At 36.5% G+C, this 72,089-nt stretch overlaps 2 protein-coding genes and 1 long non-coding RNA gene across 4 annotated transcripts; 1 reads left to right on the top strand and 2 right to left on the bottom strand.

Moving 5' to 3' along the window:
* Positions 1 to 6,629: 6,629 nt before the first annotated feature.
* Positions 6,630 to 24,765, bottom strand: LOC113041770 (uncharacterized). The gene is made up of 4 exons (XR_003275470.1): positions 24,644 to 24,765; positions 24,225 to 24,319; positions 17,528 to 17,689; positions 6,630 to 6,932 (listed from the first exon to the last, which is right to left on the bottom strand). It is a non-coding gene; the product is annotated as an uncharacterized LOC113041770 (long non-coding RNA).
* A 2,645-nt stretch (positions 24,766 to 27,410) lies between these two features.
* Positions 27,411 to 40,211, top strand: LOC113041546 (solute carrier family 41 member 3). 2 transcript variants are annotated; one of them, XM_026200143.1, is made up of 11 exons: positions 27,411 to 27,572; positions 28,604 to 28,921; positions 33,660 to 33,767; positions 33,913 to 33,984; positions 34,299 to 34,443; positions 35,045 to 35,191; positions 35,916 to 36,060; positions 36,770 to 36,849; positions 37,837 to 37,971; positions 38,605 to 38,753; positions 39,645 to 40,211. In XM_026200143.1, exons 2-11 carry the CDS (start codon positions 28,628 to 28,630, stop codon positions 39,804 to 39,806), a joined length of 1,437 nt encoding a protein of 478 aa, XP_026055928.1. In that variant the 5' UTR covers positions 27,411 to 27,572; positions 28,604 to 28,627; the 3' UTR covers positions 39,807 to 40,211. The 2 variants fall into 2 exon arrangements, with proteins under 2 accessions (XP_026055928.1, XP_026055929.1); XM_026200144.1 differs by lacking the exons at positions 27,411 to 27,572; positions 28,604 to 28,921 and adding an exon at positions 30,140 to 31,295.
* Positions 40,212 to 40,518: 307 nt separating this feature from the next.
* On the bottom strand, positions 40,519 to 55,526 carry LOC113041545 (carbohydrate sulfotransferase 11-like). The gene is made up of 3 exons (XM_026200142.1): positions 55,040 to 55,526; positions 44,354 to 44,436; positions 40,519 to 43,337 (listed from the first exon to the last, which is right to left on the bottom strand). The coding sequence occupies exons 1-3, from the start codon at positions 55,131 to 55,133 to the stop codon at positions 42,492 to 42,494; spliced, it is 1,023 nt and encodes a 340-aa protein (XP_026055927.1). The 5' UTR covers positions 55,134 to 55,526; the 3' UTR covers positions 40,519 to 42,491.
* Between the last annotated feature and the right edge of the window lie 16,563 nt (positions 55,527 to 72,089).

Below are 72,089 nucleotides of genomic sequence, written 5' to 3'. Positions count from 1 at the left end.
TAAATACAAAGTGTATGCTGTATGGGACATTTTGTGCACTACTTGGCGACAGAAAGGTACAAAGCAAGGCTGTTTCTGTCTCTTCTCAATATATTTTTAGCCCCCTTTAACATGCTGCTATGTATGTGATGTCATCGTACTGGACCAATTGAGAGCCAAGGAGCCGTCTCTCTTGATCAAATTATATTATTCTTATCTCAGAGGGGGTAGAAGAGAGCACGCATAAAAGGGGGGTAAGACACATTTCCTTAGCACAATACAGCACAGCTCACATCGAAAAATCGTCTATCCTCAGGAATGGGCGGGAGGGTTGTTGGGGCCCTTCATCGCTTGGAGGGGTGTTGTGGGGCCCCTGTATCCCCATGCCCAAACACGCTCCACAAGTCTTTCACTCGGCACATTTCAAAACAAGCACGTTCTGGCTCAGTGTGGGACCGTGCAAAAGCTCGCTCTCAAACACAGGACTAAACTGAGCCTTGAAAACTACCCTAAGCCTCAGTCTGGCCCCAGTGTGATGAATGAAATGAAAGGAAGACGATTACAGCCTTTTTTTCAAATTGCTATGCAGAAAAAAACAGCAAATGGAGTCTTGCATGAATGGATGAAAACAATTCTTATATCAAATGCATTTGTGCTTCAAGTAAATTTCCCGTGTTATGGATAAAAAATAAAAAAATAAAATAAAAACATGACAAATATACTATTTCTTTCTTTCTTTCTTTTCTTGCTGTCTCTTTACTAATTCTCAAATTCTGTGTTTTCTATTTATTTTATTTGATTTATCAGTTTCCATATTTACAGTGATTTGAACAATTGGTTCAGTCAAATTGTTCAGTTTATTCAGTCTATGTACTATGTATACTGTATATGTGTTTCACCTTTGAGGTTAACAGAAAATCCTCTAGAATTCACCTTCAGTAGAAACACTCATTTGAAGTATTTTCTTTTGGAAAATCACAATAGAAATTTTGCTGACTCATCCTGCACTAAACAGCTTTATGTCCAATAAAATTCTTTCTAGAATGAGAATGTCCTTGAAACAATAAATGCCATATCTAACTGCCAACTTCTCTTTTTTCTCCTTTCTGATTTTTTATTATTTAATTTAATTTAATTGATGAGTTATCATCTTTAGAGTGATTTGAACATATTTGGTAACACGTATTGTGTCTGCTTCGAGGTTTACAAAAATCAGCTAAAGTTCATCTTCAGCAGATATACACATTTAACATTTTTGTCTTTTGGAAAATCACTCTAAACATTTTGCTGACTCATTCTGCCCTACACAGTTTTTTGTCCAGGTTTTTTTTACAATGAGAATATCTTTGAAATAATGAATACCCTGTCTAAATGTCAATTGTTTTCTTCCCTCCTTATTGATTTAATAAAATAGAATACAATAATTAAATTAAATTAAAACATTTTGCTGACTCATCCTACACTACACAACTTTATGTCCAATAAAATTCTTTCAAGAATGAGAAAGTCCCTCCTCTTTATACCCAGCACATACCACATACGATATAAAGTCACAACTGTGACGTAACTAAAAGCCCTTTGATTTGTCCTGGCCCAGCTTTATAACAATCCTCCAGTGTGGACTCGTCACCTCCGTATGCCTCAATCTGTGGCTATGAGGCTTTCAGCACTTTGCCAAACCTCCAGACAACAGGATCCTGTTCTGCCATTTGACTGATACCCACATGCAGCTTTTTCTGTATGTCCTCAATCCTTTCTCTTTGTGTCTCTTAAAATGTTCTCTCTCTCTCTCTCTCTCTCTCTCTCTCTCTCTTTCTCTCTCTCAACAGACACAGGGCTTGCACTATGAGGCCCGTTGTCTGAATAAAAGCTGTGCTAGAATCTGTAAACATGCTGTATGGTCTGGCCTCATGTCCTCAGAAGATTTTGAGGACAAGGCATCTTGCATAAATTAACATAAGCACTGTTAAGTGTTTGAAATTTCCCTAATTACATCATTATCATGGGATCCTCATCCTCATAGACTCGCCTGCTACTACTACCACTATCTGATAGAGGAATTCGGCGAAGCGTTGCCTAGAAGTTGTTCAGGTGTGGTGAGAATCACACAAGAGGCACCCCAAGGATTCAAATCAAATTCAGAATGCAAATAACCTTGCTTTGTAAATAAGCAATTCACAAACCCCGAAAAAAGTTGCTCTCTCAAAAAAGATCTGCTCGCGTGTTGAGTAAACACAGTGTATTTCTATCTTCATGAATGATCCCTGTTCTGGATGACCTACATTTGTTTGCGATACTATGACCGTTGCTTATGCTGTGGTTTACTGATCTGAACAAACGCCTAACCATAAGTTATACATTTAGGTCTTGTACCCACAGTGTTTGTGCAACATATATGAATGATACCTTAACACGTACAGTGTATGGCTTTTTGAAAAGGTGTGTGCTAGTACTTCTTTAAGCAGATTTGGGGGTTCAAGCTATGTAAAGTAACCAGCACAATATATTAAATGTATAGAGACCACTCAGAACACCCTATAGCAACTACATAGCAACCTTTGAGAACCTGTAAACCACCCAGAACACCCTAGCAAAGGCATAGACATGCCCTGGAAAACACCCAGAAAAACCTGTCACAACTGCATAGCAACCAGTCAGATCAGCATAACAACCACATAGCAATACAGAACACCTTAGTTTTGACTTTTACTCCCTAGAAACTATATAGCAACCTTTCAAAACACCCCAGCAACTAGTAACATATAACACCCAGAAGACTTATTAACCATATAGCAACACACATACACACAAAAAAAACCCTTTCAGAACACACTAGAAACTACATACTGTAGCAACAGACTAAAAACCTTTCAGAACACCTCAGTGACTGCATAGCAACACCCTGGCAACCATTTGTAAAACTTTAGAATTGTATTTTTGTGCTTTGTGCTTTGAGTTTTGGGCAGGATACAGCATAAATTGTAAAAACAAACAAAATAAATAAATACACAAAAACATTAGGCACAAGCATAAATATATATATATATATATATATATATATATATATATATATATATATATATATATATATATATATATATATATATATAATTATTATTTAAATATCTATTTTTATTTAATCTTTAATTTTTGTCAATGCTGTAGAATGTGTTTCCAAACTGTTTTTCATTTCTTTCAGTAGCTCATTACATTTTGATTAGGAAAAAGACTGTTAAGTGTGAAATGGAAATATGAAGTGCAAGAAACAGGAAAAAGAGTGTGGGGGAAGAGAAAAAGTTTGTCGGCTACAGTGGTGAACAGAGAGAAAAAACAACAACACAGAAACCCAATATCCCAAGAGAACTAGTACGAAAAAAAAAAAAAAAAAAAAACCGGGACAAGAGAATAAAAGCACTAAAGATCCAGATCCAGGGATTCTACTATCACTGTGACAACAGTAACTATAAACAAGAACGAAACCGAGGGGCCGGAGAAGCTCCGCCCCCTCCCTCGCTTCACTTCAAACATAGGTGATAATGATCCTGCTTACATAACAGTTGGAGAGAGAGAGAGAGAGAGAGAGAGAGAGAGGCCGTTCTGTGTGAGTGAGGGTGGATGGGGCCCATTTTGTATAGGCCAAAAGAATGCCCATAAAGTGCAGCTTTTCACAGTAATTTATGAGCTCGGGGACATGAGGCCTGTGTTATGTTATTTACATTCACTTTTCATTTATTTTTGCAAAACAGCTCACATCACGAGCCAAAGGTGAAGCTGTATAAAAACTCACGCTGTACGTTGGGCCGGTAAAGTTCTGCTTTCTGCCCTCTCAGAGAACTTTTATGAATGTATGGACCCCACTGTGTGCAGTTTGGACAGAGGAACATTTTGCACGATGGCTGCTTTTCAATCACACACACGCACATATGCTCAACGGGGAGCGCTTAAACGAATGCAAAGCCAGCTTTATAGCTACATGAGGCATATTTGTTGCAAATGTAAAGCAGATTGTGAATGTTTATATATTGTAATAATGTATTGCCAAAGAAAAAAAAGCATGTTGTTGTTTTTTTTCAGTAATAATCAATTTATTAATGCATATCAAGCTAAAATTCAATAGACTTGGCTGGTATAAAATGAGGTTTTTTTGCTTATTTTCACCTCATGAATGCAAGAGCCTCATGCTGTGCTTTTCTGAAGGTGAGGCTCATGTTTGCCCTTAACAGGTTTGTTTATTCGGTGGAAAATAAAAGTGGAAACAGTGAGCTCTTTCACCACGTCTTTACCGTGTGCATGTGTGTTTATGTGCATCTATGTACGTGTGTGTTTGAGTGGTCGGTCGGACCCATCTGGTTCCAAACACCCCCTGAGTTCTAATAAACAGTACTGTACACATTTTTGCATTTATTTTTATTATCTGTTGTATGAACCAGAATACTTTAATTAGCTGGCCTCACGCTGCATTCATGCCATTTTCAGAGTTATTGTCATATAACTCCCCAGCTAACAGAGGAGTGTCAAGGTTCTGGTAACTTATGAACAAATGTTCTTGTAGTAAGGTTGATGGAAGGTTTGCTCAAAGTTCTCTAGTCTTTAACAATGTTCTCAAAACACTGAAATTTTTTATTTATTTATAGATCTTTCATCGAACCTTTTTCTGAAATGTTTTAATTGAATGTTTTTTAATTTTGATAAATGTAAAAAAAAAAACATTTAAAAGTAACATTCCTATAATGTTTGAACATTTTCTGTAAAGCTGATTAAATTTTCTGTAAAGCTGATTGTTAAAATGTTAAAAGGTTTAATTGACAATTTATTTATTTCCTGTTGATCATTACAAAAATACTTAAACAAAAAAATTATAAATTTGGGGTGTACTGGTACATTTTTTTGTTATGGGTTTTTCGGTTCGGTACGTATGTGTTTTAACCACGGCATGAGTGAAACTTCATTGGAAACTTCCATATTTATATTGTTACTTTTCATAAGAAACAAAGTCTCATCTTACAAAAAATGCCCTTTTCAGGATCCTCAGGTGATGCAAGTTATGCAATAATGTTTCCAGAGTATTTTAATTGTCTGTAGAAGTAACACTGCAAAATATTTTAAACAAAATAAAATACAAATATATGAAATATATAAAATAACATAAATTCATAGTTCAATATTGCCAGTATTGTGTTGATTTTGACTAAGAGCGCATGCTCAGCATTTGCTTTTGGAACAAACCTTGAGGTTATCTGAAATAAGGTAAACACAAAAGGGCCAAAAACAGCCACAAGAGTTTATTTAACTTTAGGCAACTTTAGATATGGCAAACATTCATAAGCAACCATGAGAGTTTTCATGCACCTCCTCCGCTGCGGGACGCAATGTGCTCAGGGGTACACAGGTGTCCTTACTGCTAATAGCGGAGGTATGTGACATACTTACATGCTACTCTGGGTTGTTTACGCACAAGCACGAGAGGGTCAGAGGGACTGGAAATATCCGAGGTACTTCTGTGACTCGGCTGTTTGTATCTCAGTTTGTATCTTGTACACACGCTTAATAGAAAGAGCATTGAATCATGAAAGAGTTTTTTTAAGATTGTGGGTGACACATTACTCGAGTGTTAATGCTATAGGCCAGTGTGTGCAGTGAGCAAGTGCAGATCTTTAACACCTCAGGCAGGTCTCTGTAAAGACGGCCGCACCCATCAGCAGCAGCTTACAGAGGAAATGCAGGTCTGGAGGTCCGGGACAGGGTCCCAGGTTCCATCAGGGACTTCTGGCTTGACGTTAACACCAGATACAGTACATTACATTATACCTCATTTAGAAAAATACTTTAAGTTGTCATAAATGTTTGGGTGTTTGAATAACAGAACAAGGCCGCTCCCTTTGAGTCATTTAAAATGACTGAAACCTCAGACTTATTAACCTCTGATGACCAAGGTTTATTTGGATTTTAATGAAAATGTTGCCTGTTGGTACAAAATATTAAAGGGGTCATATGACGTTGCTAAAATAGCATTATTTTGTTTATTTGGTGTAATGCAATTTATGTGGTTTTAGGTAAAAAAAAAAAACACATTTTATCTCCTCTATGCCAAGCCTTTCTGAAACACATCATTCAGAAAAGCAAGGTGTGCTCTGATTGGCCAGCTATCCAGTGCATTGTGATTGGACAAATACCTCAAGCGTGTGATGGAAATGTTACACCCCTTACCATACTGTGATCCCGTGTCCCCCAACAAAACCAGTAAAACCCATTATAAACAAGGCATATGCTGCATCCAATGGGGAAATAATTACTAGTTATAATGATTTATACTGTCTTTTTACACGTTGTGTTACTTATCGCGCTGCTTAAACAAAACCATGTCTGCATTTGTGATCGGAGAAATGACAAACAACATGCACTACTCTACACTGCTAAAAACGTGCGTTTTAATCATTAGCGGCAAATTCTTAAAATATTCTTAAAATAAAATTTACCAATTCTTCCCGATCTAAATGTATTTGTCTAAGCTCATGGTTGTATCAAAATTTCAGATCAACCACATACTTTAATTGGATTCAGTTAAATGTTTGGGCAATTCCAGAATACTAAGAATCCTTGGACATGATTTTGTTTGAAAAGATTGAGCTTTATTTCGATTGTGCCAAACAGTTAGCTTTTCTCTCACAGAGACAAAGAGATAAATGTAGAGTCATATGTCTTCTGGTAAACTGAGTGACTTCATGTTGGCCTTCTTTAATAGTGGCTTCCTTATAGCCACTCACACATAAAAGCCAAATCTGTGACGCGCTGAGAGACTGTCCAGACATCCACAGTTTCTTCCATTTCATCCAAAGAGTTCTGGCTGCTTGGCCACTTCGCTGACAATTGCCCTTCTTGTTCAGTTGTGCAGTTTCAGTATGGATTGTGGCATGTGTTCTTCCATTTTAGTACAATGGAACAATCCACGGCCCCTAGAAAGACGTCAGGTTTCAGCAATAATTTTATAACCTTTTCAAGATTTTCAAACAACTTCATCCACTGTAAAGATACCACAGCAATTCTTTGGTCTTGAAGACATCAGAACAAATCTGATCTGATGCCTCAGTTGTGATACAAAGCAGATTTAGAGTAAGGTGGAGGCACTTTTTTGTGACATACTGTACCTGTAATAGTATATATTATAAACTATTTTACTAATAAGTAATTACACTATATTATAAACACAGGGTATAAACAAACTACACTGCTGGCCCTATGGACTTCGTCACCATCATTAAGCTTCTGATAACTCTTTTAGTCTTTATTAAAAAAAAAAAAAAAAAGAAAATCCTGAAAAATGTTATGCATTTAACCAAATATGTAATAATTAAAAAAAACAAAAAAAAAAAACAAAAAAAAAACAAACAAACAAAAAAAATGATTCAAGGATGATGTTAATAGAAACAGAACTGATTAAACGTTTCTGGGTCTACAAAAAAAATTAATCCTTGCAGTACTCTATATCCAATTTAAAAGTGAAATCTGTGCCAGCATAGTCTATTTGAAATTGCAAAACAATGATTATTTTCAAATAGGTTTCCCAATCAATCCTGCCATCTTCCAATTGGTCAGTCGAAACATCCAATTCCGTAGTGAATTTTTAGATGCTTACCTTTACATTTAAATTCTAGATAGTTTATTTCATCTTAAGGTAACACTGTGGATGGTTACTACAGGAATGAAAAACACAGCTAAATGAAATCGGTTTGAAAACACTTGATAGATTTATTAATTTATTCTGGTTCAGATAATCACTCTGAAACTAAGCCTCCTACAGTGCAGGGCATCTCAGTTTCTCTGAACATTTGTGTAGCTTCATTTGAAGCTGAGGGATTTTTTTTAGTGCTGCACCATTCCCCACTGGGTCCCTGCGGCCTAAACTGTCCCAGCAGTAATTGCTCTTGGCTGACAGCAGTGTGTTTAGGTAAAACAGCTCGTAAGCCCCTCTGGTGGGTATGGGGCCAATTAAGCAGGAATGAGGCTTACTGTATGGATCACAGCAATCATCATTACTATTCTACTGGTTAAAGACTAACTAGAAAATTATCATGTGTGTTTCTGCAAAAGTGAGTGTGTACATTTGAGAATACTTTAGCCTCCCCACAGTCCATTGACGTCAGAGTTTAGTTTCCCCCCCCAAAAAAAAATTAGGTGTGCACCCAGGAATTGCACCTGATGCCACTTGAAAATAGGGGTCTGGGGTAGAGTTAGGCAATCAAGAACCGGTTCTAATTCCGAACTGGTTCCATTTAAAACAACAACAATTCTGTCACCAAATTATTTAGAAGTTTGTTAATCTGCCTTATGATGAAGTCTGGACTATTTCACCAATAGACAGTCTTAACATTCAACAAACGTATGATGCAATCAGTAAAGTTTGATTCACAATTGACTCAGTGAATTGGACAAAAAGACTCATTAATCAGTCTAAAAATCCTGATTATATTGTAATATATGTATTCATTTATTTATACAAACACGAGAAACTTGAATCGAAAGTAAATTATTTTTAAAGGATCATGTGACACTGAAGACTGTAAGTAATTGTTGGTGAGAATTCAGCTTTGTATCAGGAATAAATAAAATTTCTAAATATGATATAATTATATGATAAGAGTTTTGTTCAAAAACACTATAAACGCCATAAAAAGATAATTAAAAAAATGAATTCCCCCCAAAATCAGACTATTGGAAAGTCATTTTTTTATTTTACGCAAAATGCAATATCTGCAGAGTTATTCTGTTCATGTTTTTCTTTCCAAACTGCGACAAACGCCAGTCTCCCTTTTCTGAAGATTGCATTACATCCTCTCATCCAATCACAGCGCAACATTCCACGCATTGTAGACAGTAACAGCTCTTTGAATACACACGGCATCCTAGTTTTCCTCATCTACTTTGTACCTTGTGATCAACAAACAAACAAATCAATCAGTTTTCATTAGTCAGTTTTTATGAAAATCTAAATTTGGGTTTGATTTTTTTTTATGTTATTATAACCTAAAGATGCTATGTGAAAGTTTGAAACAGAAAAAAAGTGTTTTTCATCTAGCCACTTTCTTGGTAAAGATTTTTTTTTTTTACTCAAATGAACCAAAATGGATTTATAGCATTTTGGAACCAAGCTCTTCATATATTAAAATAGGAAACTGTTATTTTGTTAAATATTTGTTTCTGTAGGAATCTAAAAAATCATATTTCATAAGTTTGCAGTTGGTATAACATCAGCTCATCCAATTTGTGAAGGTGAACTATCAGGTGAATTAATTCATTTCTGATTTGCACTTTTGCTAGTAAAATCTAAGAGCCAGAAACATGAGAAAAACTCAAACAAATAGCACTTTCTATTTTTGCCGAGTTTTTCGTGTTAAAAAAACAATGAGAAAAAGAGACCTGCAGAGACAGAGTAAGTAGTGTAAACGAACTTGGGTTTAGACCAAGCAATCCAAGTGTGAAACCAGAGTGTTTGTTTTTCCATGTAAGAGTGATGATACCTGTGAATGTGACAGAGCACAGTCACATGTGTCTAGTACCTGACCAATGTACAGTATGTAAGGACACACACAGCTGAGTCACAGTGGTGTGACAGTCAGCTGATAAGAGTGGCTTGATACCAGAGCGTCATTCTGGGCAGCAGGCATCCCCCCCCCCAACCCCCCCTCCCTGTCCTTCACTGTTTCCACAAGCTTTATGACCCTATGCCAGGATCACAGGGACTCAATCCGAACTGGCAAGCCTCAGGCTAGTTCTTTGAAACCTGACTGACAGAGTTGGCGTCATTTCTACAATTGAGACACGAGCTAATTCTGCTGAATTTGCAGTGTTGCAGTCACGTGCAGAGCTTTTCTATATTTATGCTAAAGCCTTTAATACGAGAGAGTGTGGCTGCTGTCCCATGTCAAAAATGGAAAGAGAGTTTGTTTAATACAAAAAGCATGTGAAAATGGTCTAAGATAATACTTTATGTTTTATGTTTCATGCACTTTTGCAATAGGTATGGTCAAAGTACCAAAATATTGCATGTCACAGCTCTAAATTTCAATAGTTTCCTGCCTTTCCAATCAGTTTTCATTACAGGAGTTCACTCAGAAATGAAATTCTGTCATTATTTATTCCTACACCATAAGTGACAATACCTTATAAATTAACAAAATGCTCATTTGAGTCAAATCTTTTCAGTGAATCAGTTGAACTGGTTCACAAATCCATGATGTAGGGTTTATTAAGATAGGACAATATTTGGCCGAGATACAACTATGGAAAATATGGAATCTGAGGGTGCAAAAAAAATCAAGATATCGAGATTGCCTTTAAAGATGTCCAAGTGAAGTCCTTTGCATTGTACATTACTAATCAAAAATTACGTTTTGATACATTAACGGTAATATTTTAACAAAATATCTTCATGAAACATGATCTTTAATTAATATCATATAATGTATTATTGGCTCTTGCTACAAATTATACCTGTGCTACTTATGACTGGTTTTGTGGTCCGAGGTCACAAATACATTTAGATTAAAGGTTTAAAAAGATTTTTGAGTTAACTATTAGTGAAGCATCATGCCACTACCGAAAATGTACTATTTACACTGAATACACAAAGATATTTAAATATATTTTATATAAATTTTTATCAAGCTATTTAAGCTAAATGCTTTGACTTAATTTAGAGACACATTTCTTAAGCACCAAAGCAATGAGGGGTTATGAATGAATGAACTAAATTGTGATTTGAATGATCTAATTTTGGGAGAAAAATTATAGAAAGTAAATGAAATTAGTTAAATACATCCTAATCAATGGACCTGCATCAACTACAAATGAATGAGCAGCTGCATTTAAATCCAGGGACTCAAATGTGTCACTTGCTCTTCTTATTTGGTCCATTTAACTGATTTGAAACTGAAACAACACTGTTGCTTGTATGAAAGCAACTGCTTAGTGGAAAAGTGTTAAGTTGAAAAGCAACTCATTTTAGTTTGTTACTCCTTAACTTTGGTGAAGGGCTCTTGGTAAGTTGCACAGCATATGTTGAAGTTCTCAATGCAAGTATTAGAATACAGTAATCCAGTTTTACAACACTGTTGTGTAAACGGTGGATGACTTTGTTTTGTCCATAGAGCTACATCAAAAATATCTGGCCCTGGTTAATAAAGAGAAAAAGAAGATTCTTTCTGTTCCCTGGGTTTACCTTACCTTGTAAACATGGTCATTTATCTTGATAGGGTTTTAAATTCAGATTTGCGGTGCATGTGCTCTCTGTTTTTACAGTATCCATCTGGATTGGAGCCGCCAGGCGCAGTAACAGTGCTGTGGTTTGAAAGCTTGCAGTCCTAAAAAACATTAAGGCTGCATAACTTCATTACATGTTTGCTTAGCGCAGCATGGCCCAGGGCAGAGGTGCTGTTTCCTGAGCCCCCACAATCATGCGAGACCCCCTGCCCACTTATTATGCACTGTATGTGGTTGAATATACAGCAAGGGGGAAATGGCAGGCGAGCGTTTCAATTTGACTTATTGGAGTTGGGTGTAAATTAAATTAAATTGAACTCCTACCACACACTATTATAAACTCTCAGCATGGATCTGATACGTGCTCGTCCAAGATTGATGTGAGGTTCAAAATGAGCCACATAAACACACGTTCTTGTGGTGCCGCTGGCAAAAACAAACCTGCATCTGTGCCTATGAGCAAAGACGGCAGTATTTAGATCCCATATCTGCAGGGGACGAATAATGAATGGAATGGAAATCTAATGGATAGTTTTCTATATGTATTACAGACCTTCTAAAGAAGTTATAGAATAGTGTTGATACAGTATGTAGGTGGACGTGCGGTTAGGTGGTCATGTGTTAATGTAATCATGGTCTTGACATTAATACCTTCAAATCTTTTATCTGTCAGTATTCTTACATAACGTTTTCACATGAACTATCGTTCAAAAGGTTTTGTAATATTTTATTTAGAAAAATTCTATCTGCATTTCTTTGTTAAAAAAATAAAATGAATAAAAAATTAAGAAATCCTAGTTTTCATAAATGTTCTATATCTACTAATATATGAGCTGACAACCCCCCCCCCCCCCTAAAAAAAAGTGGGCTCCCCCGAAGGACACAGTATAGTTTGAACACTGATTATAAGTCGTACAGTATGTCTAAATTATACAAATTGTTGTAGATCACACTTAACATACAGCAAAGGAGCACGAAAACAATTTCCATTTCATAGGCACCATGCACCAGTGGTTTGTCATTATTATTCTGCGTGTATTCATTATATAAGGAGAGAAATCTGAACGTATGCCATGATTATATTCCACGAATACAAATGAAATCTGGTCATGAAAGATTAATTCCAGCAGCCGCAGCGTTTGTGGTTTTTGTAAGACCATACATTTTAGCCTCTATTGTGTTCGTGCTTGTAATAGTGAATAGTTTTAACCTCTGTAGTGTGTACTGGGCTGAATGACAGAATTTAACGGGACACACTCCATTCATCATCCTGCAAATGAGAGATGAATGTGTATTTTCATGCGTCATAGAGACAAAGTATGCATTATTCTGTCTGCATCAACGCCACAACATCATTTATAAAGTGTATTTTTTTTTTCTTCTTTTGGGTAAAGCGTAATAAGATGGTGTCCTGTCATCTTTGATCAACCAGCAGAAACACGCACATGATTTCACTTCTGAGAGATGCGTTTTATTACAGCACAAATGCGCTGCTGTTCACTGTTGCAAAATATTCCACAAATTCGGTCGAGCTGTTTACGATTAATTGATCAAAAAACATTAATACTGAATATCATATGTCAGGCTAGTCAACAAAGAATGATCCAAGCCAGATACCCACCATGTGTCTCTATCTGTCCACATAAGCATGTGTTTGCTTTTCTCTGCAGTCACGCAACAGTGCGCTTAAACTGATTTCCATCCACTGCTTTTGAATTCTCATTCTATATTTTGTAATACTGATCCTAATGGCCATTGCAGGGACGGAGAGACAGATTGTGAACAGAGAGAATCGTCTGCTGTGAAAAAAAGCTAAAAGAACAAGAGTTGGCAGAGCAGGGCTGATATTCTGCCAGAGACTTCCATAAGAATGTCTGAGCTGAGGGTGAAACACACACACACACACACACACACACACACACACACACACACACACACACAATCTTGACAATGGCTCTCCTAACAATTGTGGCTTTGGCAGTTTTGTAAACAGACTTACAGTGAAAATAGAAAGAAAAGTACAATAGAGCGAGCAGCTAATGTCACCTGAGATGGTGAGAGACTGACCGAGGAGAACAACAGAAGCGCCTGGAGAAACTTTGTGGTGTGGGGGAAGAATAATTTTAGCTGGTGTGGGTTCAGAGGTTTATTCTTAAGTGAAAGTCTTTTAGTTATATTCACATACCATTGTATTTACACAAGCCCTAAAGTAGTTCAGGAATACCGTAGTTTAAGCATGTCCAAAACAAGGACTAGGGTGGTACAATCATGGTTAGAAAGTAATATTATGACACTTTGGAATATACCATAATGATGAAATTCATTCAACTGATCTAAATAACTTGATAATACCTTAATAGAATTTGGCCTGGTCCCAAAGACCCAAATCAGATGGTTTCCAGCTTTTTAATGGATGTATTAAATGACTTCTCAGATGATTCAATCTTTTATCATGCTGCTATGATATAATGTTATATCTTTGCATAATATTACTACTAAACCTGAATCACATAGTAAAAACTTAAGTTAATTTCCCCAATAAAACCCTCAAGACCCAAGACAAACTCTGGCAGGAATTCAAATAGTGAGCACTTCCTGGTAAGTGTTTTTCTAAGAACGGCGATTAGACAATTGCATGGAATGTGGGCCTGTTCAATCAAGCACAAGCTATATTGTCACAAAAGCTCAGTAAGTAACAACTGAGCTCAGTGAAGAAAAAATAAACCCTCAAAATGACATATCTATTGAATCTATATCTATAGATGCACCAGATGATTCACTGATTAACCATTAAGATGAGTTAGAAATAATAGACAAATGCATTCAACTGAATGAGAAGTCATGCTAATGAAAGGTTTGAGAGTAATAGCTTTATGAAAGGCAGTTACTGTGAATGAAACATTATTATAGTAGAATCACTAATTTTGTGTAGCAAAAAGGATATTTTGTGATTGTTGTGTATTGTACTATCACAATTGAAGATATGCTGAAATGTGTGAAAAAAGTGCACTTTTGATGATCTGTTGTGATTTTAGTGCTAAGAGTTTTGAAAATGTATCAACTGCTTTTAAAAAGCAATTAAAAACTAGTTTCAGCATTTTAGAGAGTATTTCCTGTTTGAATAATTTTCTACAATCAGTTTTTTATGCAGTTTTTCTGTAATGGTAATTTATTAAAGGTATTTTTATTCTAAATGCATCTGAACATCAGTTTAAAAAAAGATGAGCAGGTATCACCGCACTGCAGGAGTCTCGTTTCTGAAGCACCTCTTCAAACACACCTTTGCTGTTTTAAGCTCAGAAGTACTCCGGATTCTAACACGTTCACTTCATTACTCTTGGCATCAGAGCATCTTGTTTTTGAACTGTTGTAAAGTACAGTTTTTTCCTCCAACTCCTCTGCCACACTATTTACTAGTCTTTTGCGGGTCAACCAAAATGCGAGTGCTATTTCAATTAAAGTTAATTCAAATTCTGCCACACCGCCCTGCTGATTGAGAACAGTTGTTGTTCACAGTTTTCTGAAAGGTGACATTATTTAGCTTCCAGAAGCATTAAACTTTTGGCTTCAGGAGATCTGGCAACTCGCCCTCCTGAGGTTTGCTTTATATCTGTCTCCTGCATCTTTTCTCTCTTGCCTTTTTCATTGAGCGTCAGCGGTTTTTTGGCTTGTGTACCTCATTATTTCATAGGTTTGTTTAGGTTGGAGTGGGACGTGGGTGTGCTTTCTGCACTGATATCACTCCAGTGAGTTTGACTTTTTCACAGAAGAGATCAGTTCTCCGGTTAAAGGCTCTATTTTCCTGCTCACTCTGCAGGATTGGCTCTTGGGAAATGCTATCGGAGACTCAAGTCACAGAACCCAAAGCGCCAACTGTGTAGCCTGATTCATGTGAAACCTCAGTGATGTTTCGTTTTCAAGCACAGCGAACACATTCAACTAATGGAGGGCCACACCGTTCCCAGCACCCACTGAGACAAGCGTCAGATGACGAGGCAAAACAGAGTATCAGTGATTGTGTATATGACCTTTGAACTTCAACTGAGCAACAAGGTTTTGAGAAATTACTGCAAAAAGGTGTGTGAACTTTTACAGGATGTCTTTAAATTGATGCTTTGTAAATTTATTGTAGATACCATATTTGACAGCTTTGGCTCATTTAGGTCAGATATTTCAGGCAGTTTAGATATTCACTAAACTGCCACCACTTTTGCATCTTGAGTTTTCTTATGTATTAACCATGTATTAACCATTGATATACATTTCAGTTATATTATAAGTCAAAATGTAAATTTTTATCTTATAATGGGATATTACATCTCCCAATGTGATTTTATACCTCAAAATATAACTGTATCTCACAATGTGATTTTATACTATATATCACTATGTAACTTTGTATCTCATAATGTGACTTCATATCTTACAAAGTAACTCTATACCCCATAATCTGACTTTTTATCGTACAATGTAACTTTATATTGCACAATGTAATTTTATATCTTGTTATATGACTTTAACTTGAAATTACAACTTTGTTTCTCATATTTGTGACTTTACATCTCACAATAACTTTATATCTCACAAAATATCTCATAATGTGTCTATACTGTATCTTACAATGTAACTCTCACAGTGTAATTATATAACACAATATGCAATTACAACTTTGTTTCTCATAGTTCTCAATTCTCAATGTAACTTTATATCACACAGTGTCAAAATATCTTTTGATGTGATTATTTTAACTTGCAGTTGCAACAATCATAGTTGAGACTTTATATCTCACAATGTGACTTTATAACTTTTAAACTGAGATATAAGTTTACATTGTTACACTGTCAGTCAAAATGTAACTTTATTTCTAAAAATGGGATGATGAGGTGGATAAAAGGCTTTCCTATCTGTTTACATAATATACATTTTATTGTAAATTGCAACTTAAATTTAAAATTTACATGTATGCATTTAGCAGACAAAGTGACTTACAGTGCATTTAGGCTATCAATTTTTTATCATGTGTTTCCGGGGAATCAAACCCCCAACATTGCGCTTGATAGTGCAATGCGCTACCAGTTGAGCTACAGGAACACTAAAAAACACTAGTAACTTATTAATATATATATATATGTCGAGTTCAATAGATTTCAATAGTTCATTTCTTTTTTTTTTTTTGAATTCCATTCAACATAGATCAAAAAAATATGGAAGCATGGAGGTCTACCCTTACCTGAAATTTTTGGGGAAAAAAGATTCATGCGAATTAGTCACATTGTATACAGTCTGTGGCTGCATCGGTCACAGAAAGATCATCTTACTGTATGGTTGGAACCAGTTGCTCTAGTGAGACCTTCTTACTACTTTTGCTTTCAGAGAAAGAGAGAGAAATTAAACACTCCCACATGGCTAGAAGAGAAGCATGATGGAGCCCAGATGTGTATGTATGAGAAGAGCCAGCATTAGCTGCTTTTGGACTGAAACTACACCAGATTGTATGTAATTTTGTTGTCCAACACTGATGGTTTGGAGCTGTATGGGGCTGATTCAAACGAGTCTGATTGCTGGCCGTTGATCCTATGGATTCTGAACAAATACAGCCACAATGGATGAAGGTCAGAGACTAAGAGTCAATTGATTTGATCCCAAGAGCATTTCCAGAACAATATAATGTTCACATACGAACAGCACTAGCAAGAACGTACAGCAGCAAACTTACAGAGTATCTTATATAATATCTGTTGGATGCAGACAGAAATACTGTTTTAGAGACCAACATTATCTTGCATATCATGGTTAATGTTACCCTTCCGTGTGTCGAATATCCCTTTCTGTTTCCCCTCCATTTTAAGAGTGTGAGGACACTGATGTTCCTGTTCCAAGGCTGTGGCCAACCCTCCAGCCTGCTTTAATGTCATAATGACTGCAGCAAATCACAACCAGAAGACAGGGGTGCTCTGCCATTTGCCTGCTTCTTCTATGAATGACTGTGCATGCAATTGGCTGTACATTCTTAAAAATAAAGGTCCATCAATGGCTTGTTGCAGGTTATCGAGTTCAGCAAATAATTTTTTTTCCTATCAAGAATGATTCCTTGACAGACTTGAGATCTGTTTTGTAGAATAAAAAGTGTTACTGATGCTACATTATATGTATAAATGAATAATCTCTAATAATCTAAAAGGGGTCATATGATAATATATAATAATATGATAATAGTTGTATAAAGAACATTATTTTGTGTATTTGGTGTAATGAAATGTGTTTATGCGGTTCAAAAAACACATTATTTTACCAAATGTGACGACCCCGGGCTGGACTCTGCTTCGTCCAGGGTGAAATCCAATCCAGCGATCCACAGCGAGTTGATGTATTTCCTCAGCGACCAGCACAGATCAGCTACTGTAGGTATGACGAAGCAGATATCGTCATCTTTTGGAAGGCCAAAATAGTTTCTCTGCACAAAAGAAACACTCAGTGTCTCCACAACATGGTGCCGGCAGCAACAGTGAGATTAAAAGGTATGCCTTCTTTCTTTGCATGGATATTTGGGTGGCATTATGCAAATCTTCCCACACAGTGATGTAGACATGTGGGGGCGTGTTAAACCAAGGGGTTTTAGATGGGCGTGGACAAGTCTTAACTTTTATAAAGAATATCTCTTTGGAGTTGAGACTTTAGTCTTTGCAGCTTTAAATATCTTCTTTATACACCAACAGCTTGTAACACTCCAAAGAGAAAGGAAAAATTAAATGGCATCATTTGACCCCTTTAAGAATTACATATAAATATATACATTTTATATTATCATTATTTTATTTATTAAATATATATATAACTATGATTTCAACATAATACTTACAGCTAATTTAAAGATATTGTTTTTGCAATATCTTTAAAGATATTGTTTTTGCACTTTGTGCATATGAACTTTAAACAAAATATATAATAAATAAATTATTTTTTTATTGTTAACATTTAATTTCAAAATAAAATGTATTACAGTTGTGTACGTGCATTAAAATGCAAGCACACTTTGTTGAGCAGATTAAGTTGAATTCAAGATATTGTCATGGTTTTTGTCTTGCATTAGCTGTTAGCAAAGATATTTTGAAAAAGTAAGTAACACATATTCTGTTTTGTTATGTACATTGTTTGCTTTTAATCTGGCCCTCAAATCAATCTGTGTAATCTTAGATTTTTCAACCACTGATTGGATGATATGGTTGGATACTTTTTGGCTAGTCTGGGCCTGTTTGTTTATCAAATGAAGAACAGGTTTTCCTGCAACCATGGCGACTTTGAAGACATTCAAAGAGTACTGTAACTGTTACAAATGCCACTAATGCAGCAGATGAAGATCATGAAAGCAACAAATGAGTTAGATTAAATCAATACTGTACTAATATAGATACAGGCAGATTCTTTTTATAGATGACAAAGATTGTCTGTGCTGTTAAATGCTGTGCTGATGCCAACATTGCAATAATTAAAACTATGCATTTCTAGTGAACTGGAATCTGCACATTTTTTCTCTAGTGAACCTCATTAACACTACATGACATTTTTGGCAAATTATGAAAAATGTCAAGTTTGTATGTGGAGCGTGTCATGTCTGCACCAAATGAGCAGCACCAATTAAAATGTGTTTATTTGGGTGGCCCAACTGGGATGGACAAAATGGCATGACCTGTTTATCAACAATGGAAGATGAAGGAGTGTTGAAAACCTTTTTTTTTTTTTTTTCTGTTTGCTGCTGCTGATGGAGAAAAAATTACACACTTTAAGAATCATTTGCAGATGGAAGAGGTTCTTATGGTTTGATCTGCTTTGGCTCAACGAAAATGTAGATGATAATTTGGATGATTGTCCTTGACAGATTAACAGAAATATTGAACACCCGGGCATTTTTAGATATTTAAAACAAAGTGACTTCAAAGATTCAGCAGTAAATGAAGTGCAGGATGAGTCTCACATCCAGAGTCGTCAGAGCTGTTTTGCAACTCAAAGATGTTCCAGATGAGTTTCCCCTTTTTATCTCCAGGTTTTGCGGTGTTGTTCTATAATCTCAAGCAGGAAGTTTTAGAGTGAGGCACGGAGTAAGCTTTTCCTTGTGCGCCATCATCACTATGTCTGAAAATAATTGTGGAGATCATCTATTGTTACAGAATTTCTGTTTAAAAGCATAGAGATACTACCCAATACTCCCAACAGCCTCAAAGTAAAATACATAAATAAATGAGTAAATAAATTAAAATATACCTGTAACTAATCTATCTATCTATCTATCTATCTATCTATCTATCTATCTATCTATCTATCTATCTATCTATCTATCTATCTATCTATCTATCTATCTATCTATCTATCTATCTATCTATCTATCCGTCGATTCACCCAGGCAGCATGAGAAACTTTTTTTGGCCATTTTATGATTTGTTGGGAGAAATGTTGTCTGATTTTCTGAATATGTAATAACTATTCAGGTAATTTAACTTCTGCTCAGAGTGAGCATTTCTCTCTACAGCTTTTAGTGCTATAACAGTCCCCCAAAAGCACTAAAACTTGTTCTGTGAGTCTCCTGTTCAGCGATGATGTGATGTCAAAGAAAGAATGGCTCACTATCCCCCATGAAACCCATTACAGAAGTTTCCCCCCTCTCTTCTCTAGCAAAGTCTGTTTTTTTTTTTGTTTTTTTTTGCTGATGCACAGTTCAAACATTTGATCTGATAAGAGTGGAAAAAAGCTGATAACAGATGTTTAATGGTCTGGCCATATATCAAAATTGAGTAACACTCCATTCTATTGCAGAAAACTCAGTAGCGAATGAGTAGCAATGCAAGAAATGTAACATTGCTTGAAAAAAGTCTCCTCGGGAGACCTTTCTGTTTGGTAAGAGTGCTGCAAGTGCAATACATGTCATTTCATCAGCTCGGTGCGTGTTATGACATGAATGAGATTATGCTCATAAAACTGGATGACTCAGATTTGCACTTGTGACCCGCCAGCAGACTGTCTTATCATTTCTATTTCTGCAGGATTTGATTTGCCTCCTCATTGTCCTATTCTTAAGAAGTATAGATTGAGGTAAGAAACCGACAGGAGATGGGAAAGTTAACGCAGAAGAGAGAGAGAGAGAGAGAGAGAGAGAGAGAGAGAGAGAGAGAGAGAATGGACACTTGGCAGTGTGCAGAAATCTGAGAGCTCATCAATCTCTCTGTAATGTTATGTAATGGAGCTCTGCAGGAGAGGGTGGAGACCAACTCGAACAGCTGCGGCCGATCTGAGCACGCTAAGCAAGAGTAAGCTGTGCTGTGGGAAAGCAAAGAAATGTGGGAGTAAGGGTGGAAAGCAGTTACACCGCATTTATCCTGCGGCTAACATCACAATCGGCATAGTCAGGATGATTCTTATATTATAATGAACTCTGTACACTGTCTGCAGAGCTGGAGTGCACAAAAAGTTGACAATTCCTTGGCATGTGTTCCTATCCTGAAAACTCTGAATCCATGCATATGTATGCACTCCATACACACAGTTTAACAGATAGCCAGTAATGTGGTGCTGTTTTGTTGTAGCGGTTACAATGCAGGGCCTTTAACTGTAACATTCCAGGGTTGGGTTCTGGAAATATTTTTATATTCATATTCCCATGCATTTTCTTCATAGAGCAGTGCTTGAATGCCAGCGATAAAAGGGGCAGGGGCTATTTATTATTCTTTTCTTTTTTTTATAACTTTTACTACTAGCTACATGTTAACATGCTACTTTAGCATGCTAATTTTACTTAAAACACGCAAGCAACATGTTAATTACATGCTAATCTCATTAGAAACGTGTTAGCAAACATGCTAATCATGCTACTAATATAGTAACCATACTAGAAACATGCTAGAAACATGCTAGAAACATGCTAGCAACATGCTAGTATCATGCTAATCAGGCTAAAACATGCTAGCAACATGCTTATCATGCTAGAAACATGCTAACAACTTGTTAAATCATTTTGTCAGTATGCTACATAATGCTAGTAGCGTGCTATCTATCTATGTACATTTTCAAACTTCAAGCTTTTACAACTGCTTAATACTGTCACGTAGGCTTTCTCAAGCCATCCTTAAGTCTGCCTTGACAAACATTTTTTAATCTAGTATATTCCTGTGACGGCAGAGCTACGTTTTCAGCATCATTACTGATTGTTCAAAAATCATTTATGCTGAATTGGTGTTCAAGAAACTTTTTATTATTAATGTTGAAAACAGTTGTGCGCTAAATAATATTTTTGTCGATTATATTATGTTATAAACTCTACCATTCTTTCTGATTTGAGTAAATCATTTGCAGTGTTTCATGGGATTGTAGTTCTTTCACTCATAAAAGTATTTTTTGCTTCAGAAAACATTTTGGCTTCAAAACATGAAGTAAATAAATTCAGTTTAAATGAGTAAATAAATGGGGAAAATACTTCTGGGACTAAGGCCTCTGAAAAAGTGTCTAGTCACTGTTGGGCTCTACATCATGATGTTGTCAAAAAACGTTTCTCTATTGATGGCCTTTTAAAGTAACTGCTTTTTCCCAACACAAATATTTCATGATATTACCGTATACGTTCTCTAAGGGAGCAGTTATATTTGCAGAGCTCTTACAAGCATGAAATATATATATATATATATATATATATATATATATATATATATATATATATATATTTATTTGCTTTTGACAAGTGATCAGTCACGTTTCTGAAACCGAGTGCCCATCAAGTAAACATGGCATCCTCTAGGTTGTGTGCAATTGAGATGGATGGGAATGTTGTCGGATACCTTTCTCTGTGTATTACAGACCTCTGTGGTTCATCCGTAGCAAGGAGCAAGACAAAAGTCATCACCACTGTGTCCCCTTGAGGAGGCACTTAACCTCAGGTTTCTCCATGGGAATTGTCTCTATAATTAAATCATTATGTCGGAACATCCTACAGGCTGTTCATTTGGTAACCAAAGATCACATTCTATCCTGAGACAAAATAATAACAAATGCACTGATATTGGCAGGCTGTGTGACAGCTACTACAGTAAGACTTGTGTACCAAACACAAAAATGTGTCCTCCATTCAGCATGTGCCATGGCAGGCATTTTCTCACTTGGATCAAACCACGTTTTAATGCATGTTAGGGCTCAGAAACATGAGACATCACGTTTGGAACAACAGTGCTGTTGCTTGATTAGGAACCAATGTTGATGCCACTCAAAATAAATGAATGGAGTTACAAGCAAGTGCGTGTTGAAAGTTTGCCTATCACCTTCAACAGCTCAAAGTAGAAAGCTGTCAGTCACGCTCCAGACCTTCACATCAGAACATGACCTCAGAGGCCTGGAATCAGAGCCATATGATCACCACGCTATGAACGCAGAGCCGAGAGGTCATTTGAGAAGCTGTTATTAGCCCTGAGCTCAGGGTGAAGGAAACATGTAGTGTTCACAATCATGGTGTAGCTTCTGCTTCAGAAAATGATCCAGTTTGCTTTAGATTTTTCTTATTTAATGTGCATCGAGACTGCATTAAGCGTTTTGAGAGTTTTACACGAGCCCCACACAGGTGCTCCTAAACTCCTCGGAATGTGTTAACACTAATCCCATTTCAGTTTAAGCTATTAAACCATCTTATAAGTTCTGATTTATCTCTTCCTTGCTAAGACCTTGTTAACGCGCAAAACTACTGCATTTCAGGAAAGGTTAGGGGTTATGTGTTTCTTGGAACTCTTTGTCGATTCCCTCTGTTGGAGTCTCTTCATGTTAGTGAAGAACGCTAGAGATTAAACATATGTAGTTATGGGTTTACTAAAAGCTTCACTGCCTTGTAATTTTTGTGGAAACCGGCCCTGTTTACTTGTTACTGTGATTTCTTTTGATGTGACAGTTTTATGGGGTATGTTTAAAGTGATCTGCTCTGAGGAAGCAATTAGCCATCTTTTCCTGCTTTAGAAGTGGGAAGACGCCACTTGTCAATTTTTAAATTAATGATTTTGATGGGCACTTACGGGTTTGAAATGGTATCGCATATACAGCATGTCTGCAATATGGTCTCTTTAGTCGCTAAACAATATTGCACTATATTCAGACAGAATGTGCTTTCCTCTTTGCTGGTTGTCAAACAGACTGATAGATACAGAATCGGTGCATTTTCCCCACCATAAAATTCTTTCATTTTTGCTCCTTCTCTTTTGCTTTGAAGTTTGAGATGAAGGGGAGAACAGCTGGGATGTCTGAAGCCAAAGGAAGAGTGTGGGAGGTGGTGTAAAATGAAAGTTAAGCATTGTGGGTAAGTGTTTGTGTGTGTGTGACAGGTGTCCACTGTGTCTGGTTGGAAAGGGACAGCAGCTATATTTAGCACCTCTGACAAGTTTCCACCACTCCTGTCTGGCAACAGTGAACCCATAATTACAGCGTATATGTGTGAGTGTGTTTCAGTTTTACTGCATTTTAGTCTGATATTTAACGTCAGAGAGCTGGAAGAGGCATTGTGGGAGCTCTTGTTATTTGTAATTCATCCACCCACACGTTATTTTGCTCTATATCTTGATTAACATACAAACCCTGCAATTCAACTGCTCTGACCTGACTCATTTCAATTTCAACGTACTGTTTGCACATAATTACTAAAACACAGTTTCTCCTCAACCTTCATGAGGCTTATTTCCATTCAGCAACAGAGGCACGTGTTCTGCTATATTTTACTTCCACCTAGTGGATGACTGCAACATCACACAGGAAGCAGAAGCATATTTTGGCCATTCTCAAATATTTAGAGAATATTTGTAATAGTAGTAATGCATGTACTTACTATTCTTACAGCATATACTGTGTGCACAGACTGCCCATTTTCAGTATGAAAATAAATTGAAGTGAAGAATGGCCAAGTATTGTGGCTCTGCATTTAACCCATCCAAGTGCACACACATAGTAGTGAACACACATACTCCGTGAACACACACCTGGAGCAGTGGGCAGCCATATTGCTGTGGTGCCCAGGAAGCAGTGGGGTGTTCGGTGCCTTGCTCAAGGGAAGGGTCTCACATCAGTCGTGGTTCTGAAGGTGGAGAGAGTGCTGGTTATTTACTCTCTCCACCTAAAATCCTGTACTGGCTCTATACTGTAGTGTAATATTGTGTATCCCTCAATGCAATGTGTTTGACTTGACTTTCCATTTAAATTCTGATGAAATATTTGACCTTGTAAATACTGTCAAAAAGTATTTTATAATTATTCATAAGTATACAAATACAGTATAAAGAATAGATATTTTATATAAAATTGAACTGAAAAGGCAAAATACCCATATGCATTACACACACATAATGTAAATCATGTGACAATTATGTAGCATACTATGTTTTGAAACTGTTTTACTTACTGTTTTTGAAAGACTGTGTATTATTCAGTGAGCTAGAATTGGCATCCAAACACAGTCTAGGATCTCTGATCTCTGTCGATTTTGATTCTATCACAGTCTGGCTTCTTTCTCTTGTTCCTGCAAAAAATAAATACAATTTTTGGTGACAATTCAACTGAGAATGACATTACATAATACTGTTATGTATAATATAAACAAAAAAACTTACATTTGAAAATGTGGTTATGTAATAGCCCTTTGAGAATATATTTGAAAGCAACAGAAGTACCACAGTGTAAATTCAGTGTAAACTGACTTACTGAACGTCATAAGCTGTGCTTTAAAGTTGTTTGCATAATTACGCCACCAAATGCGGTTTAAGAGCTTTTTCAAAACCTGTGAATGCAAACACTGTCATTTCAAATTTGGTGGCAGTGAAGTGACTGTGATACGTGTATGGAAAGCGGTTAACTGGCTCTTTGAAGGGAGAGGAGCGGTGGGTTTCCCTGTCAACACCATCTTCTCAGTGGCAGATGAGGTCAGACAGGAGGGGGCTGTTCTAAACTGCCAACAGGATGAAATTTAAGACACTCTCCAAGGCCCCCCTATCTGTGACTCCTCCAATCGCACTTCATGTTGTTATTCTCGGTGCCCTTTAAGATTTATGCTCCTCACTTATGACTTTCCTTTGCTTTGCGACATTCTGATAGGTAAGACGTTTGTGTGTTAGATTTACATGGACAAATCTGTGCTGTACTTACACCATAGCTGGATTTGAGATTGATTTGTGTTATCAGCTTCCCATAAAATGAACCATTCATACATTCAAGTATAAGTTGTCTGCCTGTTATGCAACTTTTCATGACCTTTGGAAGATAGATGCATGCGTGGACACCTGCAATGTGGACACATGCAAGGTAGAGCAGTAACATTATTATATACTTAACTTTAAAAGTAGACTGCATGTTTATTCTCTCATTCCTTAAAATCGAGTTTCATTATAAAATAAGACATTCTGTGAACCATATACTAATATATGGTTTAATATTAATAATAATAAAAAAAGTGGTTTTGGTCTATATAGCTAATTTTGCCCTTCATGACAACTGTGAGGGGGTGAATTTTTTTATAACTCATCTGTTTAAATTTTATTAAGCCTTAAAGGGGTCCCATTATGCTCTTTTACAAAGTTTTGATTTTGTTTTGGGGGTGTGCTAGAAAACGCTCTCATTCTAGGTTGTTAGCTGGGCCAGTGTGTTTTGTGATTGGGTCCACTCGGCGCCTGGTCAGGAAACGTCATGCCCTTACCATATCCATCTGCGAGCTTCAGTGTAAATATTGCGAATATCACGAATCCCGGAAAATATGCGTTGTAGTCCGAACGAGTCGTTCACTGTTGTTTTTGAAAAGTGATTTCTGTTAAGTAAAATATCTCCTTTTGAATTGGACTTTGAGCTTTGTAAATCTGCAGATCATTTTTATGCTCAAACAGCAACATTACAGATTAACTAAAGTTGAAAAAAATGCAAAAGCATAATAGGAACCCTTTAAAGTTCTGCATTATTAAAGGCATGGCCACTTTAGTGACAGGTGGTACTGTCACCACCGTCAAGCTAGGTGGGCGTGGTTTCAGCAAGCAGCTCCCTCTGTGCCTATTTTCGATTATCTGTGAATGATGTGCAGTGAAAGCGCTGCTAAAATGCTCCGCCCACTTTAGGCTTCAAAGAGCTCTTCAGAAACCTACGGGTGACATCACAGACACTACGTCCATGTTTTATAAAGTCTATCTAAAGGTTCTGGTTCTGACCCATAGCCCTACCTTTTTGACTTATGTCTGTTCTAAGCAAGTCACAGTCGTTTGGGTTTTTCATCATAATCCAGTTTCCAATCCAGTCCAAATTCTGTTAATATCTATAGATGAATAAACATTCAAGGAAACTTATGGAATTCTGACAGAGCTATTTGCGCAAATAAATACTAATTTAAAATACTATATATATATATATATATATATATATATATATATATATATATATATATATATATATATATATAGTGTGTATGTGTGTGTGTGTGTGTGTGTGTGTGTGTGTGTGTACTGTATGTGTAGCCTATATATATATATATATATATATATAAAATATATTATATACAATCTGACTGGCTGGCCGATTATTGCCGTATTTAATTTGGGAAAATGCTTAAACGTACGTGTGTTTCAGTTTTGAACGAATCAGTTATATTATTAAATTAAAATTAATTACTCACCATTACAAAATTAATTACATTAATTACATGTTTTCGACATACATTTTCACTAAATGAATCAATTAATAAAATGTAAATAAAAATAAAAGCGTCTGCTTCAGCATCAGCGAGTTCAAAGATTCTAGGCACCAGCCTAAATAAAAATATTCGCGATTTACTGACGACAGAAGCACGCATGCGTAGATTAAAGTCGCTTTAAAACTGTAGATTAAACGTTTGACAGAAAACTTTTGAGAAAAAAGCACCCAGAACTAATTTGTAAACATTAAAACATAAGTTTATTGTACTATATTACATCTTTTTAAACAGCAGTTAGTTTATTATTTACACAAGTACTATATTCTTGTACATTGACGGAATACATAATAGTCCGTCTTCGGTCGAATTACTGCACAAAATCCCGAATCTGTTCATGGATATTAATTTAAACATTCAGAAGTCGCTTTGTAACCACTGATGTTAGTAACCTACCAGGCGCGTCCCCTCACGTGACTAATAAATATTAATGAGCCAAGCTTTCTCCGTAGTACTATTGGTGAATTCGTTTCGTATCTAGGAAGTTAAACATTTCGAGTAGTGATACAACGCGCTTAAGCATTAACAGTGATTCACATCGTAATCGATAGCGAAATTTCATATAATGTGATGAATATAAACACGAAAGAGGGGCTAATTTGAGACGGTAGGCTGTTCTTTACGTGACTTTCTAGCACGAGCCATCACGATCCGTGTGTAACCCATCACTGTTTTCCCTCTCATCAATAACATTCCGTTTCGATCCACAAACGTGTGACATACATTTATTTGCCAGAGAAACGGTTTGTTGTGAGATTTGTCAGTGCTATGGGAATGTGCGACTTGATATTGCTATGGCAACGTGTCATCAGTGCTTATGGACCAAAACATGAATATCATCAATGTGATGAGAGATCGAAGTGAAACCTTTCACATCAGACTGTTGACACGTTTTAGATCATTTGATTTGTACATTTCTATGATTGTATTTCTATTTAAAAGTAGCTTGAAAGAGCTGACTGCTAATGCAAATATCTGTTTACAGATTATCATGCATTAATACATTAACAGGATGCAGTAATACTAGTGCAGCTTCACTGTTTACACATGCTTAATGTTCAAAATATCACTAAAAAAGAAATCACTTACAATGAATGTTGTGAGGAAAAAAGATCGGGGTTAAAAAGTCTGCTACCTCACTAAAAGACTGGAATCGTGAATGTAAATGAATTGTGCAATAAACAATGTCATTTTAGTATCATTGGTCAGTTTTTGTTTTTATTTTTCCTTTTTATTTCTTTTTACATTTTCATTTTAAAATAAAATGTGAAATGGTGTAGCTGAAAGAAACGTTTATTATTTTTGTTTTTTGTATATTTTATTTTATTTTATTTCAGTTAATGTTTATTGATGTTAATGTTAATCTTGGTAAATAAATAGGAAATTGTAGGATTTAGAAAAAGCAAACCTGGTAGAACAAGTGTTGGTTTTTAACATTTAAGATATTTTTATGTATGTATGTTTATGTTTGTTGTGCAGCTTGTCACTCAAATTATTTATCATTAAAAGAATGCAATTTAAAAAAAAAGATCAGATTTATGTAACACAGCCATATGTCTTGGAATATATTTACCCCATTTTTGGATGTACCTGCATCAGTGCTGAAGAGCTGTCTTAAACTGCTTTTCTGTTGTTCAGAGGGAGCGGACTGGAGACTCCACCATGGCAGGAGATGAAGTTCGGCAGAGGAAAGGAGGTGGCCGCAAGAAGCCCAAAAAGGGGAAAGGGAAGGGGCAGGGTGGTTTGGATCGCACTGGGAGTCTAGATGGGCAGAATGAGCTGCTGTTACCCCCTCCCATCATACCACTCAAAAAGCCTGTGGAGGACAGGACCAAAACAGCCCAGGCTAAGATAGAGGATGAGTCAGCCGTTTGTATCTGTCTGCAGGTGCTGTTCCCATACCTGCTTGCTGGGATGGGGATGGTGATGGCAGGCATGGTGCTGGACAGTGTACAGGTAAGAGACTTTTGAAGAACTTTCTGTAACACGTTATACCCTGAAATGACTTTCCAACAGTTTGAGGTTGATGCTCTACCATCCAATGTGCCCACTTTAATTATCCAGCGTGTCAAGTGCTGATATTTATGGTCCTTACTTACAGGAAGCAGAGTGTGAGGGAAATTAATGTGATGATTAAAATTCACTCTAAAGGTAAGGGGCTGGAAAAACACTCCAATCATTAAGCATTAATGCAGGTGTTCACCCAAAAATGATGTTATTTTGAAGTCATTACAAACCTGTATGTATTGTGGAACATCGATTGAGGTGTTTAACAAAATGTCCAGGCTATGAATGAACATTTTTTAGGACAGTCGAGCTCCAAAAATGGATGAAATAAACAAACATAACACGACAATGTTATCAAAGTACCACGGTGACTTGTGTCCCTTCTTGAAGCTGGAAAACTCGCTACAAAATAAATGTGGCAATGCATATATTGAAACCATATTATTACGTATTGCACATGTTCGTGATACAGACATAAGGTCCTTATGTCCACCAAGAGATACCAAGAGACTCAGATCTCAGAAGAAATCAGTCAGAATTGTGAGATTGAACCTTGGAATTCCAAAAATATTCTAAAAAGTCGAGATTTAAACCCAGAATTACTAGAAATAAGTCAGAAATTTTAAGTTAAAAAATCAGAATTGCGAGATGTTGATTCACAATTGCGAGATGTAAACTAAAAATTAGTTCCAAAAATAAAGTCAGATTTTTGAGATGTTAATTAATAATTGCAAGATATAAACTCAAATTGTGAGAAATAAAGTCAGAACTGCAATATGTAGACTTGGAATTGCTAGAAAAAAGTCAAGACTTGTGAGATGTTGTTAATTCATAATTGCGAGAAATAAAGTCAGAATTGTGTGTTATGAATTTAAAATAGCTAGATATAAATTCAGAGTTATGGGATAAAAAGTCATAATTACCTTTTTTTCTGTGGCAGAAACAGGCTTCCATGTGAGAGTAAGTAAATATTGAATATTATATCCTGTGCCTAAAATTAGTTGTCATAAACCCAGTTGTCATATAATAGTCCTAAGAGATGCTGTGTCCTGACGGTGTTAAATTAATGAGATCAGAGATGTGTGTTGGTGATGTGGGTCTGGATTTGCTGCGTCACTGTTCGCGACCGAGCAGGTTTTTTTTTTTTTTTTTTAGCTGAATCATGCCCCTCTTTCCAACGTGTCCTCTACGTACTGGCAAGCAGTAGAGTGTGAGTAATCGAACAACGCTGCTTTTTTTTCAACCCCATGGGTTCTCAATCTGTCTCTCGTACACACACTTGTTCAATCCTCTCCTCTTTTCCTTTCCCCCCTCTCGTCCGTCTGCCAAGCACTCAGCCCATTCACAGCTGATAAGACAGGTTCAGTGATACACCAGAGGAGACATTAGGAGAGAGCAGGACAGGGGACAGACGCAAGACTCCGAGCAGATGAAACGGCTGATGGGGAGTAATAAGAGTTAGACGAGTGACTGTTCAAGTGGTCTGATGCACCGGTGAGGAGGGGGCCTACAAGAACGAGTGGAAATAAAGCCTCAATGTGTTTCTTTCATGTTCTGAACCTGTTAGACCAGGCCTGACGACAGAGAGGAGTTTATATCGACCTTGATATGGACAGGACCGTTTGTCACGACTCCTGCGGCGTACAGGGGTTCAACATAGATGTTCCAGCGACCTGCGAGTGAAAAAAGAGGCAGCTTCATTTCATCAGGCATAAGACAAGTCTGAGAAGTTTTTCAAGAAGTGGATTTTTGCATTCAGAGAATCAACTCAGCTGAAGCTTTTTTGAATGTGAAGGGTCCTGTTGGATTTTGGTCGAAAACCCATGTGGCATTGATAGATGAAGAACTGAAATATATACTGCGTGCTTCAGCCAACTTTTTTGGGCCTTTGCTCGCGTGGGACTATCTGAAAATAATACATTTCCTTTTAGTTTAATCTTAAGAACATCCTGTTTTCTGAGTCAGCATATTATTATTGTTCTTCCCAACCTGTTCGTCTTGAGCTTCTTTTTTAGTTTCGAGGCATTATGAAAGGAACATTCAGCCATCTAGGAGGGTGTTAAAAGCTACTAGGAACCCTCGTCGATCTCAGCCGTGGCCCTCAGCGTTGGGGAATGGGGTAGCAGAGATGGTGGTCACTCAGTTAGAGCTGGAGCTCTGTTATCAGGGGAAGAAGCTCAGAGGTTTCACCTGCAAGCTCACTCGTTCACCTCATGGTTTCTTGCCGGAGAGCTCGTATATCATCACTGCGCAGGTCCTACTGCCTTTTCTGCTGGGAGGACTGGGGATGGTGGCAGCCGGTATTGTCATGGACATTGTCCAAGTATGAGCGATTTAATCTAGATTTGGGTTATTTCTTGGATGTATCTGGTACTGAATCTGTAAATAATTCTGTTTTCCAATCAGTATTGATAACTATTGGATAGGATCAGATGGTAATAGCATGGTACTTTGATACACAAAAAAGCTGTATTTTTTGGAGATGTGCCATGGTAATGCCATGATTTTATAATATCATGCTTTAATAACATGACAGCAACAGCAACTTGATAACGAAAAAAAAAAAAAAAAATTAAATGATCATTTCATTTATTCAAAAACAATTCTCTTTTTTTATAAAAATATTTTTATATATAAAAAAAGTTCAAATGTGATATTTTAAACCACTTACAAGGCAGTGTTATTTTTTAACTAAAACTCTTAAATATTTTTTGTTAACTGAAATAAAGAAGTAACAAAATAAAGTATTAAATGATAAAAAATTTGTTAAAAATAAATACATACAAAGTAACAAATTGAAAAATTATGAAATAAATTAAAATAATAAATTAAAGATGAATAGAAATACACATGCACACAGAAACATTTACATATAAAAACTTTAACAAAATTAAAATATATAACAGTGCTTAAACCTTAAAGGGTTAGTTCACAAAAAAAAAAAAAATTAGGCTGCATAACACAAACCCAGTCAAAGGCGCTTTTTATTTAAAATCTTTTGGACTGAAGCAATGCAACATCCGCTGACTGCAATGATAGAGCTTGAAATATCAAAGACAATTTTTTATATAACTCCAACTGGATTTGTCTCAAAGAAGAAAGTCATATACACCTAGGATGCGTCAGGGGTGAGAAAACGCAGCCTAATTTTCATTTTTGGGTGAACTAATCCTTTAAGCTAAACTCTAGAATAATGTAGATCTAAAGCTATTGCTTTCTATGACAAAATATTTGGATATTTTAGATAGAGATTGGCATACAAATTGTTTGTACACCATACACAGCAGTTGGCCTGGACTGTGTTTTTTGTCTATTAATTAAATTCTCACGGGGGCAGCTGAGATAGACTGAGCAAGAGAATGAAAGCTTGTTTCTAGAGCAGAAGTGGGCTAGATCCCAGGACGGGCCTGTGACGTGACACCAGCCTGGACTATGCCTGTGGTAAAAATACCAGCCCCTGGCTGGCTGGCACCGGTCTCTTATCTGTTCATTTAAACATTATGCCTATTTTTAGCTTCATGAGTGGGTTTGCGAAGAGAGGAGCTCTCATCTCATATACTGACACGTACTAAATTTAACCACGCACTCGCACAGCGCAAGAAGCCATTCATATCCAGTGAGTCACGGACACTTCTGTCAGTTTGCCCATTATGAGATGATATTTATGACTTTGCTGATGACTAGTCTTGTGTTTTGACTGGAAGTTTGAATTAATCTGTACTCTTTCATTCGATTGAGAGCATCTCAGTTTATGGCTGTACTGTACATTAAGACGTCACTCAGTTTTAAAATATTGACCATGATGGTCACATTAGCAGTGATGGATGTGAAAGCCAATGCGTTGTTCTGTAGGTCTGGGGCTGCAGTTCCCAGCATGCAACACAGCTTAAATTGGTAATGAGAATTAATGTTTTAACGTTTACTTTTATATTAATGCACCTGCACCAATCTTGTTATGTTTATTGTCCCTTTGAGTTATGTAGTGTACATTATGAGTGCAATTTCAATGTAAATCATTGTTGTTTGCACTTCAAATGAATAGTGGTTATTCTGATTCATTTCATTGAGCGGCTTCTTTTGGATGGATTGCTTCAGTGAATGCATTCAAAAAATAGCTTGTCAAAATTCTAGCTTATGGTTTATATTACATGGCTTCCAATAAAAAGGGACAATACATTTATTTTAAATATTACAATTAATCAGAAGAAATTTATTTTATATATAGAAAATATTAAGATGTTAAAAATTATTTTGCATGGTGATATACATTTTTTTTTTGATTAAGCATTTCTCTGTGTGTCATTAATCCAATTAACAATACTGTGCTACTCTAATAAAATAATCTTAAATGATTTTATGATGATTGTTTTTAGAATGTATTTTAAATCGCCATAATTACATTAATCTTTGTAAATACTGCCTTGAATTTCATATAATGTTTTGACAATATTCAAATAAATAAAAAAAATTACAGAATTTAAGAGGATTTTGAAACCTGAGTGTGTTTGTGCCATATCTTGTGGTTTTAAAATGCCATTAAAATCTGTTTTTGTTGTTTTAAACTGCTTAATTACACATTTCTGTTTTCCTTTCATAGAGTTTTAACAGTCCATGTCTGTATGATGGGGAGCCTGCTGTTAACCGTTTCAGACTGTTTGTCTAAATATCATCTGTATGTGTGTTTCAGCACTGGGATGTGTTTAAAGTGATCACAGAGGTGTTCATCCTGGTACCTGCACTGGTCGGGCTCAAAGGAAACCTGGAGATGACTCTCGCATCTCGGCTCTCTACTGCTGTATGTAAAAATTCTGATCCATCTAGACAATATATTCATTACAGTATGCACAGTATATATTACTTATAATCTATCTCAAGCCTTGAGATGATCAAGTGTGTCTCGTTATCTGCTTCACTGTGGTTTTGTTTCCCGTCTTGCTCAGGCTAACACCGGACAGATGGACGACCCCAAACAGCAGTGGCTGATGGTTACCTGTAATCTTGCTCTCATTCAGGTGGCTGAATCAGAAACACAGATGTTTTATATTATTATAAGATAGTCTACCTAAACCACTGGAAACCGGCTTTAGTTCCCATCAGAGATAAATTAGACAATGCAAACATGAATTAACCGAACAAACATTCATTAAATGTTAAATAAGTATAAAAGAATATGAACAATTACTCTATGAGACTTCATTCTGCGGGATTCATCGGTCTTGAATACCAATGAGTACTCATTATGAAAATCCATTTTTTAATCAGTTTAATTATGAATGAAGGCATATGATCTTAGGCTCTGATGAGCAGCTGTGATTGTCTTCCTCAGGTTCAGGCCACTGTGGTGGGCTTCCTGGCAGCTCTTGCGGCCGTAGGTCTTGGCGCTCTGTCCAGGGGGGGTGTAGAGCTGGACCAGGCGGCCGTTCTGTGTGCTAGCAGTGTTACCACCGCATTTGTGGCAGCTCTGTCCTTAGGTACACTACTCCTTATTACCGTACTTCAAAATAACATGAAATAAAAATGTGCTTTCTTAATAAATATCACTGGATTTATTGTTTATGATTCACTAGTTTATGTTATGTAACATAAATATAATTTTGTCATTAGATAGAAATATTTAGATATTTAGTAACCAGCAACCAAGACAGCATAGGTGGAAAAAATGACATATTTCACAGTCTATAATGCAGATAAAATGTAGTTTCCAATATTTCTTTCCACTCAATATATAAAAAAAATATAGGCAGGAAAATTATATATCATGATTAAAATAACTGTCTACTTTTCACAGTCTACAGTAAATATTAAATCAAGTTCCAATATTTCTTTCTGCTCAGTATATACAAATATAAATAAAAAATAAGTTTAAAAAAATTATACACACACATTACTCCAGTCTTCTGTGCCACATGATCTTTCAGGAATCTTTCTAATATTACTGATTTATGCTGAATAATAAAAGCATTTGCATTCCAAAAAGTAGAACCACAACTCAATCTTTTAGTCTTTTTCTTTGAATCGTACTTTTGTTTGGATATAACAATCTAACACTATCCGGCTTTCATCCACATCCAGGTCTGGTGATGATTGGTGTGATCATTGGCGCCAGGAAGGTGGGCATCAACCCTGATAATGTGGCCACACCGATAGCAGCCAGTCTGGGAGATCTCATCACTCTTTCTCTATTGGCTGGAGTCAGCAGCACACTGTTCCAGTACAGAGGTGTGGGGCCTTTTAGCTATTCATATATTAATAACTGCTAGTTTAAAACCTAAATCCTGTACATCACATATTGTTAAAAAAGGCTGATATTTATTAAAAGCTTTATTTATTGACAATCACTAGATTAAAGCATTGTTTAAAGTTAAGAAATGATTGTGCAATTTAAATTTTCACTTTCACGATTTTCTTTTATATATATATATATATATATATATATATATATATATATATATATATATATATATATATATATATATATATATATATATATATATTAAGTCATTATTAAATAAAAAAAGTTATAATGCATAATAAAGTATTTATATTAAATTACATTTATATTAATTAAAATAAATATATATTAGAATATTAACTATAAAATATTAAGTAAATTACAATTAAATCAATTACAAATAAATAACTTTTTATTTTAGTCTCTGAATTTTCCTTACTTGAACTGTTGCATGAACTGTTTAAAATCTACCAGAAGAGGGCAGTAGAAATTCACAAAAAATACAAAGACTTGTATTTTAAGGTGACATGGTTTCCATGGTTAAAGATGATATTAAAGAGTGGAAATCATCTTTCTATTTTGAAAATCACACATTTATGTACTATGTCGTTTTATTCTCTAGAGTCCATAAATTCTGAATTCAAATCATAGCACATTACCTGAAATCTATTTATGTCTTGCACGTCATCTCCAATGTTTGTGTGTGTCCAGACGTGTGGTACTTGTCCCCGTTGGTGTGTGTCCTCTTCCTGCTGCTCATTCCTCTCTGGGTGCTCATCGCTAGACGGAGTCCACAGATTAAAGAGGTTCTGAAATCCGGCTGGCAGCCTGTTATAGTGGCCATGTCCATCAGCAGGTACAAACATGCATACAGAGACACAGTCTTCTAGGAGGTAGAATATAATTCATATAGTTATGTATTCATTAATAAAAAAAATGTTGTGCCTGAAATAGAGTTCCCACAGACAATATAGAAATATCATGACATTTTAAAACTTTTTTTAAAATAATCAATCAGTTGATAAGACTTTTTTTTTTTCTTTTTGTAGAAATGGACTCTAAAATGATTAAACATTATTAGCTAGAAACTGCTCAGATTAAAGTCTAGTCACTATCATTAATAAGTGGACACCTAATTAAAATTAGTTGGCCTAAAAGTAGGGCTGTGCAATATGGATAAAAAAAAAAAAAAAAACCTTTTGAGATTTCTTTGATACATTTTGTGATTTCATGATTTTGACACAGTCATAAATGCATTCAGTGTGAATTAAGAACAGTTAGAGCTTTATCAAAAAGCTGTAACGTCTTTAGAACATAAGTAAAAATAATCACTAAGTAAAGGTATAAAAAAATGTCTCAAGAATAGATTTTTTGTATATTTTTTTTATGGCATGCATTGTTCATAGAGCTCTTTTTAGCGTTACCTCAGATGTTGAACTAGATTTGTTGCGCTAACATATATAAATGTAATGTTTACTATGACAGAGCGACAAATGACAGAAATATCATTTGTGGGTTAACTAATTTTTAACATTTAAAATTCATTAAACTCTTTCCAATTTAAGTTTCGGAGGCCTTATTCTTGATAAGACTGTGAGCGATCCAAACTTTGAGGGCATGGCGGTCTTTACACCAGTCATAAACGGTGAGTGAATGTCAATGACAAATCACACTTGGAGCAAAATACACCTTTCACATACAAAGTAACACCAAACCTGAAAAACATCTTCATTTAAGGCCCATTTCCCTCTTCAACTTCTCATTACAATCAAATTGATCACATCTCTTTCTGCGTTTGGAACTCGATTCGTGGATTCAGGCAGGCGATCGGACAGCGCTGCCAAAATAAAAGTCTCATTCCAAAATTGTCTCAATAAATCAGAGCACTGGCTCTCGACTCGTGACATTTTATAGTACATGAAAGAAGTCAAGTATTTTGATGGGAGTTACTAATAGACTTAAAAACCCCATCTGAGGCAGATTTTGTTTGGTTTTACGTAAAATATCACTTGTGGGGTGGTTTGTCAGCTAGCAATCTGGTTTTGATTTCCCCTTGCTGGTTCCTGCCCAGCAGCACATGTGCTCTACCCGTGCCGTCCCTCTCAAATGATGACTCAACTTTATATTGGCGGAAACTACACACTTCCCAATGGGAATAGAGCATGTCGGAGTAGTAAAAATGGCGTTATCCAGTAGTAGTTGCGATTTCTCAGCCAAAGACATCTCTGACGTCTTCTCTAGTTGTTTATCTGGATCTGGCACCCTATTTTTCCAGCTCAATCCTGAGACAAACTGCCCTTAATGAGGAACACAAGATGGCTGTGATTCAGGAAGACTAATTTGATACTTCATTACCTAGTTTGATATGCCCTCCTGCTGTAATATTCCCCATAGAGCATCGTTTGCCAGTTTTACCATGAGCGAAAACATGGAAAAGCTATTAATTGGGAACAAAATACTTTGAAAATATGCTTACAATGAATATTTGACGAACGTCAGTGTACATACTCCCCTAGCCGCATGCTGCGTTCCAACACACGTTTCATTTGCGACTGAAATGAGGAGAATAGGAGAATCGTAATGGTGTGATGATTGGAAAGCTCTCACATTCTTTCCTTTTTGAACTTTTCAGGTGTGGGGGGGAACCTGGTGGCCATCCAGGCCAGTCGGATCTCCACCCACCTTCATTTGTGGAGCATACCTGGAGTCCTGCCCTATAAGATGAGACAGCACTGGCCCAACCCCTGTGCCACATACTTCTCCTCAGGTGAGGTCACTTTCAAACTATTTGTGCACCTCCGATGAATTCACTCCTTCAGTTACTTGAGATAAAGTGGGTAATCAGTCATGTGTTTGATAAGTCGAGCTGTTCTGTTGCTGAACAAAGCGTGAACCTTGATATTTGCACTTCAGCACATTAATCATCTGCACCATTTGTGCTGCATGCATGAATGATATCTGTGGCTCAGTGGTTCATGTAGGTTTTCTGCAAACCGGAAGGTTGGTGGTTCGATCCCCGGCTCCACCTGACCAAGTGTCGAGGTGTCCTTGAGCAAGACACCTAAACCCAGCTGCTCCCGACGAGCTGGATGGCGCCTTGCATGGCTGACATCGCCGTCGGTGTATGAATGACTGTGTGAATGGGTGAATGTGAGGCAAATTGTAAAGCGCTTTGGATGGCCATGTGGTCTGTTGAAAGCGCTATATAAATGCAGTCCATTTACCATTTTACCATTTACCATATCTCAAACTGTGCTGTTTTCTGAGGAGGGGTTAAGTGTTAGACTTTGGTTTCACAACAAACATATTGTAGATTTACATTGAAGGAGAGGCTTGAACCTTATTTAGAGGAGATGGGCTTTTGAAGTAGTCTAGTAAAGAACTATATTTTTCTCCTCAGGTGTGAACTCTAAGTCGGCGCGGGTGCTGTTCCTCCTGGTGGTTCCAGGTCATCTGTTGTTTCTTTTTGCCATTAATATGCTCCAAGGAGGCCACACTGCCATCACGCCAGCATTTATCTGCTGCTACTTGAGCGCTGCTCTGCTTCAGGTGAGCCTTAGTGCTCAAAGCTTAAGTGTTGAAATTCTGCGTCACTAGTGCTGGCAGACAGAATTGCAAAAAGGATTACTGATTGACCACGAAAAATGGCATCAGTTACTTTTTTCCCAGTTAAAAGTTTAGATGAACACTGACTCTTTATTAGTAGATTTTCATCATCGGGCTAAAAAGAACGAAAATGGCGCTTTTATTGTTTCAGGTCAAATATGGAAATTGGCGCGACTATTCATCCTCCTCCCAACTTCCTAACTGAACGATGTGGCTATAAAGACTATTTATTAGCATTATAAAATAGGGCGTGTTTTTAAATGCAACTAATCCTGAATTGTACTTAAAGTCTTAAAGAAATCTCTTGGAAGTAAAATACTAATAAAAAAAACAAAAGGTCATTGGTCAGTTTTACTATTATATATATAGTGTAATACAATATGTACAGCATTTAGTGTGTATATATTAAGTGTGAAATATTATTCAGTTTTTAACTTTTCTAGTTTAATATATTGTATAATATATTGTATTGTGATGAAAAGTTTAAATTTCAGCATCATTACTCCTGTCTTCAGTCACATGATCCTTCAGAAATCAAGTTATATGCTGATTTGCTGCTTTATGAATATCAGTGTTTATCTGTGTTAAAAAAGTGCTGCTTCTTTGTAGTTTTTAAAAACATATTTTATAAAGTAAAAAAAAAAAAAAAGTCATATATGACAAAAGAAAATGCATATAAATGTCCTTATATTATCCCTTTTGAGTAATGTTGTGCCTCCTTGCTGACCAAAAGGATTATTGAAAGTATGAATTAATAATAGATTAATGTTAATTTTTAAAAGAAAAAATCAGTCTGGGAAATAATTGAATGTTTATTCTTGTTTTTCCTCACAGGTTGGGATCCTAATTTATACAGCAGACCTGATTGTGCGTTTGATGTGGAGGAAAGGTCTAGACCCGGATAACTTCTCCATCCCATACCTGACTGCGCTGGGAGACCTGTTGGGCACGGGTTTCCTGGCCCTGTGTTTCCGTTTGGTCATGTTAGTGGAGTAGCTCGGCTTGTAAAACACTAGACCGCCCCCACACTTCCAGTTCATGGGACCTTTGCTGCCCAGGTTGGCTGCAGTGGCTTTGGAGATGTGAACTAGTCTGTGGAAAGCTAAATACAGAATATCAACCACATTGTTTTTGTGCTTACAGGATAGGTTAAATAGAAATATGAAAAACATCGGTAGGTATAGACTTATTACCTGACAGGTTGTTATTTGATTAGACTCTTGGTGTGTTGTCCTGTCGCCTCAGTGATGCTGCTTTCATACACACTAGTCAGCTACTGTTTTATTACTGTATATTAAGGTATAACTTTAGGTGCAAGCGTTACAAATTTTTATGTGTCATGTATACATTTAATTTGAAGAAGTTTACAAGATTTAAGACCTTGAAGGATTATTAGACGTTTGTTTGATTATATATATATATATATATATATATATATATATATATATATATATATATATATATATATATATATATAATTTTGTCAAATATTGTTTTTGAATATATGATTTAGGCTTGATTTCAAAGAAAATGGAAAGATTTTTGAAACTTTGAAGGTCATTCCTTTGCTGTTTTAGTAACTACATACAAGGTCATTATTGCTGCTAGATACTTTTACTGGATACAATATCTCATATACAGAGAATCTAACGTACCTCTCAGTTTGTAATTTTTTTCTCTCAGAATACCACACTTTGGAAAATGGTAATATCTTACTATGAATTTAATTGTTTGTTCACTTAAATGAATTGACAATTATATTGTTCATTTGGCAGTTTTATTCAACACATTTGTAATATCTTCTCTCTGAATTATAATTAACTTTAATCACATGATTTTTCTACAGTTGAGTGTTGTGGTCCCTAAAATAGTAAAAAAAAAAACAAGAGGCAGTTTGCCTTTATAATTCAATGTAAAAAAAAAACCAACAAAAGTAATCCCATGAAATAATCTCAGTTGGTTGATGTATTCCCTGCTGTCCACTGAAAAGAAAATGTAAAAGTTTATTTACCTCTTCAAAGCAAAATTCCTTACTGTCTAGTGCACACTTGACATTCACAGTTTTGCAGCACATGTATGCCCACAAGCTTTCAAAACAGGTGCAAACTGTTAGTTACATCACAAATGGCACATACTGTTGCTACACTCTCAACAGCTCAGCTCATACAGTTAAAGGCTGTCCCACAATCACATTTTTCATATGAATCCTCAAACACATTCATAATTTGACATCAGAATAATGACATTATGGCAGGACAAAAGAGCTGGGACTCCTGTAACTTTCAAATCAAGACATGACGTTCCTCTCCAAATGATTAAATATATTGCTCTTTGAAATGAATTATAAACCTAGACTTATAGATGACTCCCTTGTCCTTACAAAAGTCTGTAATATTCCAGCTCAAAACTGAAATGGACTCTTTTAACTAGCTAGATAGAAAATATTTTCCAACAAAACATTACCAAGAGCAATTTGGGAAGGTTCGTTATGCAATGTGGCACACAAGGTACCCACTGTGCACCTGTCTGCCTGACAGCCAGATATTAGTCCGACTCCTTCTTCTCACCCTTTCTCTAAAGATTTCATCATCATTTCAACCATAAAAATGAGTCATTAGCCTTTTTCACCGATAAGAAGAAATACCAAAATTATTCTGGGTCATTTCAACCAAGTGCTAATGACCCAAAAGTCGCTAAACTGTACTGTCAGGGATTGATTTTCTCTCACTTTAAGAGTTCTAAGGGATAGATAATCCTCTAAACACATACTGGTACCTTTTTAAAAACCTTTATTGCACTTTAACCCTTATTATAAATTCATAAGTTGAGTGTTTCCTCCCAGGATCATGCTGATGTTTGACCCGCAATGCCCTGCATCCACAGCTTAACAAGAGTCGCACTGATGAGCGTCTACCTTTCCCCAACCACAGTTATGCACTGTTTACCCAGCCCGGTGCATGCTAAATAAAGGGGTGACTCTGAGAACACCATTTCTTTCCAGAGTAGCCAAACTGGCCAAGGTAGACAGCCTTGTCAAGTTTGTCAATGCAGGAAAAGTCTAAATTCATCCCTTACTCTGGTCTCCTTCTAATATGTTACTATCTATCTGCTTGAAACAGATGACAGTTTGTGACTTGGAAACTACCTTTGTGCATAAGGTTAAGGTCTGAAATTGTATCCAGGGAATGTTAAAAAGGAGGCTTTGAGATCAGCTTCAAGGAATCTCTTCGAGATTAACATCAAGGCTTTGTTGGTTTCAGTTCAAGAGCAAAATCCACAATAAATATGCTACGTAAACAATACCATAAATATCCTCTTGGGTGGTGAAGATTAAAGGAGATGAAACATTCATAGCATTTGTCTGTTGATGAAGAATCCCGCTTCACTTATCACCATTCAGAAGGACAAAGGCACATACTTGGAGCTCGGTCACAAGTTACCAAAGCCAAAGGAATTACAGACAGTATTTTATGACCTTTCGGGATGGGATGAAACACCCCAGCCAACACTAATCTGTTCACAAAGCTGAATTTCGCCTCAAGGGAGTGAGGGCGACGCCACATCCAAGGCGCATCTTCTACAGCTTCCCCCTCAGGTAATTCACTCGAATCCAGGCACAAGAGCAAAAGTTTTAGCATCAGTGCCCGCAAGTTATGGATCAGTTGAAACTTGCTGAAACCCTCATTTCAACTTTAAGTATGCCGGCACAGAGTAGTTAAAAAGCAAGAAGTCCATTCGGTAAAGGTTGAAGAGTTTCTTTTGGTAAAACGGACTGATGTTGTCGAAGAACTTGGCGGCCATGTGACCAGTGGTCCTGGTGCTTTTGGACGTTGCCGGAAATTTGACCTCTCCTTCGGCACCTGCTAACTTCAGGATGTAGCGCGAATCTTGCGCAAGAGTCTCGTACTTGCCCACTACGTCGTAATGGATCAAGCAAGGGTGGCAAAGGGAGTGAACCCTTTCCCAGTGCTCATTGAACGGTTCCTCTCTCTGAGTCTGGGGGTCTACTAAGTAATACACAAATTCCTCGAAGGAAACATCGTTGCCTTTTTTCAGTGCTTCGGCCTGGGGGTCCGCACGATGCCTCCGGATGATTTTGGTCCCGTAGCGTTTATGGAAGGCCGTGTTGTAGCTACGGGTAAACTTGTTGCGATACGCCGAGACAAGTCTTTCGAAGGGTTCACGCACAAAGAGGAACTTTAGATATGTACGTAGGCGCTTGTTGATCTCAGCCGTGGTGTACTCTGAGAGCGAACGCAGGTTGCCTGCAACGTGAGCCTCATTGGCTGGAATAGCCAGTGGTTCGCGATAGCGCCCATTTCCTGTTAGCACCATCAACACACGCTTCCAGTTTGTACATGCCACTTTGGGGACGTAGCAATACAATAACTTGTGTTTATCGTCCACTATGAGATGGCGGAGGTCCTCTGGGCCAAGTACGCGTCTTTTGCGGGTGTGGGTGCGACAGGTTTCCTCCAGAAGTTGCCTTCGACCCTGCAGAGTGGCCTGCACTGCAGACTGCTCCAGCTGGAGGACAGGAAGGAATGGTACAAGAGGAAATTATAAGAAAAAAAAATTCACACGGTTTCAGAAGAGAATTAAATTTTTGAGTGAACTTATTTAAAACTGAAGTCTTTTCTTCTGAAACCGAATGTAGGATTTCTAAACAGTGCACTTATGGGAACCACAGATTGCACTACATGCGAAGACATGTATTTGCGTGACTTTATGTGATACGACAGTTGCCGTTTGAAGGAAGTTCTTGTGAAACCATGAGGCACATAGCTGTTGTGGGAGGATAACGGTTTTGCCTGGGGGATGAGCCACAGATGGGTTTAATAACAGCGATAATATAATAGGATTTGATGAGTTGGTAGTGTTTAAATTAGAAGGATTTTATTTTGACGTTACACTCAGACCTTTAAAGGGATAGTTCACCAAAAAATGAAAAGACTGCCATCATTCACATCATGTCATTCTAAACCCATACAACTCACTTTTGTCTGTAAAACAAGAGAGCATCCTGGCTGTTTGCTTCCATTACACAATGAACAGATTCTGTAAATCTCCAAGATAATTGTATGGGTTTAAATTAAAGTTAAGCGGATTAGTCTTAATATACTGTGTTTGCCAATTTCGACCGACCCAGTTATCTTTTACTTTTATTATATGAAAAGAGTATCTAGGATTATTCTCTTTTCAACAGAAGAAAGTCAGTCGTACAGATTTGGAAAAACATGAGCAGTCTAAAACATTTTATTTTGAATTATGTTAAGTACAACCCTGGCACAGTTGTGATACATATAATTTCATTTTGTCAGATGGTTTGCATGTGCATTTATGAGATGATGATTGTGTAACAATAAGGTGTTGGGGGTGAATGAATTGAACCTCTCCAGGAATGTGAGGTTATTTTTTTTTAGTAATTCAACTTCCACTGCTGTTAAAATCTGTCCCTTCAACACCAGAGGCCTGAAAAAAGCACTCTGTCCTCAGTTAATCAGAAAAAAAACCCTCCACCATTTCATTGCTGAAATACATACCTGGTCATTTTCTTGTAGCGTCTGCAAAGGACTTCTTCCTGATTTAACTGAGAAACTGTTCCAGCCTGAAATCTGTTCAGAAGCTAGAAGCACACAACAAATGCAAAAGATAAGAGATGGCAACAGAAAGATAATATCTCCAAAAGCAAAACATTTAGACATCCATTAAACATTAGTTTTTTTTTAAATTGGTTTATTGTATTGCTATTACATATGGTCAGTGCAGGAAAGAACAAGCCTCTAACCCCTAAGCTTTAAACTTCATTGTGCATATTGCATTGAGAGCTGTACTACTAATTTATGCTAAACATCTTTTAACAATACATTGAGTGCATTAGCTTGTATTAAAGGAACTTATATTAACCAGAATATCATAGAGACTCAAAGGAGGGGTCTTTTGATGTGGACTAAAGAAACCACCCAGAACACCCTAGAAACTGCATAGCAACATGCTAAAAACCTTTCTGAACTCCCTAACAACCACATAGCACTGCCTTGGCAACCACTCACTACAGTACATCCCATTATTGTGACCGCAAGTTCTGCATGTACAAGCACCACTCGAATTTTCCTGCGAAAGAGTTTTTTTTGGGGTTAAGAGACTCATGACCTTGTGTGGAGAGAGCAGAGATCAAAGCGCTTTGTCTGTAAGATCATGTTATTGAGCTATAAAAGATTAGAGCTGTTAATTCTCAGCATATGGGGACCAGGCTGGTCCACAATTACTGCCTTCTCTGACTCTTGCACCTAACTGATCGGCCATTAAATTCCTCCTTTACATTTGCTTTCTCTATAGGAACAGTCTGTTCTCTTCAGTCTAAGCCACTTCCCCCATTACTCCCCGTCTCACCCACACTCTCTCTCTCTCACACACACACACACACACACACTCCTTCAGTCTGTGTTGGGGCCCTTGCTGCTAACGTAAGTGATTGGTTTCACACATGTGCCAGCTAAGTCAAAGGGATACTTTAAATGCTTAGAAATGGAGCACAGGCTAGCAAGTCTGGACACTGAGAGAGTGGAGGAGTATAAGCAATCATGGCAAAAAGAGAAAAGACACTTTCTGTTAATAGCTTCTAACAATAAAAAAAATAAATACCCAAAATGATCCTTTTCAGTAAATGGTCGGTGAAAGGAAGTGTTTAAACCTCAAAAATGCTGATCATCAATCTCAGGACAAACTAAAGGCATTTAAGATGTGGGGGAACTTTTTTTTTTGTCTTTTTATATCAATAAACATTTTTTTTTAAATGATGCAGATGATCAGATGAAAAATGGAAGGGAAGAAGAACATGGAAGAACATGAAAAGACATGGAAGAGGCAGAAAGAAGGAAATGGGATGGGGTTGAGTACATATGCAGACCAAAGTTTGTGCTATGAAACAGACGCTAATGGCTTTCCCAGTCATTACATACACTCATTATTCAACTATAAAACTATAAATAAGCCAACACTACATGTAAATAAATAACTTCTACAGTGTCAACTAAGTCTAAATGTGCTTATTTTACTTGTTTTTGGGCTTATTACTGTATTACAGTAAAAAGTGACAGAGCAACATCTGCAAGTGAAATGCTTCTGCACAATGAAGTCTATGCTAAGGATGTGCATACTTCAGTTTTCAAAAACAAACAGCCAGAGCATAATAAAAAGTACTCTAAATAACTAGTAGAATCTGAACGGCTAGTTCACTAATCAGCCCTGTGTAATAAATAAGCTGAAAAATTAAAGCATGTGAATATTGATTAATTCAGACATGAAGATGTTGCTTGGTAACCTTCCGGGAGCATCTAGTCATAAAACTTAATTAAAATTCATGATTGCTTAATTCGCCAGATGACTAGCACCCACTCAAAAACCTCTGCCTTTCAGCCAATACATCAGACCTGCTCAGTGAATGAAAAAAAAGGATAGCATACAGTCTTGAGCTGTGCTGCTCATATACATTCCAATGTGAAATATTTGAGGTAAAATATGCTCCTATTTGTTGTAAAAACTCATATTTCTGACCCAGTGAAGTCGGTTTCCTCACAACAGATAATGAAGTTGCTAAATGTTAGTCTACAAAGTCATAAAAAAGGAAGTATTTTGTGTTACCAAACACCATAATCTGATATCTGTGCCAAGCACCAACATATCAGAGCTGCCATCGCAAAATTATGTCTTTTTACAATATACTCCTAATCATTATCAACAGATGAGAATCTTTTTTTAAAAAGGAAGTGTATGCAAGAGATCGTTAAGAGCTGTCTGATTCACAACCACAGAATGACGTGCAAGCTAACTTCCTCTTGTGACTTCTTTTTTTTTTTTAAACAGGAACATAGTAACTTAGAGAATTGCTAGAAGAAAAAGACAGAATAGAAGTTAAGTGATGACTAGAAACAACACAGTATCACCCAAAGAATTGCTAAATGAGTTCCTCAAAACAATCCGAGCTACTTGCTAGACAAAAAGCTAAACGGCTTCCAAAGGTGGGTAACAATGAGGTCTCTTTCTAGCCTTGTTAGTATGCACTATGAGTGAGGTTCCACAAGTCAACCGAGGCCAGGCGGCGACAACAAAGGTTGTTTGCTGGAATGCTACAGAGGCTTATGGCCATTTATGTTGGCCTGTGAGGGTTTATAGAGGACAACACACAAATCAGCAGGCTTTTATCAAAAGTTTGCAAGGTAATGGGCAGGAAGCCCTCCTGCGGTACTGCAACTGCTCCCTTACTAATCGAATTCTGCTCGGCCTCGTGTGGAGAGAGTTTTTTGTTCTGTGCGGTGACTTTTGAGTTTTTGTTTTACAATCGAATGATTTATCTTCTCAGTTGTCTTCACAGCTGGTGCTCTCGCCCCTATAGTCTAAATATGAAAACACATTCAAATGACCTTGAGGATCACGTTACTCTGGTTGAAACAACAGTGGAAACATAAGAGCTCGTGTTTCCTGGATGCTGTGATGTCAGGAAGCATCGTTCGTGTCATGAAACCCATCAGAATTAGAATAGAAACTAGTCTGATGATGAAATCAGAACGTTTCACAAGTTGTTCTTATTCATACAAAATGTGCATTAAAACCATTTGCCACAAGTCTTGACTCATGCGTATTTTCCCAGAAACTGCTGCTTCAAATACACGGTTTCCAGTAGTATATTAAGATGTAGGTTAAGATACCGCAGAAAAATATGAAACTGACTTACTGTGACTTTTAGTTTGTCAGCTTCCTCTTTTGTACATTGTAGGGCTCAAGGACAAGAGTTTTTTGTATAACATTGTAGCTCTTTGACAATTGTTCCATGGCCATTCAAAAAGGTTGGGGTATAGAGTAATAACAGTAATATAATATTATTTATTTCTTTACAATTTAAAATAAAAATGTTTACTTTCACTGATTTCTACTAATATATATATATATATATATATATATATATATATATATATATATATATATATTTTTAGATTTTTAAGAAGCCATTACTCCAGTCTTCAGTGTCACATGATTCTTCAGAAATCATTCTAATTTTCAGATTTGCTGCTCAAGAAACCTTTCTTATTATTAAATTATTGAAAAATTTGTGCTGCTTAACATTTTTGAGATATATATTTGTGGATCTTTGATGGAGCATTTATTTGAAACTGAATTTTTGCAACAATGTAAACATTTTTACGGTCACTAGATCAATTTAATCCATCCTTGCTGATTAAAAGTTTTCATTAAAACAAATATAGCATACAGCAAACCATAGCATTCCCTCTTATTTCTGTCAAACCTTGAATGTTAAATTATGGTGTATGTTCTATATATGTAAACACCCCATAATTCCAGGAGCTGCAAAATTGAGGCAGTAATGAAATGGTAAGCTATGAAGCAAGAACGAACATGATTGAGAATTACTGATTTGATCAAATTACAGTGCAAAATAATTAAAATGCTTAGGCTGAAATTCTAATGAATACCTAAAGAGACCTGTTTCTGTAAAAATAAGTTTTACTTGCCATAAAGGGCAGAGGGGAACAGTTTTCTAACTAAAGCAATTATTTTCCTTTCTGCCCCAAGCACACTAAGTAGAACTCCAATGCGTGCCTTAATATGCCATAAAGCAGAATCCATTATCAAGTATGAAATGTGTTTAATCAGAGATTTGGATAAAATTACATCCACTCAAAGTGGCCCAGCGCATCCTGCTGTACAGTATTCCATTCATAGCATGAGCTTTACTCTGATAACTATGGACGGAATTGAGAAGAGGGAAAGAGATGTAAGTGATATGAAAAGGTGAAGAAAGACTGTGCTTCTATCTTTCTCTTCAGAGCCTCAGTGTGAGGGTGTCACTCTATCCCTGACTAACATAGAGACATGACTGTTAATTCCAAATCCCAAAATTCCATTTTAGGCTGGAAATTCCCCTTATTTATTAAGCTCCTCTCTCTTTCCCAGTCCTGAAGTTAAGAAATTAAGAAATTGAAAGAGAAGATACAACAAACTTGCGTCTCCCAAGCTGTTCTACATCAAGAAACTGCCTTCTATCCAAACGAGCGCTATTGTTTGGCAATCAAACAATCTGTTCATGTCCTTTGTGTCATTTGTTTATTTTATCCAAATCACTGACGGCTTAAAATCTATCTCCAGTCTCAGCTGTCTGAAAGGAATAGCGAAGGATCAAGAGGGCTGGTGGGATACTGACCAATGCATGTTAAATCAAAAGCATCTTGTGCGCAGTTCCTCATAAAATTTAAAACGGGTCTATTGGGAAACTTGGCCCCGTAGAGCAGAACGACTCGCAGAGTTATGTCATTTTATGGGTAATATAATGCTTAGACAAACCAACGATGGCTGATGACGCTATACCAAACGCATGTGCCTGAAGGATCCTGTCAGAAAGTGTTTTTTATACCGTTGCAAGTGTATTTATCTGTGCAAGAGAACATCAAAACCATCAACCATTAATCAAACATTAAAGGGACAGAGCACTGAAAAACTTCTGTCAACATTTACTCACCATTGTCATTTCAAACCTGAATGACACTTTCTTTGAAAGAACACAAACGATATCGGAGCGGAGTCAAAAACAAACCATTCTTCAAGATTTCTTCTTTTGCGTTCTTAAAGAAGAGACCAAATCATACACATTTGGAAACAACATGAGGATGAGTAAAATATATCAGACTTTCAGTTTTGGCTGAACAATCCATTCAAATCAGTTCATTTTTTTCTCAGATTGTAGCGTCCGAGGTGGTTTATCCCAAAATCGATAAGGCTGACTCCAACCTGTGTGAGCATAATCACTTTAATTAACTACAACTAAAGCGTAAAATGAGTAAAAGTCACATAAACAATTTAGAAAGCAATTTAGGCTGCATTACTGCAAAAAGTAAAAATCCGAAATCCAATTTGACTTTCAATCACTTTATACTGTCTCAGTTTTCAAGGATAAAAAGAGTTTTGCTTCGAGGCCTCTGGAGTAATGAATTTCATAAACTTTTCCAACAGTCTCACATATGAGCATTGGACATTTGCTTGATGGTAAAGGGTGAGCTCATGTTTTACAACCATGCGGTGTAAATGCTTCGGAACAAATTATCCGTGAAGAAATGAACGCTGTATCCCTCTATAATCAGTTGACTAGTTGGACAACAAGTTGACTATTTCCCATTTCATTGCTGCTATAAGCAATTTTGAAAATCGACATCAGGAATACCTAAAACTACTTTAATATTATGCTTAAATATGCAGTTTTACCAGAATGAACTGAGGGAGCTGAGTAAAATGCTCAACTGAGATTAATCAGACTGTCTATGTCAAACTAAACAAGAGAAAAGAAGTTTGACGAGTGGCGAAGTCAGCTACGTTGCCTCTGTAAACAACGAACAGCAGAAACTGATGGTGGTAAGATAAGCAATGAAACTGCGGCACGTTCAGCAGACACAGTATTATCAGATGAGAACAAGAAGTCCACTCTGAGACTTTAAAAGGACGAATACATCGTCTTACTTTCAAATTGCCCACATTGGGTGTGATGGCACCAAGGTCAAAGAAATGACCCTCAAGTACTGGAAATGTCAAAAAGGTTTTTAAATAAGAGCTCACCCACAGCCCAGATGAGTATTCGATCTTTGCTCTGACTCACAGTCACTTACTGCAAGAAAGGGAAGCAGCTCCATATGTTTCTCATGGACAAACCACTAAACTTTCCTTAAATGTGCGTACATCACTGGTTGCCTTTTGGCAGGACTAGTTTTCTTGATGTTGGCTTCAGGTAAAAAGAAGCATATCGGTGGAAGAATGAGGGGAAATTCAATATTTCATGATTAAACAACTTTCCTATTGCGAACTTGATCACACGATAAATGTGCCAACACTTGAGGACGGTTATCAAGTGGTTTTGTGAAGAAACATACATAAACACAAAAGCCATTTTAAGGTAATTACTGATAGCTGTATTAGTATTAGGCCAAGACACCTAGAGAGCACTACTTTTAAGATCACTCGTATCAGCTCTTTTTATTGGAACCACTTTTTAGAAGCAAAGAGGTCACAGTGCTATACAGCATAGCCAAACTTCCTGTGAAGTGTGACCGTGTGACCATTGAAGGGGTGTGGCACAGCAAATAACTGTCTATGAGCCAAAAAAAGAAAAGCTTTAAGCAAATAATGCCCTGTATGAAAACGTGAGCATACAATCACTTTAACTATGTTCAAGTGTCAATTTTTCGAAATTGAGATTCATACATCATCTGAAAGCTGAATAAATAGGCTTTCCATTGATGTATGGTTTACAGTTTGAAACTAGACGAATGAACTGTTACTTCATCTAAAAGTAAAAAATCTGGTGTTATATTAGACAGCAACTGCATTCTTCCATCTTAGAACCATTGCCAAGTGAAACCTGTTAACTGTTTCTGATGCAGAAAAGCTAGTTAATGCATTCATGACCTCTAGACTGGACTATTGTAATGCACCGTTGGGTGTTTGTCCTGCATCTTCAATAAACAAGCTACAGGTAATCCAAAATGCAACAGCTAGAGTCCTTACCAGGTCAAGAAAACATGATCATATTACCCCAATTCCACAGTCTCTGCACTGGCTACCTATTAAGTTCTGTATCAGTTACAAATTATTATTACCTACCTATAAGGCCCTAAATGGTTTAGCTCCTCCTAGTAGTGTTCATTGTCAGCAGCGGCAATCCACCTGTCACTCAAGTGACCACGCCCTTAATTATGCAGAACTTTAAGGCTTAATATAATTTAAACGGATGAGTTATAAAAAATTAACCCCCCTCACAGTTGTCATGAAGGGCAAAATTAGCAATATAGACCAAAATCTTTTTTTGAACCAGGCTGTAAACATGTTTTTTGCTGCTGTAAAGTTGGGCATTTTATCATGGGGAGTCTATGGGACTTACTCCCTTTTGCAGCCAGCCTCAAGCTTCAAGTAAAATGAATTTTACTTTGTTGGAACAGCAGCTATGCTAATTACGTCTCTATTTGTTTCTCTGTTTTGCCACATGATTAGTATCTCGTGGTAACTAGGATTTACACAAGCTTCTGTCTGGATCCAGAACACCTGAGAAAAGATGATGCCAACCCCTCAGAGGACCCCAGATGATGCTAACCCTGAAACAACATACAGAACCGACAAATATTGCTATAAGTTTGATTGCATCATATAATAATTGCTGTTAGTAGTGTTCATTGTCTGGTTGACTACGTCTTGTATTAATTTTTCTGAAAACTTCTGATATATGTACATAAACTGACAGTCACCACTGATAAGCTACTACTAAATATCACAGAAACTTAATTTTTTTAAAGTTACTTTGCAATGATTTGTATCATAAAAAGCACTATACAAATATGAGATTAAAGGAATATTTCACCTGAAAATGAACATTTTGTCATCATTTACTCATAATCTAGTTGTTCTAAACCTATGTAAGTTTCTTTCTTCTGTCAAACACAAAATAAGTTATTTTGACAGCCAGCTTTGCAATCTTGGCTGTATAATAAGATTTTCAACAAAAGACTCAAGAAATAAACATTAGCTATCACTACCAGTTATCTTTATTTGTTCAAAGTTTCTTATATAATTCACAGGAAACCATAATCTACACATCTTTTGTGGTTACATACTTCACTACTACCCCATGCTGCTTCTGATCTTGTCCAAGTGCTTTCAATACTCATAAATTACAGTCACAGCACAGGTTTACCTCCGTAACCTGTCATGAATCTAATTAATCTTTGGTTGAAAAATCTCACATGGTCATATGAAGCCTTTCCCAAAACTCTGGGGAAAACCAAAGCCAATGACCTTTAATTCCCCCTTCTTCTCTAATCTCACGCTATCCTTCTTCAAGGTGATCCGTTCCTCTCCGCGGCATCAAGGGAATGGTTTAAAAGGTTTTGGAATGCCCCAGAGTCTCCCAGTGGGGGCTTTCCAAACATTCCAGGGGCAGTTTTTCTCTCTGTCTGCTTTGTTTCCAGCGGGTTTCAACAGCCGTTTTTTGTTTGCAGGCTGAATTCTACACGTGTGCACTCTAAATACAGTTTGATGTTTTAGTATGTCAGAAGAACTGTTTTAATGTGGCATGCATGTCTGTGTTATCTAAACTTTAACTACCGAAGCTTGTTAGTTGGAAGTGACGGTAATGCACTAAATCATTGCCATAGGCACTTGGCGTAGAAAAGACATTGGTTTGATGTAAAAAAAACAACAACTAAAAAACAAAACACCAATCAAATACGCAAAACCAAACTGATGTCAGAAACTTGATATGACATGCCAATGGAACATCAGACAATCTCACTGTGAGATTAACTTTATATTTTTACCCAATTAACACTGGAAGAATCTGCCATCCTAACTGAATTCAAAATTTTGTTAAAGCATCTTGATCATGTCTTGACTAATATTTGACGTTAAGGTGCTAACTCGATTTTTCAAGGGATTTTAATCTGACAGTCAATTCTTCAGACACCTGATATCAAGATGCTTTTCATCAACCACGAGTGGACAATGTTAAATACAGGCTAAATTATTTGAGCTTTTCGATTTTCATTTCCAGAGGTAGTCAAAAAGGCATTTGATCTTTTGCAGTTTATAAATAAAATGTGAACATTATGGGACATGCTTTGAGCAAGCGCGCCAAAACAATCGATTCCAACTAAGCTACATTATGTTGTGCCACACACAGATTATGATTGAAATTGCTGTTACATTAATATCCTTTCCATTTGCTTCCATTTCCTGCTCGCTCATAAACAGCATAATGGTTTCAGTCATCATATTCATCCTCCGGACAAAATAAGATGTGAGGAAATAGGAACACAAGTGGTCACAGGAGATGCATTTAAAAATGCATGCTAAGACCAGGTGTAATCGGTACTGCATCTCAGCTCATAATGTGATCAGACCACTGAAAATGTATCTAAAAACCAGGTGCAAACAAGGCCAAAGATCTCACAGCGTAAGTGGTCATTTTAAGTCTTTCAACACAGGTTAGAACAGTATTGTTAACTAGTGAAAAACAGAAAATCTTATAGAAAGTTACAGAATTATTAATGGATCAGCCTGTTTGGGATTAAAACCAACAACCTTTTGGCTATATTTAAAGATCACACCATTTAATGCATAGTGACAATTATTTACTTTAACAGACAAAAGCAAACTAGCATGACCATTCCTTGATGGCATTGACCCAAGACATTTACGATGTCCAGACCTGGGAGGAGCTATGGGTTAAAATGCACTTGCACCATCAGTGCCCACAGTTAACGTTTAAAAAGGCGAATGTCATCAATCCAAGACCGAATTTAGGATGTGGTCGCAACCTGCTGCAAGAAGTCTGATTTGTAACCTACATTTGGCTGGTGAAACATGTTATCTAACTTCCTTTTTCCATCGATTAAAATAATTAGCTGCACAACAAGTTTACAGCCGAATATGCTCTGAGCTCACAGCCCTTACTTCATTTCAGTAGATACACGGATGTAGCTTAGCAAACACAATCTTATGGCAATTTTTGTAACTATTTCACATTTGAGCAAATTAGTGATAAATTCGTATGTTTTTGCAGGAATCACATACATAATCGCCTCCTTGTCACATAGTTAGGTTTTCTCATTCGACAGGGTTGGATGTTGCATATTACATTATTTAAAAAAAAAAAAAAAAAAAAAAAAGGATAAAAAGGATACATATAAACATAGGATTATTTTATTAACCTAATCTTTTCTATTAATTTTATTGTAATTCATGTATCAAGTTCATTCGTTGACTGGACCCAGAAATAAAAACATACTAAGCCGGCATATGACAGACCTTCAACTTTGAAATAAGGTCGGTTCTTCTTTTAACATTGATACAGCGTTTAAAGCTAAGCGGTTGAGATACATTTACCGTTAATAGTCCTACAATTAATGTCTCCAGTAAAACATGTCTTCATATCTAAAACGAAACTGTTATGTGCGTGTTGACAAAACTGTTATACAAGCTAATTAGTCAAACAATTGACATCTGATCATACGAATCGAACCGAATGGAACGGTTTGATGGTTCAGTGCGCGTGTCGTTATTCCAGAACCGCAGTTTCGGTCCAATTTGCCAAAATGATCCAGTTCATTTAAAATATCCAACTCAAAAGAACAGATCCTTCACGAATCAGACATCACTACTTTATTAGTAAGACTCACCTGATCTTGACATGTTCTGGAAGTATAATATAAGAATGAAAAACGATCCGACACATGTCGCCAGAAACATCCGACCCACTTTGGGCTTTATCATTCTGGTACTTGTCTAACGGACGATGCCTGACTCTCGCCAGTATTCGCCGAAGAACAGTCCTAAAAGCGTCTGTCCAACGGGTTCTTCATTTTACAAAAAGAGTCCAAAAAACAACCCGGTGGAAACTAATTCCGATTCACGCTTTACCCAAAGCAGCCCGCTTTAGAGTTAGGTGTTACACGAACCATTCACCCAAAAAACTGCACAGGTCAAACTCCGTTTCAGCGAGCCTTCGCTTTCCAAGCGGTCGCGTCAATTAAGTAAAAAATCCATTGATCACCTACATGTCTTCGCTACGTCACATGTTGCTGTTGTCAGTTGAACACTCAACTTCCCCTAAACATGGAGGGCATTGTATCAAACTTTCGTGTGTGACGTCACGCCCAACAGCATCTAGCTGAGTCCCCGGGGGCCCCTGGATGTGACGCAACAACTAGAACCCCTCTAGAGTGCTAACGTAAAACTCGAGCGTTTTCTAAGGTTACTGAATAAAAGTAAAGAGATTTAACCAGACTTAAAGTGCTTTAATAATTCACTTTCGTGTCTTTAAATAAGGAATATCTCATCCAGGCAATTCTTTTTAAAATGCCAAACGTTTCCGTGCGATTACCATACACAATTTTTATAAACGTGTCTGATACAATACTATATATGTGTCAGAAGTAATTTGTGTATATTGTATGTTTAGTGACATCTGGTGGAAAATACAGGAACATTCTGACTGACTGCTTCACTCGTCTCTAAACCAGCAATCTTCAAACTTCAAGAAATCTTTTATACATAAAGAGACATGCTATATAGGCCACTGCATAAATTTAAATTTTGCATTTTAAGCCAGTTAATGCATTTACATAATATACTTTATGTTTGCATTCTAAATGTTGGCTAATTCAAACCTGTGGATTTCTTTTTAACTACTAACTTTGGGAGGGACAATAAAAATTGTAGTTAATCTTCTTGAGTCAATGTAAAATTGTATTTTAACACTTGTGCATGCTTGCTCTAAACTGAAGGAAATAATGTTGTTAGGTTCATTTGAGGTCTACAGCAAAGCGGTGAGTGTGAATTCTCTTGAGGTTGTGGTGAATTGGCCTTGCACAGCCTAAGCACAGTCCCAGTCCCGAAAACTGTACAGAATTTTTATATGATAACTTATCACTGTTCATCTCACAAAGAAAAGCATGCATATTTCATAATTTGGATGCAGAACTGCTAGGCTGCTACAAGTTTCCTGTATTGGATCAAGACTTCCGTGTAAATGGGAGGCAGGTTTTAAACAATGGAATTAAAGTGATAAGCCCGTTAGGAACGGGTCATGTTGTTTCAGGTCAGAGTCAAAGTCTAATAACAACCGGCATGATTCATGTTGATTCAGAGTCAAAATGACCCAGACCCAGAGGAAATGCGGTTTCACTTTTTATATACAGTACATGCAAAATAAAATATATTTATAAGACTTACATTCAGCCAAAATCAAGGACAATAATATATAATAGCTGATATATAATAATTACTTTCTCTCTAAAATGACCTACTCGCTGCATATGGAGATACTGTACATAGAGATCCTCTATTATATAGTTTCAATGTACAGAGATACATATGTATTGAAAGGCCACATGGATTAAACAGGTCAGCTACTAAATGAACAGATGGCCATTGACTAATGCATCAATATGTGTGCTACATGGAACATATGCCTCTAATATTTTTATTTCGTTTCTTTTTTTTTGCTTGGTAACAGAGGTGCATCGAAAGCAGATATTCGGATTCAGACCAAGACAACTGCTTAATTGCCAAAACATTTCCTGGAATCCAGAAAGCCAAGCTGATTTACATTAGCAGTTAGATGCAAAAGAACCAGAACTCATAGAGAGATTATACTTCCTTCTTATGGGTTTAATGGTAGATGGTAAATCATATTTTTCCTCATTTTATCTCCCTGAGCAAATCCTTGGAGATCAATCAGTGTCTGAAAGTGAGAAAGAACCAGGTGTGTGTTAAAGTTCACAGGATTCAGTTACTGCTTTCATTGAGTGACATTAAGACACTTCATAGACGTGTTTGAAGTGAAATATGTTTGATATGTAGCCTGGCCGTATCTTTCCTGTCAGGATGGTCAGTGCTGTGGGATTGAGTGATCCACTGCTGTAGCATCTGTTGCTCTGAGTTTATCATCATACTCTGCGGACAGCCCTATAGACACATTTAGACATTTACACTACAAGTGCACATTACCTACATTTCTTTTTTTTTTTTTACAAGCGTTTCTCTGCAACCCTCAATTACTAGACACTTTTCCTTTAATTATTGATAGAATTTTATCGAATTAATCAAAAAAACTAGTCATAACGTACACAAAAGACTTCATGCATCTTTAAAGCTTAAAACATCAATAAACCAAAATAATAAATTCATATTGTTTACATTTTTTAGATGAAACTTAGGGAAAAAAAAGTCACATCTTTGAAGATATCACTGAGCAAATAATCAGTCCAGCCTCCCTCTGCATTAGAACTATAGCTCTTTAATGTTATGTTTTCTCTGGCCTCTGTCGTACTTGTTTTGGCAGAAGCCTCAGTGTCAGCGTGAGCATGCTTCCACTGAGATCAGCCAGAGCTGCTCTCAACAAAACCCGAACACTGAACCATTTTTATTCAGGACGTGCATTGCACCAGGATGTTGACACGACATTTCATGACCACCTGACCTCTGCTGACCTCTGTCCGGGGGCTCGTGAAAGTCTGTCATTTAGCTCGCTCTCTTTTTTTTAATCTATCTATTAAAAGCAGCAGGCTGGGTCAATGACTTCATGGTTATCTGACCAGATCAACAGATATCATTGTAATTTTAACATCATATTCACTAATGATAAAGTCATTTATCTTATAACCAAATTTAAGGTCAGTAATGTAACAAAATATATACATTTGCTCTGAATTGAGGGGTGTTACATTACAAGGGGTGTTACATTACAAATCATGCATTTCTATACTATATATATGTTTTTAACAAATTAAATACAAATGTAAATGCAATTAACACAAAATATGGGTGCAAACAACAGCTCCTCCACTTCCTAAAGATTCTCTCCTCTTTTAAAAGATAAAAAATAATACACAGTTAACTGGTTCATTTGAAGTAATAAATAAATAAATAAATAAATGTGAACTACAAAGTCAAAATATTACTCAGTTTTCTCCATTAGTGATTTTCCATCTGAAATTTTAAACACATTTGCTTTGTGAGGCATTTACAGAATGAGACTGACACCATTGATCCATAATTTATCACTTAACAGTCAGTGAAATCGTTATGTAAAAAAAAAAAGAGTCAGATGAGACCTCATTCCTGTTAATACATTCACAGAGTTGCAATTTTACTTGATTTATTTAAAAATTATAAATTAATTTATTCCAGCAAGTGCACTGAGATTCTTCTGCATAAAGAGTCTTATTGCCAAATCAGGCCCAACTACACGATGTCTGATCCAAGTGTAGAAAATGGCAACTATTAAGTAAACATGAGTTTATGAAATTGTTAATATTTAAGCAAGGTTAAACAAAAGTAGTTTAAACCATACACTACTGTTCAAAAGTTTGGTGTTAGTACATTTTTTTTTAAAAAGAAATATCTTATGCTTCTCAAGGGAATTTATTTTTATTTTTGATTATATAGTGAAAAAATGTAGTAAAGGAATTCAAAAATATTTAATGTAAAATAACTGATTTCGATTTTATTATATTTAAAAATGTAATTTATTTCTATAATTGCAAAGCCGAATTTTCAGCAGCCAATTTCTCCTTTAATTCTTTGATGAAAAGAAACAGCTGAATAAAAATGTAAATATTTTGTAACATTATAAACATCTTTTCTGTCACTTTTGATTCATTTAATGAATGAAAGTCTTCATTTATTAATTAAAACTTAATTACTATAATTAAAATACATTAATATTTAATGACAATTAAATAAATAATAAGTGTTAAAATAATACATGTTAGTAAATAATAAATACATTATTTTACATGCATTTTTCCAAGCCCTGGTTTACTTCAGGAAAAAAAAGTAGATGAGATGACCCTAAGAGTTCTGACACAAATCCAAAGCTTATATGAACTTTAATTAACTTCTGTTCATCACAGAGGCACTGGATTGTGAAAACAAACTCAAGGTGTGCCTCAGTGTTGGCGCTCTGCCTCTCAGCCTCCTCTTGATTCAGAAGCTAAAATACAAGTTAAAATCCTCCTATATGCATTCCATTATTCAGATGCATTAGGAAACCCTCTTTCCCTGGGAGAAGGTGACAGATTGGTCAAGCATGAAAAAATAAGAGGTGCCAGATGGTTCAGATGAAGAGAAGACAGCGGGTGAGTAGAGGTTGATAGGTGAGAGATGGTATATGAGAATCTTTGATCATCAGAGCTGAACTGCAGTTCTTAAATGTAATCAATAACGACATAAGGATTTCAAAAGGCATTATATTCTATTAGTGTTTGATTTATCCAGTGTGTTTTGTACACACAGGCTGAAATGTCCAGATGAGTCAGACTTTTATACGATCAAATGTTAGAGTACATTAAACTAAGGTACGACACTATATATAATCTTGCACATCTAAAATAAATGTCACGCTAGGATCAACCATTTGTGCAATCATTCTGAATTCAGGTTGGCAGTTCTACAGTTTAGCACCGATAAACATTTTGAGTTCATAAGGACTTACCTGTGAGAGTGGACTGTGATGATGGCTCGAACAGGAGACGAGAAGAACGAAAGGAAGCAAGTTCAGGCCAAATTTGTCAGGTAAAGAGGCTCAGAGTGGATGCTCAGCCAGCAGGTGGCACTACAGACACGCGCTGATGTGTAACCAGGAGGATTCTGAAGATACGCAAAGAGTTTTAACACTATAAAAAAAAAAAAAAAAAAAAAAAAAAAAGTTTCATTGTTATATTTATATTGAAAAACGGAACTGTGCAAATTAAGCACACCTCATTAAGTTCTTCAGAAATATCAATGCCATTTACTGTATTCCACAGCCCCGGGATACTGAGTCCTGAGATTAACTTGAACAACAGTGTTGGGTGTAATTAGTTACTAAATAATTAGTTACTGTAATTTAATTACTTTCCCTTGACTTAATACTGTGTGTAGACTGTAGAACATTTATATACAATACAATAGTGGGTTTAACATACAAAAAAAAATAAATAATAATAATTAGTCTAACCTAAAAAATGTATGCTTTCTATGTACTCTTCTCTCTCTTTAAATACTTTGGTGACTCAATAAGAATATTTGTAACACTTTAGTGTCCAATTCTTACTATTAAATAGTTGCTTATTGGCTTGAATAATACTGGGATAGAGGTTGTTTATTATTACTTAAAAACACACATATTTATGTCTTATTGTGTCTTTTGTCTTATTTTATATCCTTTAGAATAAGGATTAATCGTTTTTTAATTACCTACATCCTTTGTCCTCCTCCTCCCCCTCCTTCATCAACTCTAACAACTGATGACTTTGTCACATTTTTATTTATAAAAACCATCAGTGCACAATTTTCCACACCACAATCTGTCAAGCACATTTTACTAGCAAACATACACTCATTCACGTCCTTCTCTTCACTGTCTGAGGCAGAAGTCTCCAAACTCATCCTTTTTAATCATCCTACTACTTGCCTGCTTGATCCTATTCCATCTCATCTCCTTTAAGCCATTTCTCTTGCAGTTATACCTGCACTTACTTGCATCATTAATGCATCCCTTCACATCGGAGTTTTTTCCTCAGCATTTAAACAGGCTCATATAACCCCACTTTTTAAGAAACCCACCCTTAAACCATCTCTTTTAGAGAACGACAGACCGATTTCCCTTCTTCCTTTCATTGCAAAAACACTTGAACAAACTGTGTTCAACCAAGTCTCTGCCTTTCTCACACAGAACAACCTCCTTGACAGCAAACAGTCTGGCTTCAGAAGTGGACATTCAACCGAGACTGTCTTGCTCTCAGTTTTGAAGCCCTAAGACAAAAAAAGATTCCAAATCTTCTATACTTATCTTGCTGGATCGGTCCACGGCTTTTGACACGGTTAACCTGCAGATCCTCTTGTCAGCCCTATTGGCAAAGAGTATCTCAGGAACCTCACTCTAGTGGTTTGAGTCTTACCCCTCAGATAGATCCTTCAAGGTGTCTTGAAGAGGTGAAGTTTCCAAGTCACAACATCTAACTACTGGGGTGCCTTAGGGCTCAGTTCTTGGACCACTTCTCTTCTCTGTCTACATGGCATCATTAGGTTTTGTCATTCAGAAACATGGCTTTTCATATCACTGCTATGCTGATGACACTCAACTCTATCTCTCAATCCATCCTGATTATCCGATGGTAACTGCTTGCATTTCAGCTTGTCTAGATGAAGGACCATCACCATCAACTCAACTTTGCCAAGACAGAACTGCTTGTGGTTCCATCAAACCAATAGTTTCATCACAATTTCACCATCCACTTAGGTACATCAACCAACTCATTAAAAAACAGCCAGAAACCTTGGAGTTGTGATTGATTATCAGCTGACTTTCTCAGACCACATTGCCAAATCTACCCTAAATTCATTACTTCAGACTTACCTGCCCTTTAGAAGCTTGCTTTTCTCCCAAAGAGGCACAAAATTACTTTCACAGACGTTTTCATTGAATGTTCCCTCCTGGTGGAATGACCTGCCCAACTCAGTCTGAGCAACTGAGTCCTTCTTTAAGAATCAGCTAAAAACACATTTCTTTGATCTTTATTTGACACTTTAACTCTAGCACGCTTTATTCTAATTTTATTCTAAAACAACAACAACAAAAACAAAAAACAAATGTAAAACAAACAAACAAACACCAGCTTCCCTTTTTTCTATTTGTTTTCTTTTTATTATACACTTAGTAAAAAGCAAAAAAGGCCTCTAACACTAGCTTGCTGTGTTATTTTTCTATTCTATTTTTTAATTTATATTTGTTATATAATAATAATAATAAAAAAACTGAGACTTGTCATAGCACTTGCATATTGTTCTTTTGTTGATTTTGATTGCTTTCATTGTCCTCATTTGTAAATCAATTTGGATAGAAGCATCTGCTAAATGACTAAATGTAAATGTAAATCCTTAAAGCGATAATTCACCTAAAATTCTGTAATTTACTCACCATTATGTCGTTCAAAACCTGTATGATCCAGGAACATGTCTTACTGATTCCCAAATAAATTAGCGTACTCTTTGTAGTATTTTCTTTTCAGTGGATCAGAAACTCAAAGTGTGAATAGTGAATTCTGACTCTTGAACAAATCACTCGCTTTATAGTGAATGAAAAACACACAACGCAAACAGCTCCTCTATTTAGGCAGCTGTTTTTAGTTGATCAAAACACACAGTGCGATCTGTGACTCTCAAACGAATCACTCTTTTGAGCCATTTCTTTTAAGCGAATCAAAAACACACAGCGCAAACATTAGTTTGACCCCTGGCCGAATCCCTCTTTTGAGACGGTTCTTTTTAGTGGACCAAAAACACAAGGCAGCCTGACTCTGGATCGAATGACTCTTGAGACGGTTCTTTGTAGTGAATCAAACATCACATCCAGTAGTTCGACTCCTGGACATTCTTTTTAGTGAATTAAAAATACATTTGACTTTCGAAATCACACTTTTGAACTGGTTTCCGTCAAAACATACAGCAAAAAGTTCGATTTTCACAACTATTTCACTATATAAGCCCTAAATATAATCATTATTGGAACTTTTAAGGAGCTGGGATTTTAAAGGGGAATGGAAACCTAAACTGTTAAATTATTTTTGATTTCTTTTGTATCCCCGATACACAAAACCAAGCAAATATATCAAAGTGTCAAGAAAGCTTAGTTTACTTGAGAAAATAATTTAATGAACAATCTATTTACTTCACTTCAAAATAATTCACCTCATAAATCATACCACTCCCTGCTGTGAATTTCAACCAGATGTTACTTTTTAATGTAGATGTTACATTTTTCAGAAATCATATTCCATATCCCTGTATCGCCTGCAGTGGGCAACACATCAAAGGCTTCTTGATCTTCTCCTCTGTCCTCTGCTGCCAGATAGACGCCGAAAAGATGTAAGAACTCTGATAGACCAAAAACAGCAGGTCATCCCAAAGACACAAGGCATGAAGGATCCTCAAACCAGGTTATGCACTGAGAGCTTTTTTAACACAGCCAGGTCAAAACTGTCACATAATTTGGGGTCAAATCTGAGACTACTAGTGAGAATAATTCACATTTTCATCTCTCTAACTAAAACACCAGTTTATGATACAAATGATATGATCAGTGTAACAATTCAGTGAAAAGTGATTTATTATAAGGAATGTCTTATACTTTACTGTGCTTCAGTGGAAGCTAGTACATCTTCTAGTCAGTACAAAGAAGTTCACATATGTACTTATTCTAAACTGTAGTCTAAGCAAAAAGAGGAATAAAAAAACAGCCAAATAATGCCGACACTAACAACATCATCATCAACAACAACAACAAAAACACCTCATAACATTATAAAATGTAATTGGGACTTGCAAGTGTTAACGTAATATATTTTTTCCCTTTTCCCACAACTTACCTAACCCTACAGCAACATTAAAATAGCAAATGTTTGTCAGGAATGTCCTTTTAAAGTCTCTCGGATAAACATGAAAGTGTGACTTTTTAAGAGGTGCTCCAGCTGTTCTTCTGTTCTCTGCTGGGCGTCTCTCACATACGGCACAGCTTCTCTTCTGAGCACGGCGGTTGAAATGTTCTGGAAAAAAAAGGAGAGAATATTATATAGAAATTTTTACATTCTCACATAGCAATGTGGAAACAGGTTATATTTATTATTCTGTTTTGTGCTGCCATTTTACACCCATTTGTTTATACGATTTTTGTTAACAATAACCTTACCTTACCTCGCTGCTCGCCCATACAAAACTCCCCATCACCACAATGATGAGGGTGTTGCCATGTGATAACTAAAAAATTTCTGAATGTTTTTTTTTTTTTTAGCATGTTGCAATGTGGTTACTTGGTGATGCAAAAAATTCTAAAGAGCCCAACCCCAAGTCTCTATGATATTCTGGTCTCTATGTGCAGTTGATGTAAATTCTTCAGTGTAAGTCTATGGGAGTTTTCACAGAGAGATTACTGTAGTCACACTAATCAGCAGAGCAGAGCATAGCTCTTCTGACCGTCACACACCGGTGGCTGCTAATCGCACACGAAGAGCCTAGCGAGGGAATTCAGGTATCAGACAGAGATAGCTCGATAAAGACTGAGAGAGATGAAGTATCAAGATGGTGACAGGCTGTTTATAACGTAGAGCTGACAACTTCAACTGTCCATCAAAAAGACCATGTATTTTTTTTAGCTAAGATTTTGTGCTTAAGCTTATTCATCATCATCAGCATCAACGGTTTCATGAAGAACTGTTAACATCCATGGAATCTTTACATTTCACAAAAGGTTCTTAAACAGATTATTTCATGTTCACATTAAGAAAAAACATTTTTTTTTAGAACTGTTCACTGATAGGTTCATAGGGGAACCAAAAGATGGTTCTTATATGTAATTGCTGTGAAAACTATTTTTGGAAAACCTTTATTTTTAAGGGTGTAGTATGAATTCAATTAGGGAACATCAACATTCAATTAGGAGTTAATCTGGACATCAGGAGGATCATGAAATAGTCTTGAGGTCATGAAACAGACTTCATGAATCACATCTGGCTCCAAATTAATGTGCCAAAACATTTCAGCCAAACTAAACTCCAGCCTAGTCCAAGTTTAGAGTTTAATCACAGTACAGAATTTAGAGAGTGACATATTCATTGCTGTCTTCTATCCACAAGGTCCCACTGAACAGAGCAAATACAATGTTTTACATTGTACAGATGTTTTGTGGTGAATGTAGGAGGATCCCATGTACATTTACCTGTCCAGCTATAATTTTAGTGACAAACATTGCATTTAGTATTGTGAACAACCGCATATTTCTGAAAACGCTCAGCTAACACGTGCACTACACATACGTTTAACATATACGTTGTACCCACTTGGTCCATTAGAGGGCAGTAGTGCTTCGTGCATCAAAACTGACGCGCCTTCCTCGCTCAGAGCTTTTTTCTCGTTGCATATTTCCTTCATCGAGAGGTTAACTGTTCTCACAAACCATATTATAACCATATGAATGCAAAGATTACATTTAATGGTGACACCAAACACTTGATTTTGACATTGCAGCAGTGGCCTAAAATGTAGGCACACAGGACTAAAGTAGGCTACAACACTTCAAATGTTAGTTTAAAAATACCAGAGTCTAATAAATGTGCCTAGTAACCAGGAGGAGCTGATCAATATTCTGATGTTGTAAGCAAGTCTGAGAATCACAGAAAGGACCAAATTGTACCACGCTGAGCGAAAATGTTGAGTGTTTCGTGTCATTCAAACTTGAGCGTCGCTCCTCTTATCTTGATTGGTTTGTCAGATCATCATTTGATGGAGGATAAACACACACTCATAGACTTTGGAAATCATTGAGGTTTTTAATTTCCAAATCACCTCTCGTCTTATATGAGAGAGATGCCCAGAGTGTCCTTATTTACCGGCTTTTCATTGGCAAATTACCACACTTTTCAGTCAAACATGGTTCTTTAGTAGCTGTATCTGAATCGGTCAGACGTATACTGAGAACTGCAAAATGGTGGATGTCAAAACCAAAAGAGGACTTCAACATGAAAAATTGAAGGGCGGTGTATAATTGAACACATGCATGGCACACCAGAGCAGGTCAAAGATTTTCTAAATCGCTCCTACGCCAAGGTGGTTACGGAGGATTACAGTCAGCAGCTGATACTGAAAGTGAAGGGACCTTGTGTAGTTCTCGAGAGCTTTACGGTTTGAGCGACGTCGCATTACATTATTTATTTACATCCTCATTCTATAATAAAACAAACCCTGACTGAATGTGCTAAGGCCATTTGAAATTCCTCCTTTTTTTCCTCTTCTGTGAATTATCATAAGAAGATTACGAAAGTTCCATGATGACAGAGCAGAAGTCTATCAAACGCCTTTGATCTGCGGCTCCAGTCCCAGGTACTGCACAAAGCTTTTGACAGGGATTTGCTGTGGGCTGACTCTTTTTCAAATGATAATTACTGTTTTGCTGCTGTGCTCGCACTGAGCACACACACCGACTTTAACAAGCTAAAGAAGCTTGAAAATCCTCCCAAATAACCAAAGTGCATCTACGGATACCCTTTATTATTTGTGTCCTTCATTCAGGCCTGTGATTGGTCCTTTGGTTGGAGAGGACATTTAGATAACATAAAACAGACTTTTTTCTGTTGAATCTGTTATTTGTATCTGTATTTCACTGTGTCCCAACCCCAACCAACAGTATTTTGTCCCCATTAATCTGTCATTATTTACTCTCGTTCAAACCTGTGGTCGACATTTTCTCCCCCGGAACACAAAAATAGATGTTTTGTTGATTAATCTTTGTTTCTGGATGAATCATTTAAGCAAACGAATCATTCTTGTTTATCTTGTGTATCACCAATATATTTCCTTCACAACAAAGTGAGAATGAGTCATTTTGGTTGTGAACGACTCATTTTTGAACAAATCAGTTGAGTGAATGATTCAATGATTTGCTCATAAGTTAACACACAACAAGACACTCTGTTTCAGCACCTACTGATGTAACGGTGTTACCTGCAGAAAAGATCACTGGAAAAACTAATAAACGAATGCAAGAAAACAAATCAACAGATTCACTTGGAAGAAATAATACAATTACTTTTTTCTTGTGAAGCTCCTAAAAGCACCATATAACCAGACCATATGCTGTCCTTGACCACGAATCATAACTGGTTCATGCCAAAATTCTCCTTTTGTGAAATATAATATCAAGAGAAATAATGAAAGAATTGTCAACTGTTCCTTAAAGAAATGTTTTTGGAATGTTTCTTATTAAAATTATGTACACTATTTGTTTTGCTCAAAGAATTCTCCAGTACTGAAGGCCACCAGTCACACTAAAATCAAGAAAGAGCAGCCTGATTTTAGTGATGTGCAATCAAACACAAACCTACCCTTCACCTGTATGTATGAAGAAAAAAAATGATGAGACACGAAAAATGCGTATGTCTGTATTTTTTTGTACACGCCATGGATGACTAAGCAGAGAAATGGCAGCATTTCCAAATTAAAATCTAAGCACTAAAATTGCTTAATTGTGCGGTTATTTCACCGCCTTTATTAACATAAGCAATTCCTGGGACGTAGCACTACTATAGCAGAAAATTGGCATTCTGGCCAGAGGGAATTAAAAAGCTCAGCTTGTAAACGGTAGACTGAGATTTCTAAGCTAGCGGAACTGACATTTTCAGTTTCTCACCAATTATGATCCCAGCCCTGTTCCTCTCTCGCCTCTTGAACACACTTTTAAACATTACAGATTACCATGCACATAGGGAGTGAATGCTTTAGCATGTGATACTGATATAAGTCAATGGACTGGCCTGATAACTTCCAAACACTCGGCATATGATTATTGTTAATGTCTGTGTGAACATGTATCACTAAATATAATATAGAGGCAATCTTGCACTATGATAACATCCCTAGTGAAAAATAATTATAGTAAAATGTATTTGAAATTCATTTGTTTCATGCTAAGTACACTACAAATAAATTTACATATGCTGAATTGGAACAACTCATTTTGTGCTTAATGCAATTTAATTGTGCGGAAGTAGTGCTCAGATCCTTTTGATTGTGCTAAAGTGGAGCTATTGCGAATATACTTTAGGTACACTTCTAATATCCTGCATTTAGGATGATATTACTCAAAAATTATAACATTTTCATCAATAGTGGCAATTAAACCCATTTTACGCTTAACATTAAGTAACGTACATTGTGCACAAGTAGCAATTAAAGTACTGCTATACTATTTCTTAATATTAAGCCTAAAATGTGTGTATGTATATAAGCAATATTACAGCAATTCACCCCATTTATTAAGGCTTGAAATCACCTGAAATCAGTTCATACCACATATCATAGCATGAAAAATCAAGCGATGGAAGCACTGAAGCCTTCACACTTTTGATTCCAGCACCAAAAATATGCAAATCTCAGAAAACTTTGCTTGTTCTGTTGTAACATTCACCCCATTTTTCTTGCTCATCTCCCTTCAGTCAAGCTCACCCATCCACAGCGAACGAGTAAATAAAACGTTTTTGAACGAGATCCATACACCATGTAATCTCGCTAAATAACTGCAAGACACCCGCTGCTTTTTGTGGGGAATGAAAATGATTTGCGTGCTCTCAGACTAAATGCATCACGCAGATGCGGAAATGAAGATGGGACGGGCACGTCTGGAGCCTGTTGAAATATCTGAATCGATTTTAAAATGCAGTGAGTTTGAAGACAGAAGCCATTTGCACCTGAAGAGCAAAGAGGGAGGGCAGATATATATTTAAAGATTGAAAATGACTTGTTTTTTAATGCTTTAGTGTGGAATTGCCTGGGTATATGGAAAAATGACAGTTTGAATCACATTGTTTAGGGAAACTGAGTGATTCTGGCTATTATAAACACAAAAATAATGACCAAACATACTCTATTTGCAGTATAGTGCAGCCATATGTACCTTATGGTTTAAATCACTTAAAATACTGTTCGTTAGAAAACAGTCCTAGATAAAGTATGATTGCTCTCTTACCTTACAGTGTCTGAAAGAACCTGTTTTGTAAAGCAGCAGCATATGAAAATCATTATTTGCATAATAGAGAAATACAAGAGTGCAGTTAAGCAAAAAGCCAAAGAAGTTGAAGTTGAAAGAATACAAGACTCGTACTTATGCAGCAGAGCAGACCAACCAGCTGTGTGATGTTAATCTGGGCAAAGATCCATGACGCATTAAATCAAACAATGGATTTTTGAGGAGTATTAAAAAATATGGACACACTGCAGCTTTTTGGCTTTAACAATGAAGAGAATTAGTGATTGACAAATTGCAGTGGCCTGTTGGGTCAGAGTTATGTTTGTAATTCCCCATGCTCCATTACATTTAGCAAACGCTTTTATCCAAAGCGACTTACCAGTATGTGTGTTCCCTGGGAATCAAACCCAAGACCTTTTGCGCTGCTAACGCAATGCTCTACCACTGAGTCACAGGAACACCATTACAAACATGCCTAGAATAGTTTTATTAATTGCAAGGTTATTGCACACGACTGCTTTAATTTGATCAGTTTTTCCCCTCTTGTGAATAATGCTACTGCGTCTATACACTTACGCCCTCACACATCACCTTTCATCTGTGCATTGTGTGCTGCTAACCCTCATTTGGTGGTGACCAGGCAACCATGATAAAAGCCAGGACAGGTCAGAGGCCTTTAATTATGTATTATATGTGCTTTTTTTTATCATTTCACCAAAATTTGTAACATGACAAAATGCAGCTTAAATCCACTTATTTTTTCTTTATAATGTAAGCAGTATTTTATAACCTGTTAGATTAGTTCACATAACTATCAGATGTTCAATAAAAGTCATTTTGATTAGTTTCATGGAGTCCTTGGTTTATGTCACCCTGCTTTTTTTGGTCCCTAGTGTTTGACTTGTTTTGGACTGCTTTTGACCTGGATTACGATTATTGGATTCGCCAGCCAAAAAAACTATTTTTTGGGTTTTAGTTTGTGTCCCCATCTTACTCATGCCATCTGATCAGGTGATACAGAGCAGGAGCTGTCCATGGTGCTGAACATCAGGAGTCCAATCCTGTGAGTGAGCAGATGAGATAAAACACAGATGTTTCAGAAACCGCTTTCAGAAACAGCAGGAAGACTATTGCATTTAATAATGAAGGTCTTTAAAATCCTCTTGGGATGTTCGTCCTTATAAGTTCAGAAATCAATTATAACGTGCATTCAACAGAATTTAGGCAAAATTAAATGGATGTGACCTCATATAGTTTGCTTCACTTCCTGGGATAAAATGATGCTTTATTTACACTCTTAAAAATAAAGGTATATTATTGATGTTTAGAAGTCAAAGTATTTTATTCCCATGGTGTCACAAAGCAGTACTAGGGTCATGCTACAGCTAAATATGGGAGCATTTTCTGTAATTTTTATTGCTATTTTACATCTATTTTTACAAGGCTTTTCACATTTGAAATGGTTAACATTGGGTCATTCTAAACAAGGGGCAAATGGATACCTAATCTGCTTTAATTTACATGGGGTTAAAAACTTATTCTGGGTACTAATTTCACACTGTATATTTCTAAACCACGGGTTAAGGCCCGTTCACACCAAGAACGGTAATTATAAAGATATTGATATTAACGTCTACACTAGTGAACAATATCGCATTGACGCTTTACATTCTCGAGCTCGTTATAGCAGGATGGATTCTAATTGGCTGTAAATATTTGTATCATTCATCAGCTGGAAAAAAAAATTCTGAAAGTGATTCCAACAATATCGTTTCTCCATGCCTTTATCATAATAGTTATCATGTCGCATTTTCGTATTATTGCTGCCTATACAGATTTTACCTGAATGGTGTTTTCGAACTATAAAAGGTAAGAATAAAACTGGACGTGATTGGATGTTTGATGTTTGTTGGGGTGTTATAACCTCGGGGAAAAGCTATGCTAATCCGCTTCTAAAGTGCATTTACTCAGGATTAAAAGCAGATTTAGAACATTCATAACCCAAGGTTAAAAAGGTAAAGTGTAAAAAGGTGTGGTCAGAACTTAATTTGTACAGTTAATATTCATATGTACCCTTCACTCATGACCAAAACAAACTAGCTTTCGTCTTGAACACGCTCCGCCAACCCACAAAGTTGTGGCTTCGTGCAAATCCTCCTGATTGTGCTTTTTGTTTATAAAACTTTTATTTCACAGTGCAACAGTCAGCAAAAACAGAGTGACCTATTATTTCCCTATCAAGCTTTCTCTTCTTGACCCCTTAAAGTCTTATTTAGCTGGCTGGGACCCACATTGGCCGCTGTTGGAACGTTTCAGGCTGTTATCCCACCTCTTAATGCTTTAGTGCTTTCCTTGGCTATAAAGCCTGTAATTACGCTTCCTCCTGGATTTCCATACACAAACAGCCTGCCTATGATGGATTTGCATTCATTCATCCCAGCTTCAGTAGTCAGAATGATTGTTTTATGGTCATGTAAGGATCCCAACCCCCGTTTTCCCCAGATTAATCACTTTATTCTTTAACGAGAATGCAGACACACACAGGAATACTTGATCAGGGTGCAATTAGAACAACCAACCATGCAATGCTTCTCAGATTGAATCCCCGTTCATATTCATTTTACTTTCATGATGTATTTCTGAGTGAAACAGGATCTCAGACTTGATGTTACCGATGAGGATTCAATCAAAATATGAAAACGGAGTAATCGATAAAATACACTAACTAAAAATGTCATTCAGGTGGCCAAAATAGAAAATTAATCATGTGGTTGATGCATAGGCCAAAATCATGTTACAATTTGTACGGTAAAATTTTTTATATATATATATATATATATATATATATATATATATATATATATATATATATATATATATATATATATATATATATATATATATATACTATAAATAATATATACTATAAAAAATACTTTATATAGAAGCCCAAAACAGAAAAAAACATTCATGTGAGTGTTGCATAGGCTAAAAACGTTGTTACATTTTTTATAGTTCAACAACAACAAGGAGAGAGGCCAACACACCTCAAAAACAGTGTAATTTGATTGGCTACTTTCATAATCAGACAGTCGTAAATATAAAATTAATTATACATGAATCTGATGCATAAATTACAGACAGGAAGTAAAATTTGGGAGAGGAAAATG

The sequence above is a fragment of the Carassius auratus genome, chromosome 23 (genome assembly GCF_003368295.1).
Source record: "Carassius auratus strain Wakin chromosome 23, ASM336829v1, whole genome shotgun sequence".
Classification (NCBI taxonomy): Eukaryota; Metazoa; Chordata; class Actinopteri; order Cypriniformes; family Cyprinidae; genus Carassius; species Carassius auratus.
This window is presented reverse-complemented; position numbering and strand designations above follow the sequence as displayed.

Coding starts and splice junctions, on each gene's coding strand:
- LOC113041546 (XM_026200143.1), top strand. CDS start 28,628: ATGGCAGGAGATGAAGTTCGGCAGAGGAAAGGAGGTGGCCGCAAGAAG. Junction 28,922..33,659: donor TGGTGCTGGACAGTGTACAG/GTAAGAGACTTT, acceptor TGTGTGTTTCAG/CACTGGGATGTGTTTAAAGT. Junction 36,850..37,836: donor CTTTACACCAGTCATAAACG/GTGAGTGAATGT, acceptor TGAACTTTTCAG/GTGTGGGGGGGAACCTGGTG.
- LOC113041545 (XM_026200142.1), bottom strand. CDS start 55,133: ATGATAAAGCCCAAAGTGGGTCGGATGTTTCTGGCGACATGTGTCGGA. Junction 44,437..55,039: donor CCAGAACATGTCAAGATCAG/GTGAGTCTTACT, acceptor GTGTGCTTCTAG/CTTCTGAACAGATTTCAGGC. Junction 43,338..44,353: donor CGCTACAAGAAAATGACCAG/GTATGTATTTCA, acceptor CCTGTCCTCCAG/CTGGAGCAGTCTGCAGTGCA.